The following is a 72,089-nucleotide window of genomic DNA, read 5'->3' on the forward strand; positions in this document are numbered from 1 at the left end:
AAGGACTTCTGCACATGCGCTGTTCCTTTCCCATTCAAATAGACATGATCCTGGCTACTGAAAGACACAGATAAGCCACACAGGAGTAGCTGTCTTGGTCTGTGCAGGTGTTGTTCTGTGAACATCCGGGTGCATGTGGGCATGTGGTTTTAGTCTTTTCCCCACACAATAATACTCTTTTTTACACATCGCAATGTTCAGCTCATTACAAGTCATGACAAAGCCCTGGCAGAACCCGAGGGACAGGACGACTCCCCCATTCTTTGTGTCCTGGAGAGCTGTTCCCATTGAAAGGCGAAGAATTTCAGTCCAGGAAATGGCAGCTGCGATTCGCTTTGTGGTGGGTTTAGATATCAGCTACTTTTGCCCTGCATTCCATTCTGTCTTATGTATTAAGGTCCATGTTCTCAAAAATAATACACTTCTAAAAATTTTTTTAAATACTTTTAAGTCAACCTTGGGCTTTTCCAAAACTCACTGTATAGTTGAGGATGACACTGAACTGCTGACCCTCTTGCCTCTTCCTCTGGAATGCTGGGATTAAAGGGACACAAGCGTTACACCCAGTTTTATATGGTCCTGAGCATTGAATTGAATCCAGGGCTTCATGTACACTAAGCAAGCATTATCCCAACTGAGCTACAACCCCAGCCCCTCAAATACGCCCTACGGGGATGCAGCATTTTACTGGGTTCGGCTGAATCTGTGGCCACCAAACCGTGTCCCTGTCTCCCTTCTACCTGCTTTGCTCCATTCCCAGCTAAAAACCAGCACGTCGAAAGAGTCTCATCAATTTTTCTCTGTGTGCGCTTTAGTTAAAAGAGCCTCCTGCGCTTCACGCCATGCTCTGTGGGGCCCCAGCGTCACAGTCAGCTCGCCTGGAGATCAAAGTGGAATATCCTGGGCTCACAGAGAGCCTGCCATGCCCCTGTGATGCTCCGTCCAGCCGGTCTCTTGAGTGCTTTCAAAAGGCTTCTGGGATGACACATAATGAATTCAAATCTCAAGACAGTTTATGGGATCAGAAACCATTGTCCTTTGAACAGATAAGAACTAGCAGTTTCTCTAGGTTTTCTTCCCCGTTAGACATAGCTGGGATCTTTTCTTCCTCCTCTGATTGAAGTGGAATTCCGTTTTTCCAACTGGTATACCTTCTGTAGGTGCATTGTGAATATAGCTTCCTGATTCTTAAAAATATAATTTATGCATAGGCTGTCATTGCTATCTGCCCCAGAGACGAGGTGACAGACTCCTCATCCTCCTCAGCTTTCTCTCGTTCTTTTCTCTCTCGTCTTTCCTTCCTTCTTCCGTCTCTTCTTTCTGCTGCCCATCTCTCTCATTCTAGTCTGGTCATACACTGTTTTTTACTTCCTATGAACCTGGAACAATAGCAATTCTTCTGGTCATTTTTCAGCACTATCAAGATTCCATTAACGAATGTCTCCCCTCCCCCAAAATTGCAGAATATAGTATAACAGCTGTTGAATGTGGAAGGCACTTTAAGAAACCATTTTAATTAAGTGATGACCTTCACGTCTTATGAAGAAGGAATTTAAAATTGGTCCAATATCACCCATTTACTGAGTGACACATTTTTATCAAGTTTATAATGCCAAGGATTGTAAAGGATGCCATTACTTTCCGTACAAAGAGACACCACCAAGTGAAGCAAAGAACTCTCTCTGACAGTAAGACACATTTCAGTTTCAGAGCCAAGCACTAGCCGACCCCGTTTTGACACATGTATCTCTCATTTGTTGAATTTATAATTTGCACCCTCCATTCCACACATTCTTATGAAGAGTAAGCACATTCATGACTGCTAGAAAGGAAAAGTCAAGAGGACCGGTTAGGTAGTCAAGCATGTCAACAAGAAAGGAGGACAGGTTGGGGGGCAATGGCCATGCTTTAGAATATTCTTTGGTCAGAGGTCATCTTTTTGTATGGCACACAGATCACTCATACAGGTTATGGCTCGCCAGCCTCATGCCTTTGACACCTGGGAAGGGGTGTGTCTACAAGGCTGGGTTTAGGAATTCATTCCATGTCACCATAGCAAAACCTTCTCTAGGTTCTGCAGGAGCGGTAGCTCCTTAGAGAACAAGAAACAGTTGGTAGAAACAGAGAGAGCTAAGAAACTCAAATGCAGTTACATGGCTTTTCTTTGAAAATGTCTACAAATGGCAGAATATGTCAGTGTGAAAGAGTATCTCTGGGACTTGCCAGCTACCGTGTCTAGCAGAATCGGTGAGCTCCACTTACCAAGCAAGAGATTTTGTCTCAAAACCTAAGGTGGATGTGGGCAAGAGAGATGGCTGCGTATTAAGAGTTCTTACTGCACAAACATAAGGACCCAAGTTCAGATCTGATCACTCACAGAGTAAGCTGCGTTGGTCTAGCCTGTAGAATTGTTGGGAAGTACTAACTGCAAGGCTGCTGGGACCTGCTGGCTACTAATCTGGATGAAAAATGTGAGCTCCAGGTTCAAGGAGAGACTCCACCTTGAAACATACAATAGAGTGATAGAAAAGGACACTTGACCCTTAAACTCTTTCCTGGACCAAGCACTCATGAACTAGAGTGTATAATGCCCATGCACGTGCATGCACACACGCATGCACATCTTGTCGGTATGAAATAAGGCTATTGTGATAATTTTGACTTTATTTTCCTTTCCTAGAACATGGACCGCCAGTTGTGGCTCCCGGGAAGACTTCCTGTTTGTCATTCAGGTTCTATTTGGTGGCTAACTGACTCAGAAAAGTTTGTTTTTCTTCCACAGATGATGAGTTTCTCCAAAGACGATTGTAGTCTCCAGTGAAAGGGAGAGCCATGGCATGTGTACCAACAGAAGTCACAGCAATCTTCCTGAATAGTTCGCGTGTTCCTTTTGTTACTCGGTGTTTTTTATTCTATTCAAAAAACTACGGAGTGAGGATAATAGATTCACGACACTGATGAAGAGATAGCAAATACTTCCTTGCTTGTTCCTGGATTTATTAGAATTCATTACTTCTTCCTGATGGGCTAATGCTGTCACAGTTTGCAGTTGGTATGCTGTGCCGTAAGTTATTTTTATAAGGCTCAGCTTACATGATTTTTATCACTGCGAGTTTCTCCTCATTTCCTGGAAGTTATCAAGCTGACATAAAGAAAAAAGCCATCTTCTAATGATAGTGAATTTTCATAAGCTGTTTTCATCAAATCTCATCCTCGGATGCTGTGCTTGGCCCAGAGTCAACAGCTAGATTTCCTTTGCTGCATTGTCTTTCTTAGTCGAATAGGGTGCGCATGTATTGATCGCACATTAGTGAATGTAGCGCTTGTTTTTTTTATAAATGTTTTCTAATAAAAGTGTTAGCAAACAGAAACCAGTGTTTTATGTTAAATATATGAATCCCAAATTAACAATAGGAAGTTGATGCTTTTCCTGCTTTGGTGTGTGTGTGTGTGTGTGTGTGTGTGTGTGTGTGTTTGTATGTTATCTGTGCATGTGCATGCACATATTTGCATATGTGTAGTAGCATGTGAACATGTGAGAGTGTGCATGTGGAGGTGAGAGGTTAACACTGGGAATTTTAATCAATCTCTGTTTTATGTACTGAGGCAGGGGCTCACATTTGAACCCAGAGCTCCGTCATTCATCTAGTGTACCTAGTTGATTACATAGATCTCCTCTCTCTGCCACCTGGCTACTGGGACTATAAATCAACTTGGCCAGCTTATGTGAGTTCCGGGGGATTTGAACTCTGTTTTTACCCATTGCCTCCAGCCCCACAACCATGTAGGGAATGGAATTTAGTCTACCCAAAAGACCGAAAGGCTGCCAGCTTCCCTCTTCCATTCCGGCTGAGCAGCCTGTCATGATGTTTCATTGTTCGTGGCCATTATCACCTGTCCAGTGTATTTAAGCATGCTTGTATACAGGTTGAAAGCCTTTGCGTTTTCATCTTTATCACGAGTCACTCATCAGTCTATCAGGCCTCATTAGGGTCTTCTCTCTTCACTGGAGAATGGAAAGTGGCACTGTAATTTCCTCTTACTACAGGCCATACTTCAAGCAGTGGTGCCAGAGGTCTCCTTCCATGGCCCAGCAGTAGAATGGCACTGACGGCTCTTGCAGCCACAGGATGCTATGCATCAGGTCTAACGACAGAGCTCAAATGCTCTAGCATTTCCAATTATTCTTCCATAGGCACACATATGTTCATGTGTATGCGGGTATGATGTGTGTGAGAGAACATGCAAACATGTGTGAGCGTCCATGTGGGTATGGAATATCAACTTGCAGTTACAGACTTAACTGTCGTCCTTTGTTATTTTGACTCTCTTACTGATATAGAGCCAGAAGCTTTCTCCATTTGATATTTCTGGCATTGGTCCTGTTTTCTTGATCGAACCTGGACTAACGCAGCTCATAGAGCCATCTAGATCTGTTGCACACAGAGCGGGAAAAGCTAAGGCCAAAAAATGGAGACTGTGCTAGATGTTCATGCACAGTTCCACTAGTAAACACACATGGATGTTTTATACAAAGTTCTTAGGAAGAGTGATTGATATAAAGAGTGCTTACTTTGTTTATGAAATTCTCCACTTTGCAGCTCAAGGGCAATAGTCTTCTGATTCTAATTATTTATCATTATTCAGTTTGCACTTAAGTTGGTGTTATTAATTGCAGTGGTGGCGATGACGTCAGTGGTGGTGGTGGTGATGCTGTTGCTGATATATGGTTTTATACCACACAGGCTGGCTTTACCGTACAGCTGAGGATAACCTTGAAATTCTGATTCTCCTGGTTCTACCTTCTGAGTTCTGGGATTATGAGTACGTGCTAACAGGCCTGGTTTGCACAATGCCAAGGATCAAGCCTGGTGGCCTTGTGAATGCTGGGCAATAAATGTGCCAAACAAGCTACATTCTCAACACCCAGTTACTATGAGTAGCATCAGCATTAGTATTAGTATTAATATTCTTTTGGTCTTCAGAGACAAGGTCTGATTTTACAGCCCTGCCTGGCCTAACACTTGTGGCGATTATACCTTGTTAGGCTCCTGAGTGCTAGGATCACAGGCCTGTACCAAGCACGCTCAGTCAGTTTGCACTAATCCAATCCTAAGAATCCAATGCCACTCAGGGCCTCACCCAATTTCTCCCTTAATACGGAACAGTCAGCTACTGTCTGACGCTTCCTCACTGCCCTGCCCTAGTTCCATCAAACACAGTAACAGCCTTGGAAGGTAGAACGTCTGTGATGCAACGAAGTGTCACCCTACCTTCCCAAAGACATCAGGGAACCTGTCTCCGACATTGCTGCAGAGATTTTAGTGATAAATCCATTGAGTTACACAGGCACGATTGGAACTCCATCTCCCTGAAGTGGAGGCAGGGGAGTAAACGAATGGAGACACGAAGGGGAAGAAGGACATGACTTACTGGGAATACCTACCCCTCCTCCCCAGCTTTCACCCACATTAATCCAAACGCATGGGTGTCCCCTGGCGAGTTCAATCGGGCTCAAGCATAAGTCCTCGGTCCCTGATCCACGAACACACTCAGCCGTACATTGCAATATTTTGCTCCATGGAACACTGCATATGCAACAGGGCTCTCTTAAGATTATAATGGAGCTGAGATATATTCCTATGACCTAGAGACTTGTAGCCATGGTAACATTGTAATACAATGCATTATTCAGGTGCCGGGGTTGATGCTGGTGTCAACAGACCTGTGGCTCTGCCTGACCCGTAAAAGCGTTGCAGTCACGCACAGCTAACCGAATACTTGGCAGGAAGCATCTATGCCGCTGGTTGATAAACATATTGTAATGTATAATCACTCTACTGAATGTCTTCCTCTATACAATGGGAGTTTGTTATTTGCTTCCCTTAGGCCAGGAGCAGTCTCATACATGTCCTGATTACCACATCCCCTGATCACATTAAGAGACTGGGTGAGCCAGGCATGGTGGCCCATACTTCTAATCTTCTGTTTGGGAGGTAGAGGTAGCCAGTTCAGGTGTTTATGTAGCATGGTTGAGGTCAGCTTGGATTACAGGAGACTCTGTCTCACCTCTCCAGAGCCCCCAAAATAAAGGCCACTTGGAGCGAGTGCCCTAATCAGCTAGGATTGGGCAGACACACCCTAGAGTGGTTGCCCAGTATAAAATCACCCCATAGTGCATTTCTCAAAAATAAGAACGCACCTCATTCAAAACATGACACATTGCAGAGAGGGAGGAACTAGGACATGCTCGGCCCTAAATGGGGCCTCTCTGTCATCTAATGACTTAGGGGAACGCGTGGAAAGGGGGGGGCAATTGCCAGAGGTCAGGGGGCATGTCTGTGAAATAGTCTTCGGAACATGAGAGAGCATCTGTACTCATGAACTTACTACAGTGGCTGTGGCTTCTACATAAGGCCTGCACAAAATCAAGGCAATAGAAATTTCTGTACAGACACGCAAGGGCTTGGGAGAGTCAGTTTTCTTTAGGGAACTTGTCCCTGGTGGACTACGCATGCTCCAGTGGATGGCCTGACACCCATAGGCACAAGACAATGCTGACCACATTGGGTGGGTTATGGAAAGAGGACATGACATTAGGCGCAGAAGTGATAGGGATTTCTCTGGGGATTTGGAGTGGGTATTTCTATAATCACAATACATAATATGCATGCCTGAAATTATCAAAGAATGAATACAGATATAATAAAATAATAAATTTTCCTTAGAAAAGGAACAGAAGTGATGCATTTGCATTTTCAGTGACACTGGTATTGTCTGAATTTATGTTGATCCCTATTTGATTAAGGACCAGCCAAAGTCTCTGATCCTTAATCACCCAGCACAGTCAAGGAGGCCAAAGAACATGCCTGGAGGAAGGCGTGTCTTGGCCCAGGGCTAGTTTGTTCCTGATGGGGGTTGCACCCCCAAGCCCCACCTGTCAGAGGAACGCTTGCTTAGCGATGGTAAAGCCCTACTTCGTTTATTTCTGTAACATGGAGTCTCAAAGCCCCGCGGTGCCATTTTCCAGTTCATGGGACTCAAGTCCCTTCACGTTAATTGAGGGAGACAATTGCTCTTAAGAAGCCTAGAAGCTCCTAGATCTTTTAATTTCCTGACCAAGACTAAAGAAAATCTTACTGAAAGTCACCTTGGTGATTTTAAAAATAAAACACCCTAAGAGCTCTCGCTCTCTCTCTCTCTCTCTCTCTCTCTCTCTCTCTCTCTCTCTCTCTCTCTCTCAATAAAAGGTACATAGGGCTAAGTAAAGTTTAACTCCCAAAGGATTAATTTTTAGGGAATGAGTCTATTTGTTCTGCTCATGGACTTCCCATCCCTTTCCATGCTATCTAAGAATCATTCTTACTTTTGTGTGCTCGTGTGTGCATGCGTGTGCATGCGTGTGCATGCGTGTGTGTGTGTGTGTGTGTGTGCGTGTGTGTGTGCTCGCGCACGCACACACCCATACAGACAGGTGGGAGAGGCTTGCTAGTAGCAGCTGTGGGTCAGGGATATGGAGGCACCAGGACTGTGGAGGGATCAGGGCTAGACCTGTGGAGAGAGCTTGGCTGTAGAGTGAATCGTGCCCCAAGGAGCTGAGGAAATGAAAGAGATCCTCATTTTTCAACCTCGTATTGTTGCTGTTGAGCCTGTAACTTCAGCCTGGATGACGGCGTAGGGCTTTAGGGCGAGGGTCTCTCCAATAGCTTTCTGCTATTGTTAAGTCCATCTCAGAGTTAATCATTTTCTTCAAGGAGGGAATGCTGTAATAAAGATAATTAAATTGAAATTCAATATAGTGGGGCATTGCACTACAGCTCTGTATCAGATGAGGTTTCTGAGAGAAGCCATTTACTGGGAGGGTGGAGTGTATGGTATGTAATTAACAATTATGTTTGTCAGGGTTATGAAACAGAAAATTAATAACACGGTGACTGTGAAGCAGTGTGCAGAGCCACAGAATCAAGGTGACTAGACTATCATTTCCTTTGCCCTCACAGCAGCAGCATCTTCCTTTGCCAGAAACAGAGCGTTAGTTCATGTGAATTTACTGACTGTTTTTTAAAACGCCTCTCAATTTCAGTCTGGGAATTTATTTTTTCTCTCTGCAGTGGTTATTTTCAATCCTGACCACATACTAGAATTCCCCCCAAGAGCTCTGTAAATCCCAATGTCCAGGTCCTCTGCAGACACAGCAAAGCAAAAAGCCCTGAGGTTGTGACTGGAGTGCCAGGATTTCAAAGTACTCTCCAGGTGGTCGCCATGGGCAGCCAAGATTGAAGAGTGTGGTAGTAAATATTTAATGTGATTGATTTCCCTGGCAGAAGTGTTAGGTTAAAAGAAAAGGGGGGGAAAGATTCACAGACTGTATTTGTCTTGACCAATCAAAAATTTCAGGATGTGTCCACAAATAGGAGGGAGTCTTGAGGCCGAATGGTGTAATGTTTAAATCCCTCTGCTTCCAGCAGAAACCCCTCTGAGGATCCTGCCTCTTTCCCATCCATTCCTCAGCTTCTTAGAATCCACGAATGTTTTCACGTTTCTCAATGAGCCTGGCTCCAGAATTCTCCAAATGACTGTGGGCAAGAACTGACTCTCTCCTAGCCTGTCAGCCCACTGGGAAGGCCCCATGACAGAATGAGAGGCCATCAAGGTCACAGCGATGATCCCTCACTGGGGGAATGGAGGCATGTGTGCTTGGCAAATCGCCATTCGAAACATGCCTGCAGATCTCAGAAAAACAGAGAGCTTCTATCCGCAGACGGTGCAGCTTCTGCTTCAAGGGGGAAGCTGCCATTCCTGTGTAGAGCACACATTCACAGACATACGTACACACAATGGATGGAAACACAGACAACTTTGGGGTACATAGCATTTCTTTATTGGTCTCTGAATTTTGAGCTGTCACCAAACCGGATTGCTGGTGAGTTTATCGCTCACTGGGATTGCGAGTTTTACTTTTGGTGAGCTGTGTGTTTTGAGGCTACCGTCTTTGGATTTTTCAATGGGATTTTATGGAGAACCTTTGGATCTAGCAATGGTAATCCACTTGAGTACATTTTCAAAAACCACCTATGAAGTAACTGAACTTTGCCCACTTTCTGGACATTGAGCACACCTTGTATTTAAAATGCTAGATGCTAGAGGTATGGAGTGGGGATAGAGTGGTGTGGGAGTCAGCCTGCATGCTGAGAATCAGTCGCTAAAAACCCTTCTTTTTTTGTCCTCTTAGTTCTGACACAAACTGTTTGTTGAGGAAGAGCTACAGTCATCATCGCATCGCTCACCATGTTTGGAGAGGACAACACATTCCTTTCTGGCCATAGCCAGTGAGATCCTAACTGCTTCTCTTCACACTTAGCCACATGTGGCAGCCACGGGGCTTCTTGCTCAAGTCAGTTTTTCCCAGTGCATATTTTTTTTTCTGCAGAGATTATTCTGATTTTCCTGACAGCAAATGAAAAGAATGAGGAAAAGCAATTATGCATTTGACTAAGAACAAAAGACCAAGCCTATTAAAATATGAATGCTTTGAAATTTAAATTGGGTTAATCACATTTATCAATACAACTCATTTTTAATTTGCTTTCCCCTTTGTTAAATAACTACCGCCTAAATTGGGAGACCATGGCTGTGTTCACGTAGGCAGTGTTGTAACCAAATAAGTGTAATACAGATTTGCAGTCTTGGTGCTTTCGACTCTGACTAGTGGTGTGCCCACGACATGCATGCAGACAGGACAGGCTATTTTCTACACCAGCTTTGGGATCGGGGGGGGCGCGGAAAGGCAGATGAAGTAGTTGCTGGGCAAGCCTGAGATCTTGAGTTCTATAGTCAAACCTTGCAATCTCAGCATCGGGAACCAGGAGAGAAGCGGATCTTACCCACCTGGTGCGGTCCAGGCCAATGAGAGGCCTTGTTTTTGCGAGGGTGGAAGGCTCTAGACTAATCACAGTCAAGATGGATTTCCTGCCATGCCTGCACTCATGCGCAAGTGCAGTAGGGTGAATGCACATGCGCGTGCGCGCGCACATGCGCGCGCGTGCAGCGCTCTCTCTGTCTCTCTGTCTCTCTCTCTGTCTGTCTCTCTCTCTGTCTGTCTCTCTCTCTGTCTGTCTCTCTCTCTGTCTGTCTGTCTCTCTCTCTCTCTCTCTCTCTCTCTCTCTCTCTCTCTCTCTCTGTCTCTCACAAAAACAAAACAACAAAAACTCCTTCTCTTATCACGTAGTGGAAGCTCACTCGCGGCTCATCACTTGGGCAGTGACCTTCTGGGATACCGCCTAGATGCTCAAAGATTCTGCTTTAGCTTGAGTCTAGAAGGAGGCCCCGTGAGACCCGAAAACGGTCCTTTAGATTAGAAGTCTGAGAGGCTGAGTAGTTGCGGTGGGATAAGCACAGCGAGTCCTTCTTTGTCCCCTTGCATCTTCAGTGAAGCTGTTGGCTCCTCCCCCATCTCCAAATGCACACACCAAGAATCACACAGGAAAACCCTAACCAGCATCCACGACCGCTGCTCACCACAATAGCTACACAGGACCAAGACACTTAAGCTATGGCAGTCTGTGGCTGCCCATTCCTACTTATTGGAGAAGGGCCTTGCAGACAGCAGCCAGGGGTTCAAGACATTTCAGTCATCTACTGGATGACTAAAGAAAGCAAAGAGATATGGGATTCTTCAAGAAAGCAGCCGTTGTAGATGACAGACAGATTTCAAAGATGTTAAATATCACTTACATGAAGTTATTTTATGTGCTTAGTGAAGAGTAAGAATTTGGTGAAATCATCGCGGAAGTTAGACTGGGAATCACGTTGAGTCATTTCAAGCTTGTAGCCAGCTATAGAAAAAAAAAGGAGTAAGATCAAATTTAGTTTTAAACATCTCAATATTTTAAATGCTTGGAAGTACAATCAAATATTTAAGTTTTATTTTCGCCACAATTTTAGACTATACACAAAACAGTAGCATTTGGAAGCAAACCCCAAGTAGATATTTTAAGTTTCTCCCTGCTTGATACAGCATCTCTATTCATTTACGTCGTTTCTAGATGTTTATCAGCTTAGGGAAGAGCTAGGCGTTTAATAGCATTTTTTTCTTGTTTCCCTCCTTCCGCTCCTCAGCACTTCCTGCCCAATAGCCTGATTTCCACTTTCCGGTCACATATGACATAACAAAGTTAAAAGTACTTTTTTCTGTGCTTTCTGAAACGAAGCCCAGGATGAACCTGGAATATCTGAGGGATGAACGAATGGCTCAGTAGAACCTGAATTTGAATCATCTGAACCTACGTGAAGCTGAGCAAGGACCTGCACGTCTGTAATCTCAGTTCTTCTCCAGCAAGAAGGGAGGCATAGGCACGAGAATTCCTCAGAGCTCTGACTAAGTCAGCCTGGTCTGTGTGGCCCCATTCAGTAGAGAGGTCCTGTCTTAGACCTGGTGGAGGGTGAAGACTGATACCTGAAGCTGACCTCTGTCATATGTACATGTGCTGGTGCTGTGATGCACACAAACATGCACACATGCGTGTGTGCGCGCACACACACACACACACACACACACACCCTGAAAAATGTATAGGATCTGTATATGTCTAACTAATGATAAGTCTATCTCATCTAAATGCATAATTTTCATCCTTCTATCTATATCATCTATCTCATCTACTGTCTATCATCTTTCTATATATATCATCTATCATCTGTCTATCATCTATCTATAGTCTGTCATATATTTACCTATAGTCTATCATCTATAAATCTATCTATATCTATCTGTATCTATTATCTATCTGTCATCTATCAATCATCTATCTACCTATCATCTGTCTATCTATCTATCATCTATCATCTATAGATCTATCACCTATCTATAGTCTATCATCTGTCTATCTATCATCTATCAACCAATCTACATATATATTTATATATCTATCTGTCATCTGTCAATCATCTATCTACCTATCATCTGTCTATCTGTCTGTCTGCCTATCATTTATCTATCATCTATTTATCTGTCTATCATCTATCTAAAGTCTATTATCTATTATCTATCTTCTTACCTTTCTTTCTTTCTTTCTTTCTTTCTTTCTTTCTTTCTTTCTTTCTATAATCTATCTACCAGTATCCATGCATTTACCTCCCTTCTATCTATCATCTGTTGATCTAGCCATCTATCATCACTCATCTAGAGGCTGGAGTGAACTCATTTCACTTCCGAATGCCACCTTCGTTTCTCTTCCTCCTCTATCTGCACACAATCATGTATCGATATGCGTTTTCCTTTCAAAGAATCACACAGAGTAGAATATTCATTCATATATTAATGTTATTCTGTGGAAAGGATGTGTCTTTGAGCATGCATCTGTAAACCCCCACAGCCAATGAAACTCTTTATAGCTCTTAGGTAAGTATAAAACTAAATGTAAGGGAGGCTGGGCATTTGCCACTCGCTTCTGTTTTCCAACTTTATTTCACAATACAGAATAAGTCAGAACAAAAAGATAAGTGAGGGGCATACAAGATAAATAATCCTTTGTAGCCAGACTCCGAGGACCCGGAATATTAAGACGTGTTCACAGAGAACAGCATTTACCAATCGCGCCTTCCCTTCCTTCACCACACTTCACATGGACGGACATTTCTCTGGAGCTCCCCATCGCTTGGCTAGTTTTCTATGTGAGATGTGTGGCTGCCTTGGTCGTGGCTGAGGCTTCATGTACCTCGCCACTACAAAGCTGTTTCTCTTCCTGAACTTTCCCTGTCACTGCCTTTGTTTCCCGTGGAAGGCAAGATGACAAGGCTTTTCCAAATGCGTGTTCTTATTTTCCGCAATATGTATATTTTTTTCAGTCCCACGCTGACGGCTTTATTCCACAGCACAACGGCAGTTGCTAAGCTTTCCTGAACAATGCCATCCTGGCAAAATCACTCAGGGAAGACGGGCTCACAGAGACAGATTTCAGCCTCAGAAAGGATGTAACAAATCACAGCGTGGGAGGAGGAAAACATAAAAATGATGAAGCGTACCTTGCTGGGAGTGTGTTTTTAATCACCACCTTCAAAACCAGGCAAGATTCTAGAAACTTCTTCAGTGGAGTCTACACTTATAAATTCCAATGCTTTCTTGCTGAGGGATCTAAGCTTCTCTCTCTGTCTCTCTCTGTCTCACCCCCCACCCCCCCCACACACATTTGTCCTCTTGACTATATACATTGCTCTACAGGGGGCTAAATTCCAGACCTGGGCCTTTTCAGGGACTGGGGTGGGGGTGCCCAGCATTTCCATAATGAGACATTCCCCCCCCCAGTCTTCCTGCCTTCTGAAGGGATTGTGTATAAATGCCTGTCAGCTTTGCAGCAGTGAGGCAGCTTCCTGAATTGCTTAGAGCCAGCTTCCAGTTGCCAGCCTCTGAAGTGGCATTAAAGCAATGTTCCTTTCTTAATGAGTATTAAATTTACTTTTAGGCAAACCCTCTAGCTGGCAATAAGTGTTCCTTGGGCTTGCTACTGGCTTTCTCTTCCTTGGTAATTAGTCTGTTGCTAGTGACTACTCAGTCCTTCTCTTTGAATCTAGAAACTTTGAATGTTTTTGTCTTATGCTTAACTTCAAAACTAGGAACAGCGCGGACACTTTTCAAGTCATTAAGTAGGGCTTCTCCTCAGTTCTGGAACAAATCGGTATGGCTTTGAGGTTGTGATAAACTATCTACCTTTGAATCCAGACCTCACTTCATATAGCAGGACTTGAACAGTCATCTACTGGTGGGTCAAATCTACCTCAGCACCTTCAGCTAGAAATAGAATTGTCGTGTGTGTGTGTGTGTGTGTGTGTGTGTGTGTGTGTGTGTGTGTGTGCTTGAGAGAGAGAATTTCTGGAGACTTAACCAAGCACCACCACAAGGTGTTAGGCCAGCACTCTTACCAGCCTCTCCCCCTTTTCTTTTAGGTTTTTTAAAATGGAGTCTTTCTCATGATGGCCTTTACTTCGCTCTGAAGCTTCAGCAGGCTTCAAACATAAGATCCTTCTGCCTCAGTCTCCTGAGTAGCTAGGGTCATAGGCTTGTGCTACCAGGCTTGAATAATTTCATATTTTTAAATAGAAGAAGGGGATGTAGCACTGTTTATTGAGAGAAGCACCTTGCAAATGACTGGGTCCCAGCATTTATGCTGAGCTACCCACAAACGTGTAAAAAAAAAAAGGCTCTAGGGAATCTACTGCTCTTTTCTGGCTTTCACTGACACATGTATGTACAAGCATGCATGCATCAATACACACACATACACACACATATACACACACATACACACACATATACACACATACATACACACATACACGCATATACACACACATACACGCATACACACACACACACACACACACACACCACACACGCATGCACACATCCCTTAAAATATTGAGTGGTAGCAGGTTATGATGTGAAAATCATCTGAGATTCTAGTTTTGACTTCCATAAAGGAAGTTTATATATTATGCGCATTATGTCTGTATGAAGTACAGTTGTTTCTATGCTACAGTGGTTGAGTAGATAGTCACAAATGTAACCTAACCACACCAATGCCATTGGGCTCCACAGAGCTTAAAACATTATTATCTGCCTCCTTATACACAAAAACCTGCAAAGCCTGGTTCAAGCATTTGATTGATCATGGGCACATCAATTTCTTCTTACAGCCTCAATGACTTCATCGATAGAAAGGGATTGATCACACAGCAAATCACAGGACTATTATAAAGAACAAATGAGGTCATCGATCCCCCAACACTTAGAAAGCTCACTGTTAAAGTAAAGGTGGAATGACTGGTTATTGGTTACACTGCTCTGAGAATTGTTTTGTCCTCTTACTAGTTTCACTGAATTGAAAATAGATGAGTTATGTTCTATGCCATAAATTTCCTTGTGCTAGTCTGACTTTAAGATAGTCAGCCAAAGGAATTTATTGTTTCTAAATATCCAATTGGCTATCATAAGTCAGGTCTTCATCTCCTAATATAGGCTGTGTGAAAATGAAAGTCCCCTATTCTTTCAGTCTCCTAGGAACATCTTAGAGTCATATTTATAAAAGTTTCCCCCTCAATCCCATTCTGGATATATCCACATGTTTGTTTTAATCATTTACAGATTGCTGAGGGAGACAAGGTAAACTGTACATTCTCCAAACCAGTTGGGCTTTTGCAAGAGGTTTGCATACAGAATAAAAGGGAAAATTTGGCTATTTATCATTCTTGTCAAACGTAAATTATATATATGATAATAAATATATATTAAATGCTTAATAGTTTAGAAGCAGAGTTCTTCAAAAATTCCACCTTAAGTCTGAGCCTGCAAACTCATCCGCGGATAAAAATCCAATAAAGATTTCTCCGCTGACAGGATGAAGGCATTTGCCATGCTGCTAATGAAGGAGGGAATAGAGGAAATCCATTTGGTTATTTTCTGATTCCTGTCCAAAAGCAATTGCCTCCCGCTGTGGTTTGTTCTTTGCGCTCACACAGCGCTGGGCCATGTCCAAACCCTCCATCTATTTTGATCTAGGAGAGCTAACTTCTTTGATGTGTATCTGTGGCTCCTAAAGGGCTGTGCCAGGTTTAATCAAAGGTGCATAGCTTCAGCAAAAAATAAATGACGAGAGATGATCATAGTGTCACAAGCAGGGGTGTTCAGCAGGCTGCAGACTTTGCCGGGGCCAGCCCCCCGCTTCCTAGGATAAGCAGAGGAACCCCAGAGTATCTCTCTCAGAAGAAATAATCTCAGGAAAACAGAACAAAGGGAACCAGGCAATCTTCTCAAGCTCTTCCTTCCATTTCACCGTGCAACAGATATTCCTGTGGCTGAGGCAGTGGAGGCCGGCACTGCTCTGCAGGATACTATCACTGAGGGTGTGAGCCCAGAGGGGACATTCAACTTGGCACTAGGGGCTTTGGGACCTCAGGGGGAGTAAGCTAGGGACGAGCATGTAGGTACTGTCATGTCAGAGCCTACCCTAGCTTCAGGGAAGCAAGTGATCGCTTAGTGACTTTTTAAAATGAGGCTGGCCATATGTTACCCATTGATCCATGTGACAATTACAGAACAAGGAGTCCCCCAGAAGCTCTCCATTGACTCTGTCACCAAAGTGTTTCCCATACAATTAGATCTTTCCCCCTCTAAAAACGTTTCGGTTGTACATATACAAAATGCATATATTGCTGTCAAACCACACAAAGTGGATGATATAATATGGTGAATTGTGAAACTCATCGTCTCTTATTGCTCTAATCTGAGGTGCTGAGTATCTGATCTACAGCCTGGGGTGTGTTAGGCTATGTCCCCAGCTCTAGTCTTTTCTTTCTCAAGTGTGGTCAATGCTCACATTTTACATGTATGAAGAAGTAAGTACAGGTGCATGTTCATGTGTTTGCCCATGCAGGTGGAGGCCAGACGTGACCATCAGACAAGGTTTCCACCATAGCTCTCACTGTATTTTCTGAGACACGTTCTCTCACTGAATCCCAAGCTCACTGATGTCTATCTGGCTAACCATCAAGCTGTAGGAACCCACTTGTCTTTATCCCCTTTTCCCCATGTTAGCATTACAGGTGTGCTGTGAAACCCAGCTTTTATCTGGGTTCTGGGCATCTGAACCTAGGTCCACATACGTCACTGATAGAGTCAGATCCCAGTCTCCAGCTTTAAATTATAACTCTGTATAAGATTGGTGTGTAATGTCTTCTACCCATCTCCCCAAGTATATATTAATATTTTATTATCATTATATCCAAAGATACTTCCAGAAGTCTTGCTTCTATATTTAAAAAAAAAATCACTGCTATGTGAGCTGTATGGGATAAAAGTCTTTTTCTCAAAAATGTTGGCTCAACTTTAAGAACCAAAAGTCTCAAAATGTCTTCATGATTTTAGGATGGACTGTGATCGAATAAGCTCCTACAGATTTTACACACTCCTGCAAAATTCCCTTAGCTCTACCTCAAGCGGATGCCACCTTCATCCCTCCCACAATGTCATTGTGTCCTGTAGATGAGATGTCATAACTCTCAGACTACCTCTCAGATATAGATGACATAGCTGTCTCACTACTACTCAGGCTTTACCTGAGACAACAGCACCTTCCCTCAGAACAATGTCTCCTCACACACTGGAAGAGATGGAAGCGGAAGCGGAAGCAGAAACGGAAACGGAAGCAGAAACGGAAACGGAAGCGGAAATGGAAACGCTGCTGTGTTTTGGTCTGTCCTAATATCAGTACGTAGTACTACAGTGACGTTGCCTTTTTAACTCTCTGCTTCCATATCCTGCATCAGAAGGTCTTGCCCTCAGCCTTCTAGAGACAATTGGAGCTTTTTATCGCCTTCAACCCCACTCAACCGAACCACAAGATTCTGTCTCACCACAACAATTCTGTATTGCAACAACTTTCTGTTTAATCCTAAATGGCCTCCTGTACCTTTTCATTCACGCCTGGGGGGAGGAGCCATCCCTCCCAGGCAGCTCATTAAATTACAAGATGCAAAAGGCTTCTCCTCTGTGTAAGGTCTATGAGTAGAAAGCAGTTGCGGGAGAACAGACTCCTTGCTGGAGCAGTCCACCTGGGACGTAGCTTTTGACGCTTGGTGCCAACGTTGGTGTGGAGTTTTAATGAATCCGTTGCCTTGGGTTCCCTCCTGCCGGCTTTTTTCCTTGGAAAGCTTGCTCTACACTTGCGCGGTTTTCGCCACACAATTCCAGAATGGAATATCCATAGCTATCTTTTTAGCATTCTCCAGTGGCTTCAGTCTCTCTGAGAGAAAAGAAAGGGGATTTTTATTCTCCTTGTCCTTTGGATTGCACACAGCACACTCACTCTCATGTCTCCGGCCCAGCCTCTCACGATTTCTGAGACTTACTGGTCAACCTCTGGCCTCGGGTCCGTTGCATTTGCTTTTCTGGCAGACAGACGCTCAGTCCTCACACTTCTTCATCCTTTCCTCTCGGGGCTCAACTGCCCTCCTTTCACCACCGTTTCAGGTTCCTCTGCTCACCTCACGGTCTTCCGTTCCTTTTTTCTCCTCTGTAGCACCCCTGACCGCTATTTTATTACCTATTTCTGCTTCTCCCACCCACATAGAAGTCCCACAAGACTTTAACTCACTGTTATCTATTGCCTACAAAAACTGGTCAGGATGACCTGCTGGATGGATAACTGGTAGGCTGGATGGATAGGTGGACCTGCACAATCTCCAAAAGGAAAGGATATAGGTAAATGTGGTTATTCTGTGTCCATATGTCACATGACTGGAAGACCAGTTACTTTGACAGTTCAGAAGGGAGGATAGCGAATTCAAGGCTAGCTTGGGCAACCAAGTGAGAAGATGCTGTCCTACCATAGGTATATAGCCATCTTCATCACCACCAGAGAAACGATGAGCTTGTTTTTAAATGTCTAACCATGGTGTGATGGTGAATCTTGGTTTTTGGCTCGCCAAACCATTGAAAGATGCCTCGAGTGTAATCAATTGCTGTCTCCTCTGTGACTGTGGGGGTGTTTCCAGAGACAGCTGTGGGTCAGTAAATGGAGGCATGTAAGCACATCCTTAAATCAGGGCAGTGGCAGATTGCACTCGGATGAAACAGAAAACTAAAGAAAGAAGCAGCTCCCAGGCTCCCCCGGGCAAATATGTTTTCTTCTGCCAGTGTTTGCAATTTGAGCATCAAATTCTTGCTTCATCAGCCTTTGAGTGATGCAAACTTGTACTAGCGACTCTCATGGAGGCTGCATCACTGGTCCCTCATATCCTGAGCCTTCAGTTTCTTGAACTGAAAATATCTACTGTTTCCTCAGTTCTCCAGCCTACAAATGGCCATTGTAGAATTATCAGTCCTCCGAATGCATAATCTAACAAGTTCATTCTCAGGACCTCACGTGGTGGTTTGAATGACAATGGCCCCTTGGGGTCCCCAGCTGGTGGAACTGTTTGGGAACAATTAGGATGTGTGGCCTTCTTGCAAGAGATCTGTTACTAGGGGTGGGCTTGGAAGTTTCAAAAGGCTTTGTCATTCCCAGTGTGCTCTCTGCTGCTTGTGGATCAAGGTAAGAGCTCTTGGCTTTCCTGAGGTCATGGACTCTGACCCTCTGAAACTGTAACTTCTCAAACTTCTTTTGTGTGTTTGTAAGTTGTCTGGGTTATTGGTATTTTTATCTAGTGAGTTTCTAGATAGGGTTAACTGAGATGATATGGAATGGCGTTTAATGCTAGGCTTACAATTTCAGCAAGGAAGGCATGGTGGCAGCAGCAGAGGCTGGAGGTTGGCCTTATTGGAGGATTACTAGGGTAGGGCTCTGAGGTTTCAAAAGGCTTCAGACATTCCCTAGGAGCTGGGTTCCTGGAATGAATTAAAAGGAGAAAACCAGTTGAACACTAGAATGTGTGTGTGCGCACACAGACAGACAGACAGACAGACACACACACACCTACCTCTCCCTCTCCCTCTCCCTCTCCCTCTCCCTCTCCCTCTCCCTCTCCCTCTCCCTCTCCCTCTCCCTCTTCCTGTCCCTCTCCCTCTCCCTCTTCCTCTCCCTCTCCTTCTCCCTCTTCCTCTCCCTCTCCCTCTCTCCGACTTGGGCTACAACATGACCAGTTGTCTTCACTTACGCCAACAGGTAGGGACCCCTGGAACTACAAACCACAACAAACTCCTTCCTTCTTAAGTTTTTATGTCAAGAATTTGATTACACCAACAACAATAACAACAGCAATAAGTAAATAAATAAAACGACATCTGTTACATTTATGAGTGAAATGCCTCATTAAACACAACTCGACGTTTAACGAAAGGCAGTATGAGACAACATATAGCAAAACAACATTTTGTGCATCTGTCCATGAACACATCACAAGTGTGTTCGGCTGTGTACATACAAACAAAACCTGAAGAGGGACAGGCAAAGGGTGCTGGTCCTAAGGGAACATGTAACCTCACAGGCCTTCTTCTAAGACTAGAGCAATCAGGAATGTTTTCAAGATGGTGTGGATCATAGCACACGGAGGAGAAGTCCATGACTCCTGTAAGCAGGTTTCCTGTGAGCCTGTCTGCACCATGATGGTGCCATTGTGGGAGGATGAAAGTCCTTCTGCAGCTTCAGCCTCTCTGCGGTACATCTGCCAGATTATTGGCTCCTCTTTCTCCCGGTATGTTAATTATGTCAAAGCCAATTAGTGGATAGTGTTTTATATGAAATCATTCAAACAGCACTCCTCTGGAAAAAGTGACTTCTTTAAACAGAGAGCAGCTAGAAGCAAAACCATAAAGTATTGATTTCTACCTGTTTAATTGAATCATCTGAAGTTTCAATAAAGCTTATTGGAAATTTTTTATTACTTCTTAAAACAATACTTCAATGGCTGCTACGGCCTTCTCTGTGTTCCTTAGCTACTCCCATTAGCACTATAAAGTTGAAACAACCTCCCCTCAGAGCTCAGGGTGTTAACTTGGCTTCTTGCTTTGCAATACATATAGCTTTTTAGTACAAATAACTTTAATATAAAAAACTTTCTCATACAATATAGTTTTATCATGTTTTCCCCTACCAACTCCTACCAGATCCTACCTCTCCACCTCCCCAACCTCAACAACTTCATTCTTTCTCTCAAAAGACATAAAAATAAGTCCTCCAAAAGAACACAGGTTGAAACAAAAATCTCACATAAAACACATTGGGTCAGTTCTGTGTGGGCCAATTACTCCTGGGCATGGGGCAAACCTTGGAGTGTGTTTGATTGTCCCAGTGATAACCCATTAGAGAAGATGGATTTTCCCAGCAGACAACCACTGCAAATAGTATCTTGGTTGGGGTGGGGCTTCATACCTACCACCCTCTCTTACTGCTGGGACCTGGGCTGGCTTGAACTTGTACAGGTCTCGTATGAGCTGCCAATGTCTCTGTGAGTTATAGGTGCGTCCATCCTGGTGTGCCAGGCTTCTTTCGTAGGAGAGAAAGACATATGTAAATCACTGGAGGGAAGGGATAATTGACACGAGACACTGTCCTACATTTTATTAAATGCACCCAAAACATCTTTGGCTGTTTATAAGATTTTCATGGTGTTTGATGCGGTCTGTGAAAAGCACACCATGAGTTACAGTGGAGAGGAACAGAGGGAGTCAGTTATAGCTGCAGTGCTAAGAGGAGAAGGAAAAAATCCTCAGTCACAACTCTTCCTATTTCTGTACTCTTCAGAACAGAAGAGAAACCATTCTCAGGTGGCACCCAGCCAATCTCTAACTCGGAATCAATTGCTTTGCCAACAAGGAACACAAAAGATGTTCATTGTTTGCAAACCGACTTCCCTGCAAGGGTGCCTTGTCTCCACACTTGCTGACGGCAGGTTCAGACATCGCTGTGGCTGCTCTGTGCTCCTTTCCTCTTGCGCCCTGTTTCCAAGGCTTTCTGGAAGAAAGCAAATCTGCCTCCCATCCCGAGGACAGGGAGACTTTCCACTTCTCAGTGTGATCTCTTCATTACTGCTGTGGGACCACAGCAGGCGATTGTCCTGGAAGACAGTAGCCGGTATAATTATCTGCACAAAACAAGCCAGTGGGTGGCCCTTGGATTTTTTGAAGTTTTTGTTTTTAAAATTTGTGTACAGTCTTTTTATCTCAACATGGTGTAGCCGGATAGATTTGGGATTTGGGGAATGGTAATGGTGATGTATGTGAGTCTCTCTCTCTCTCTCTCTCTCTCTCTCTCTCTCTCTCTGTGTGTGTGTGTGTGATTGCAGAACACAAAGGACAAGAAAGAAAGAGAACTGGGCAACTGCTTCATCTTTAACTCCTCTCTAGAGGATAAACAGAAATGGGAACTGGGAATAATAGATTACTATTATTATATTAATTAATTAATATTAATAATATAGTAAGGCTTATGCTGTTCATCTCTTCCTCCTCCTCTTCCTCCCTCAATATTTTAAGATTTTGGAAAATTTTCTTTCACTGTCTCAGATCTATTCCTTCCCAGGGCATCATCACCATACCTCTCCTCACCTTCACTTCACAGCTGTCCTCTGGGAGCATCGCTCCCTCCTGCTCCTCAGGTCCCTGATGAGTCCCCAACCTTTCGAGTGGCCTTGCTGCACCCTTGTTATCCACCAGCATCCTGTGTCGGCTGGAATCCTAACTGTTGCTGGGTCAATGGGAAACATGCATTCTTGGCTCTCAGGGACCCTACACAGACTCATACATATAGTCAGGCTGCATCTTGGAATGTATAATAGATTTATTATTTTGAAGATTTATTTTACTTTTATATATGTTTCTCCCCCACCCACCTCCTCTATATGTCATGTGTGTGTGCAGGTGTCCACAGAGGCCTGAATAGGACTCCAGAAGTCTTCTGAAAGTACACTGCCAGGAGGGTATGAGCCACCCAGCACGGTGCAAGGAACTGAATTCAGGTCCTCTGCAAGAACAGCAAACTTTTTTTTTAATTTTGTTTAAATTTTTTCATACGATGTATTTTGATTATGTTTTACCCCTTCCCTAATTCCTCCTAAAACCCCCTTCCCTCCATCCCCACCTGATTTTATGCCCTTTTCTTTCTCTCTTTTAACTTTTGATCGATTCTTTGTGAAATTCACAACATGCACCCCAATCTCGCTCATCTCCCCATCCCTTCATATCCTCCCTTCACCCCTGGTACCACCTGCCCCCTCAAAAACCAACCAAACAAAAATACAATAAACAAAACAAAAACATCTTGCCATGAAAGCTGCAGTAGGTCACTGTGTGTCCCACAATGCACCCTTCTGCCCAAACAGCAAATGTTCCTGGCCCCCAGTAGCAGCCAGGGCAAGGATGTCACCATGGCCTTAGGTGGCAGCACAGGTCACTCAGATCAGTTTGGCCCTTGGTGCTGTCAGCACTGCTCCTGAACACTAACATGGTCTCAAGCCTTTCCCATCTCTCCATCACTCCATCACATAGTCACTCAGAGTAGTGGTACCCACTCTCTCTCTCTCTCTCTCTCTCTCTCTCTCTCTCTCTCTCTCTCTCTCAACAAAAACAAATAAAAACAAAAAAGCACAAAACCGAACAAAAACAAAAATAATGAACAAACAACAATAACCCCCCAAACTAAAACAAAACAAAAACCAAAAATCACCCAACAAAAAAATAAACCCAACAAACAAACAACAAAAAAACAAAAGAACTTCACAAAAACAAAAATCAAAACAAATGAGCCAAAGCACAACTTTGTATAAATAAAACAAAAAGTCTACAACAACAACAACCAAATAATGTTGTGTTCATTTTGTGTTGAATAACTGATCATGGGCATGTGGCCTGCTCAGGGCAGAGGCTGATAAGCCAATGACACTCCTTCGGAGAAAACTGATTTTCCCTGTGCCCACGGCCGTCAGTTGTAAATAGCTTCTTAGTTAGAGGTACAACCCCATGTTTCCTCTCCCTCTAAGCGCAGTAAGTGTAACTGACATCTGAGCCATCTCTGCTGCCCATACAGCGTAATTTTTAAATAAAACCCCACAAAATGTCTAGATAATCATTGTGAATATACAAGTACACAAAAATTACAAATATACAAATATGAGTCACATCAAGAGTTCAAAAAGTTGCTTCTTCCTCCCTCCCTCCCTCCCTCCCTTCCTTTCTTTCTTTCTTCCTTCCTTCCTTTCTTTCTTTCTTTCTTCCTTTCTTCCTTCCTTTCTTTCTTTCTTTCTTTCTTTCTTTCTTCCTTCCTTCCTTCCTTCCTTCCTTCCTTTCTTTCTTTCTTCCTTCCTTCCTTCCTTCCTTTCTTTCTTTCTTCCTTCCTTCCTTCCTTTCTTTCTTCCTTTCTTTCTTTCTTTCTTTCTTTCTTTCTTTCTTTCTTTCTTTCTTTCTTTTTTTTTTTCCGGAGCTGAGGACTGAACCCAGGGCCTTGTGCTTGCTAGGCAAGCACTCTACCACTGAGCTAAATCCCCAACTCTTTCTTTCTTTCTTCCTTCCTTTCTTTCTTTCTTCCTTCCTTCCTTCCTTCCTTCCTTTCTTTCTTTCTTCCTTCCTTTCTTCCTTTCTTCCTTCCTTCCTTCCTTTCTTTCTTTCTTCCTTCCTTCCTTCCTTTCTTTCTTTCTTCCTTCCTTCCTTTCTTTCTTTCTTCCTTCCTTCCTTCCTTCCTTTCTTTCTTCCTTCCTTTCTTCCTTTCTTCCTTCCTTCCTTTCTTTCTTTCTTTCTTCCTTCCTTCCTTCCTTTCTTTCTTCCTTCCTTCGTTCCTTCCTTCCTTCCTTTCTTTCTTCCTTCCTTCCTTCCTTTCTTTCTTTCTTCCTTCCTTCCTTTCTTTCTTTCTTCCTTCCTTCCTTTCTTCCTTTCTTCCTTCCTTCCTTTCTTTCTTTCTTTCTTCCTTCCTTCCTTTCTTTCTTTCTTTCTCTCTCTCTTTCTTCCTTCCTTTCTTTCTTCCTTTCTTTCTTTCTTTCTTTCTTTCTTTCTTTCTTTCTTTCTTTCTTTCTATCTTACCATCTTTCAGGGTCTTTCTATGTAATCCTAGACGGCCTGCACATCACTGTGTAGACTAAGATCTCATAGAGATCTGCCAGCCTCTGTTTCCTTGCTGCTACGATTAAAGCTGTGCCCTTAGCCCTGCCACAGAAAAGGTATTTTGAGCCTGCGATCATTTTATTATGTGTGACTGCAACCGAAATGCATTGAGTGCGCTGTATTTTCTTATGATGGTTTTTATGTGCAAGTCACTGTTTGGGATGCTACATTAATGTGTCCGACTGAAATTGTATTTCCTATTTTATTGCTTTTGAACACTGAGCTGAACTATGATTACTATCTATAGAAATCTGGAATGGTTTTTTAATGTAGTTTCTAGAATGCTCTTTGAAATGATAAGCCCGTTGTTAGGGGGGGAGAAGGAGTTCTAAGAATACTTTTTTCATCATCAAGTCAAAGGACATTCATAGTATCCCAAGCTGAACCTGTCTAGTAAGGACTTCCACCCTTCGCTAGAATGTGCTCTTGCAAAGGCACGTTATTTAACACGTGACAATTACTAATCTCTGGTTGATCTGAACTATGACTATCTCAAAAGTCTTGGAGAAAAGCCATGGGTGCACCTGCACCTGCCAATTAGAGGTGGGTGGATCTCTGTAAGTTTGAGCTTAGTCTGATTTATGTAAGTTCCAGACCAGCCAGAGCTTTATGATGAGACCCCCCCAATCTCAAAAAGAAATAAAAAATAAATGAAAATAAAGAGAAACTTGTAAGTACTTCGAGTCCTGATTTCATTTAGTAGTATAATGAGTCAATTTAGCTAAATGTGGATGCTTTGAGGTTGTAAAATGTTACCAAATTGCTACAACAATTTCTGCTGATGAATTAAAGGCTGAGCAAAGTATGCCTAGGTTCCATTTTCCCATATCAGATATGTGCTCGTGTAAATGTACTTTTTGGCTACTTTAGTGGGTTCTTATACCTACTACCCTTCTCCACCCCAATCCCTTCTAACCCAACACTAGGTAAGAGAGAAAGAAGGTTAGAGGAGAAAGCGCCAGTAGATCTATTTACACTACTTCCTGCTGACCAGCGGTGTTGAATTCCTTGGGGCAAGTCCAGTCTTTGTTGTCAAAATATCTCCAACCAGCAATCCAGCAAACCAGCAAACTGCAAACCAGCAATTTAGTAAAATCAGCAAAAGAACAAACGTAATAGCAGGAACCAGGGTTAGCAGCTCAGGAAGCATCAGCCACTGCAGCCTCTCAGGGCTCTGGCCTCTCTAGACTCACCACAATAACAAACTTCACTATCTTCAGCTGGGAGAATCACACCCCTGCCAGAGCATGAGGCAAGTCATAGTCAGCTGCTGTGGACAGTCTGACGCAGCCCCACATCCCATTTAACCTGGGATTAAAACAAAAACATATTCGCATAACAAAACACTTTATTTTTAAAGGAAACCAAAATTCTTTCTACATGTTTACCTAATTTCCTTTGGAATACAGGTTTGTCCTTTTCCTAGGTATTGCAATGCCCCCGAGGTGTGATTGCTCCCTGGACTTAGACCCAAGTGAGCTATGTGACCTCCCTCTACCCCCAAGTTATTCCTGATTGGTAAACAGAGATGCCTATAGCCTATAGCTGGACAGAATTGAGATAGACAAGGCTTGGGCTGTGAGGAGAACTACAAGGAGAGAAGAAGGTAGAGAGAGAAGAACCATAGGGTAAGAATCTAGAAATCATGGCCATGAGAGGGAGCCAACTGAAGTTAAGAGCAGTCCAGATGGAACATGGTAAAGCTGTATCGTGGATTCAGCGATTGGCAGGGAATAGCATAGAGGGTAGATAGCTGCCTTCCTCTCATGCTGATTAAGACTTAGCATAAATATAAAAGTTGTGTGTCTTTTATCCAGGAACTGAATGACCAAGGCGGGATAAGAAGTGCAGGATTGAGACGAAGCATTTTCTACAATATGATGTAACTTTAAAAAAAAAAAAGAAAAAGAAAAAAGAAAACCAAAATTCTCACTACGAGTTCATTAAATTCCCTGTGACATGTTTGTCCCTCTGCCCCACAGTCAAGTCAAATTCAGCATGGCTACAACAAAGCAAGCCTTTACATTCTTCTGGGATTATGTGTGTTGGTGGCTTCTATCTCCTTCCACCTACAAGCCTAGTCCAGGCACCAATGAGTGAGTAGTTCTTACACCATTCCTTAGTCTCTTATCCAATCACATTCTCTTTTACTCTAAATTCTCTGACCTTTTCCAATCATGGAGTCACCATACTTTTTTTTTTTTTAATGTACTGACATCAGCTGTTCACTTGATAAACTCGTGCAATCAATCTCTCTTTTTAAAAAAATTATTTTTTTTTATGTATCTGACTACACTGTCACTGTCATCAGATGCACCACTCTATCTACAGGTTAAGATATATTACTTTAACATGGCTCATAAAATTCCTTGGAGTCTTGTGGTTCTGCCCTATGCCTTGCCAGCTCATCTGGAATTGTGCTGTTTGGTAGGATAGCCATTAACTAACTGCGACTTCTTTTCTAAAACATGTTTTATATGTACACATCTGTGTGCTATTTCTCATGTGTGTGTACAGTGTGCAGGTGTGGGTGCATGCAGGTGATTATGTCCAGAGAGGCCAGAAGTCTGCGTTGAATTGAGTATTGTTCCCGATTGTTTTCCTTATTTTCTAAGACAGGGTCTCTTAATGAGTGCAGAGCTTGTTACTATGGCTACACTAGGTGGATAGACAGTCATAGGGATCCTCCTGTCTCTGCCTTCCCAGAGCTGTGATTACAGGTATGTTGTGCTATTACACCTAGCTCTTGACATGGGATCTAGGGATCCCAACACAAGTCTACATGCTTAGGTGGCAAGTGCTTTTACCATCTCCCTAGTCATCCAAAGGAATTTTAAAGAAAGTAAGTTAGACTATAATAAACTCTATTTCTCATTCACACTTGTTCCATTTCAAATAGTCACACAGAACTCTGCAGTGGCTTTGGAGAGGAAAACATGAACACTTCATCCTCATTCCACAGAATATTGTACTGAAACAAACACACAGACAAACAAACAAATAAACAAAAAAGAACCAAAGAAAACAAAATAACACCTCACACACAGGCAGTGATCTATGTGGTCAGTAATTTTCTAACTAAATGTGCATTCATCTCATTCATATTGCTTACTACTTACTTCCTGTTTTCCCATTATTTGAATGATGAGCACCTTGCTAGCCCATATCGATTTCTGTGTCTACTTCATCCCTTGATCTTAGTAATTATGTACTATATATCTTTTAAATCTAATATCAAACTTAAAAATCAAACCTTTGAGAATTAAATACCTCAAAAAAATTCTAATTTGAAGTAAAACTCTCCTTAATCTTGTTTTGGAAATATCGCTCCATGTTTGATATTTTAGTTGGGTATAAAATGTGCAGTGGTTACTTTTATAATACCAACGATATAAAGTCCAGTTCAGTTTGTGGCAAGCAAGCTTACTTCAAGTACAAGAGTTAAATTAATGTTCCACTTAATGACTACATTGGCCATATCTCTAGTCCAGTAGATAGACTACATATCTATTTTGTTTTTAATAAAAATTAGACTATGGAGGTGAAAAAAAAGAACTAAAGATTAGTTTTCTTCTTTAACTATCAATTGGTTTTTACAATTAATGAATCGCAGTGACAATTCAAAGGGTGGTATTTCATAATAGTTTCCTCAGAGACTGAATCATTCCAGCCTGAAACTTCCTAGTCAGGAAGGCAAACAGCTCAAGAGAGTTTCAGGAAGTCCCTGCAACTGACCAGATTTACTAGGCCCCCTCCCCGGCAGAGTAAACAATAAAAGCAAAGTCCCTCTCAGACAAGAAACAGAAACTGCCAAGAAGATTGAGACCAGACCAGTTACCTGGGAAAGGTTTAAACCAGCTGAGTCACAGGAAAAGGGCTCTCTGCAACCTGCTTAGCTGCCTCTAGGCTGTGCAGTGCACTCTAGGCTCCCAGCTTTGTAAGCTGTCATTCACGCTCTGCTGGGGTGGGCTTTGGTGATATAACTGTCTTTGAGTTATTTCTGCTCCTGTAAGTAACCTCTCACCCCATTACGCTTCCTTGGTTCACCAAGTTGTTCTTTGGTGGTATCTGCACTTTGGTCACTTGTGGGTTTCCCTATCGTGGGTGAGTAGGTGTGTCTTCCATCCTCTCAGGACAAGTTTTGTCACACAACCGTGGCTTACTGTTGTATTAAATTTTAATGGTTTAATTGACGACGGGAAATGATTTGTGGGACATCTAAAATGGCTCTTCAGAAGACACTTTTGGCTTTCAGTTTTCTCTTATTTGTGAAAGTTTTATGTGGTTTTTAGGGACTTGGAGTTTAAGTACTCTGTGGGCAGGAAGTGTGAGTCTGTTTTTTTTCTGCTCTACATTCTGTTTCCACTGTTTTCTTCTACTTTGATAGTTCAGCACATTCACAGTTGAATGGTAATATGTGGTGTGGGTGGGCAGTGGTTAACTTAGGGTTTTACTACTGGGACAAAACACCATGACCAAAAAGCAAGTTGGGGAGGAAAAGGTTTATTTGGCTTACACTTCCAGACCATAGTCCATCATTGGAGGGAGTCAAGACAGAACTCAATGGAGCAAGAACCTGGAGGCAGGAGCTGATGCAGAGGCCATGGAGGGGTGCTGCTTACTGGCTTGCTCCCCATGGCTTGCTCAGCTTGCCTTCTTACAGAACCCAAGACCACCAGTCCAGGGATAGCACCATCACCACCCTTCCCCTTTGATCACTAATTGAGAAAGTGTCTTATGGCTGGATCTCATGGAGGCATTTCTTCAACTGAGGCTTCTTCCTCTCTGATGGCTCTAGCTTGTGTCAAGTTGACCCTCAAAACCAGGCAGCACATTGCATAAAGGTACCTGCTTCCAGCCAGAGGGACTGAGTTCAGTTTTGGAGACCCATGAGGTGGAAGGATAGAACCAATTCCTGAAAGTCACCCTCTGATTTCCACACAGTTGCTGTGGCTTGTGCGTGTTCATCCGCTCAATCATTTAATTAGTTAATCAATGTCGAAGTAAAAACATAAAATTGTCATATCTAGATTCCGAAATATCCATGTCTAGTATTTTGATAATTATAATGACTTTAACGTTTTATGACTAAGTTAAATGCGTGTGTAGGTGTGTGGATCATGAGACAAGTAAGTTTGGGAGTTCTTTGGGGAAGGGAGGGGAGGAGTGGGGCTGTAGCTAAGTAGCAGAGTGTTTGCTTAGCATGTGCGGGGTTCTGCTTTGCATCGCCAGCACTGAAAACTGAGAGAGAAAGTAGGAGCAGGGGAGAGATAAAGCAACTCCCACCAGAAAGCTTTTATCTACAAAAAGCACCTTGAGGAAAATTAGTTTAAGCCAGAATTTATTATTCTGATTAATGGGTGCTTGTACAATATTGAGACAATTATAGGCTATCTCTTTTCTTCCATTGAAAAGGTGTAATTTCCCAGAAACAGTTATCTAGAGGAACCATAAAGTTCATATACATGGCTGTAGGGTGCACTGCCCAGTCTGTACATAAAGATATTTACTTACAAAGTAGCTAACTTCTCACGAACTTGGGCCAAGTCTGTGAAAATAAGTGAAACAGAGTACAATATACTTTCCTTCCTATTACAGAAAATGTAATAAAAGCTGGCACCATGGCTGCCTCAGGAGTGCCTGACCCTTTGGGGCAGGGTAACAAATGAACCCCACCTTTGAAAGGTCTAAAAACCTTGGAAATAAAAATTTTCAATTCCCTGGGAAGCATACTGGGCAGAGCCACTGACAATGGCCCTTCAGTCAGTGATAGCCCTGACTGAGGGAGGTTAAGTGAGGAGCTGAGCCAGCTCTTGGGACACCGCGCTGGAGGAGATAACAAGGCCAGAACCAAGCTGGTTCCAAAAATTCTTCAAGATCTCAACAAATATAATAAAACAAACATAGTAGCCAATCAGAATTGTACTAACGTCACGGCTCTGCCCCTACCAATCACATTAGAGGTTACTTAATTCCCCCAGCCCTACATAAAAGGGCCCCTGAACCCCTGGAGTCGTCACCATTGTGATGAATGGTTGACCCCAGCATATTGGTAATTTCTGCAAAGTCAAAGCCCATTGCCTTTGCATACTATTTCAGTCTGGGGTCTTCCTTCAGTGTTTATTGAACCCTAACAATTTATGACTTGCTTGCATAATGTACTCAGTGTGTTTGCGTGTAAGGAGGCAGGAGGCAAGATGAACTCGTCATGGAAGCTTAGGGCTGTTGCTGCTGTGGCTCTCCCACTCAGAGGAGAGGACACACGAAGACTGCATAACTCCTGTTCTAGAGAGAACGTATCTAGGCTATTCGTGTTCACCACCCATTGGCTGGTGTTCATTACACAGCTCTGCCCTACTCGAAGGGAGCTTGGGATGAAGGGTAAATGAATATTGGATAAACACTACCCTTGACTTATAATCAAACAGAGAAAGAAAGTCAAAGCCCAGTTGCCTCAATCCCACATTTATCCCAGGGATAAATAAATATTAACGTAAAACAATTCTATTTTCAAGCCAAATGGATGGGAAACTGATTTCGTTGGAGCCAGTTTGCCTATTTTCAAATACTAGTTTCCCGTGATTAACCTTTGATAATATCGATCCAGGGCTTATGTCAAATGGAAAGCCTTATTCCCGTATATAAAAGGGTTGGTTAGTGGAGGACATAGAAATCTTATCCGATGGGAAGGCGACATGGATTAACTTTTCATCCACAGATCAGCTGCCTAGTGTAGATGGGGGCTCAGCTGCAGTATCACAGTCATCTCCACAATGGCAGTGTCGTAGTAAATATTAAAGTAAGATACACCAACCCACACTATTGGCCGCACTGGCGGGCCAATGGCTTCTGCGGGGTATTTTCACCTCAATCAGCAAATCGTCCCCACTCAACTCACTAAGTACCCAATTTCCATCCCACACTACAGCAGGCTTTCTGGGCCCCGTGGCCATCTCGCTACCATGGTTAGCCCCATCAGCGATCGACCATCCATCTAGTTTCCAAGGTGGGTTGCTGCCACGCCAGTTCCATACAGAGACCGCCTATCTCGCTCTCTTGCTGCGGTCCCTGCTCACATTCCCAGCAACCCAGTGAAATCAAAACTCAATGAGTTTGTTATTGATCAATCAGATTTATAGCAGTAAATTCTCACTCCACAGACGTCTATGCAATAAACTCAGGGCCAATTAATATTGATATAAATTGTCCACCTAGATAAGACAAATTGTCCTATAAAAATCCATCCCTTACAAAGTATTCATAACTACCTATGGCCCTTTAAGGCCACACAGATCTGGGTCGTCCTTCTCTACCCCCATCTTGGTTCTTCTCCTACCTTCCCATCTCTCCAGCCATACAAAAACTCTGTCCCCGCCTTTCTTTTTCACTGCCCAATCACAGGCTTTGCCTTATCTTGGGCCTGCCCTCATCTGCATAAAGACATCTATCCACATGGGAGTGCATTATTAAATATGCAAATTGACACGGGTACGTTCACTAGGTCTGATGTCAGAAGCTCTGTCTGCGGTATGGCAGAAGTTTTCTAGAAGAGTAGGATCTGCACCATGGAGAAACTGAGGCACAGCACTGTTTATTTCTGTTGTCTAAGAGCAAGCTCAAGTTCGTGTGGCTTTCAAATGCTTTTCCCCCTAGAATTTCCGTCTCTGTTCACAATTCTCCATCTCCTTGTCCTTCGCCCGGCTTTTCACAAGCTCTTAACCTAGTGAATTGCACAGCCCGCATTCAGAACTCACAAGTCACTTACACTTTTACCTGTTAACACAGTTCTGTGACAAGTGGGATCCTCATCATGGGGCTGCAGTCAGAGCTCAAGCGTCTGAAAATGACTGCATGAGAGGCCCTGAGGACTGTATCTCAGAGGTACACGTGGCACACACACGAATTTTGTGACTTTGGCCTTCATCCCCCAAATATTTTATTTATAACAATACAAGTTTCCCCAAATCCAAAGAAACCCGAAACTTCAAAACATTTATTTCCCAGAGCAATCCTGGAGAAAGGAAGTGGGGGTGTGGAAGTGAGGCAACATCCTGTACCTGGTAATTCTAAAGTCTACTTCAGGCTTCTTTTCCTCTTTCTCTCCAGACAGCTGCTGTTATTTTCTCTCCTTGGCTCTTTCATTGGACTTAGGTTATCTTTGTGAACGCTTAACCAGGAAGAAGAAAGAAGATGCTGCACCTTGTAACTTTCTGTTAGAACTGGACAATGCCTATGGGATACTAGGACCTAAAGCACTTAGAATCTAGAGAGAAATTTTTGGAGATGTGGCCAGAAAGTGGTTTATTTTTTTATAGATGTATGGCTATAGGTGATAGAGACCTTAGCCCTCTCTGGTGTTCAAGTTTTAGAATCCCCTTGGGCTTCCTTAAGGACTCCATCAGATAGAGTCTGTATTATGGGCAAATGTTTACACAAAATTTATGTGTTGGTGTCCAAGTCCACCAACATGCCCGATATGAAACAGAGGACAATATCCCTAAGAAGCTTTGCTCTTGTGCCTGGGATCCAAACCCTCCTAGGAGAGGCTCAAGGGAACTGGTTCACCCCTTCTGCACATGAAGGCGTTTGGCAATTTAGTTCATGTTGTGAGAGTCCAGTTGACTGAGGGAAGGAAAAGTGATGTTGTGAGGGGTGGAGTTGTTGGTAGCATCAGTCTGGGTCCTTGATCCATGAGAATAAAGGTGGATTTGTAAGTGTTTCCTCACCAGTCAAAGCGAGGCCTTTTTCAGTTGTAATAGCCATTCCAAGAAATGTTCTGATTCTGAGGAAATTACTTCTGTGTCATCTGTCTAATTATGGTCATGGGCTACCAATTACCTACAAAGAAATATGTATATATATATACATATATATACCTATATATATATATATATATATATATCATCTCACTAGAGCATCCAATGAACATACAACTCACATCATCAATCATTCACCCTAGGAATTGATATTTCAGTTCCTCCTCAATCTATAAGCTAGCAAAACTCTCACGTTCTCTTCCCAATTGTCCTTTATTAGAAGTTATCTTTGTGGTTTTCAGAGAGAGCTTAGACTCTTAAGGTCACTAGGCTGTAATTTACCTAAAGCTGCTTTTTTGGCAACTTAGATTGTGGAAGGTTAAAGACTGGTATAAAGTCCTGGGCACGCCTTTTACTAAAGGTGGAATCCTTGGCTCTTTCATTGGACTGAGGTTATCTCTGTGGATGCTCAGCCAGGAAGAAGAAAGAAGATGCTGTGCCGGTTTGGTGCTCAGGCCTAAGACGCTGAGAGCTCCACCTGGCTGACAGAGCCCCTCAGTGGAAGCTTGACAGAACGTGCCTTGCCCTGCTCTCATTCTTGCTGTCACAAAGGACTTGGGGTTTTCAGAATTGCAGTGATCCTGTTTCTTCCTATACCGAAAGGATTTCCAGGGTTCTCAGGAAGTTGTCTTTGCATGAACCAAAGGGAGACTGATCTGGTTAGCTAAGACTCAATCAGATGATTCTCTTAAAAAGTTCTTTCCAACAAATGGGGCTGGGACAACTGATAGCCACAGAATGAAGTTGGATCCCCTTCCTCATACCACACACAGGAAATTTAACTCACAACAGACGTTTCAATTAAGATATGCTAAAGATATAAAAGCCTGGTAAACATAAGGGTAAATATTTATGAAGTTGACATGGCACCCATCTATTTGGCTACAGTATCAAAAGTTCAAGTGTTAGTAAAATCAAAAGAGATTTGTGTAATTTATGAAAACTAGAAACTTCTTAATTCTAAGGACAGAACTGAGAGAGTGAAAAGTCAGCCACAAAAATGAGACCTCCTGCAAATCATACCTACATTGATTGTAACAAGGCATGCGTTTATATCATGTAGGACAATGCTGGCCTTCAGTAGCAAATATATAAATGGTTCATTGAAAGGAAGAAGAAAATAAGCAAAGGACCCTGCTAAAGAAGACACATGAACAACCAATAAACGCATCAAAAATGCCTAAGTTGTTATTAAGACAATGGCCAGAATCATAAAGGCATACTATGATTTATAAACATAAAGATATACTATAGTGGAAACGCCACAGAAAATATTGTGGGCTGAAAACCGTGAATGGGAGTGAGACTCCCCTTGCGTTGCTCGTGGTAAAGACACAGGTTCTTGTGGAAAGCAGAGTAGCACATCCTTGAACTACTTAGCATAGACCCGCCATTGCACCCTGCAGTTGCAACCCGAGGTAAAAACTAAGTGGATTGCACACCTTCTGTTTCTCATGGGGACACGCAGCTGCCTTATTCACAATTTCTCCGAGTAAGAAGCTACAGGAAGAACCATCGGTTGATGAATAGATAGTAAATCGTGATGCAACCTGAAAGCAGCATCACTCTTCAATAACGAAAACAAGGCATGCCATAGCAGAGACGGGTCTTGAGGATATCATTCTGAGTCACAAAAGAACACCTATCGATTGATTCCAGTCATTTGGTATGAAAAGGAAAACCTAGAGATGAAAACAGAATAGGAGTTTAGGGCTCAGGGTGAGTGACAGCTAAAAGGAACAAGATTCTTACGGAGGATGACAGATAAGCAACTACCCCTGCAGTCTGGACTTAAAGCGAGTCTGTGACCGAGACAACGACATCAAGTCACACACCTTAGACGAGTGTACTATATGATATATGGATCGGATCTTAATAAAGATGTGTTCATGTGAAGCTGGGATATGACACGGCTCTTGTGTGGGGTGATTTGTCACACACCAGCCAGAACTAATAATCTACTTCAGCTTCCATTTCTCGGAAGATTGCATTTGGAGTTCAATTGCCATGATTTGAAAAGCACAGACGCTGTAGCAGTCTACTTGCTTGGGACCAACGGCCAATCTGGTCTTCCAACCGATTCCAACAGAGGCCATTTTGGTCATCTGGTCCAGCCAGTGTAGACTGCTGCTGTCCAAGAACCCAGAGTTCCCCTCCTCTGGAGAAAGAATCCGAAGCCGTGCTCGGCCAACCTACAGGGCTATGATTGTGGTAAACTTGAGAGTCTTTTTGTCTGCTCTCTCGGGGAAGAAATGTTTACAGGGAGAAGCCATGCCTTGGTTTTTCTTCATCTTGTTTGTAGAATCCTGCTGCATAGAAAAATATTGACAGGTGACAGATATATTGACCTTAAAGAGTGTCTTCAACTTTCTACAGTGGGGGAGCTACGCTCGGATGCTTGCTATGTTAGAAAGAGATGCAACATGAGTTATGTTGCTACAACATGTGGAAGAATGCATTCCTGCCATTAAGGAGGTGTAGATGGACACTTCTGTTTATAATGAAACAAAACCCACATTGTAGACCTATTTAACTCAAATTAATATGACTTAAAATGTTCATGATTCTAATGTTACCAACATGGGGAAAGGGTACTATTGAATAAAATCCTTATGTCTTTATAATTCAGTCGGTTCTCATTTTTATACTAAAAAGTATTGTTTCATAATAATTTTGGCTCCTGTGTCCACATATGATGAGGGTAATTTGTTTATGCTTAGATGGCAGTGATCTAATTCTGGATAAGAAAGGGTCCCCGCACTGGAAGAAAGTTGCTAATTCCAGTAAAACAAATTTTGAAACCTTCTTGAGTAAAAAGTACAGGAGATCCAGATCTGCTTTGTTTTGCTAAAATTAGAATCAACATTTTGTGAGCTCCAGCCTCATCAGGAAGTCATCGCATTCGTCACCCTCCTGGCACTACATGGGGATTAATCTCTCCTTTCATCAGCCCCTCTGACTGTTGCACAATCTTATAAAGTCCCCCACAAAGCCCAATTAATAGCACTGCTTTCTTCAAACCCCATGAATATACAATTAATAACCAGTGATCGTGGGAGAACAAAAGAAAACAACTTCAGATTTTCTAAATCATTTTGACAGACAGCTGTATTCCATGGGATAGTTCAAGGAGTCGCCGTCTCCCTGTTATATATTTATTAAAGACAAATTGGATTGAGCATTTTAGTGGCAGGACAAAGAAGCTGTGTTATAATTAACTTTCATGAATGCATTTGGGATTTAAAAAATTCATTTCCAATGTTTAATAACCTCATCATTTAACTTGTACTAACGTCACTCTATTGCAAAGTCATCTATGGCCATACCACACCGTTTAGTTACTGAATGTTGTCTTGATTTATAGTCAGATGTTTTTCCTTCTTTGACCAAAATCCCCACATGGATATGACATGGTTGCTATGACTACTGTGGACTTTCTGACACCTGTAACGGGGCCAAATAGAAGCCCAGTGACTACTTCCTGAGTAAATAAAAGTACGTTTCTGTCTTCATTAAAAATAATGCTGTATAGCAATCATAATAAATACCTACCTGGTCTTCATTAGTGATAAGCTAATCCAGCTGATAATACTTAAGGTAAGATCTAACTGGGAAGTCAGCTTGTCTAGAAGGAAAAAGCTTTGGGTGGCCTCTCAAGGTCAAGTTCACAAACAGTGTTAGCAGTTTCCTCTGTTGAAGTCATGTAGTCCACAGAGTCCAGTAGATTTCAAGCCAAGGATCCCCTATTATCTATGCAGAGAACTGAAATATGGGCCTCTGCAGTCAGCCCCAGTTGGTAGGGTGCTCCAGGCATCTTAGGTAAGGAAATATCTTTTTAAATCTGCAACATCAAATTCATTTTCTGTCTTGAGTCCAATCTCACCATAACTACCATTCCATTCCACTGGAATGTGGGAATCAGGGTAAGAGACACCAATCATATGCACACACACACTTTATGAAAGAAAACATGGCTTACTTCACTTAACAATAATCTCCAATTTTATCATTTCCTGTAAATGCCACAGCTTTATTCCTGATTTTAAAACAGCGGAATAAAATTCCATTATGTATACAGTACTACATTCTCTTTGTCCATTCATCTGTTGGTGGAGCTCTAGGCTGTTTCTATATCTTGGCTGTCTAAATAGAGCATTGGTAAACATCTGAGATTATCTCTGTGGTTTGCTGACTTAGACATGCATACATAGATACTTACACACACACACACACACTCATGCACTCATTGCACACACACACACACACACACACACGCACACGCACACACTCATGCACTCAAGAGTTGTATAGTAAATCATATGGTCTGTTTACTGTCATCCAGCCAACAGTTCAAGGGATGCTATCTTCTTTGGTAGAGGCTAAAACTCTAGAATTCTGAGAAGCCATCTCTGATGGCACTGGGAGCTTTCTTTCCTTTCCAACTGTGTTTGACAGTGAGCCATATGCTTCTTGGGTTCTAGACCCTAAATTAAAATACCAGCATGTATTAATGACTTTTCATTACGATGACAAAACGAAGCTACTTCAAAGAGGAAGGGGTTTTTGGTTAATGGTTTAAGATGGGATACTGTCCTCCATGCCAAGGAGGGTGAAGTATTGGTGGTGAGGAGTCTACTCACATGGCATCCTCAGCCAGGAAGCAGAAAGCCCATAGGAAGTAGGGCTAGAGAAGATCGCTTGCATGACATCTAATTCAGGAAACAGAAAGCAGACAGGAAATAGGGCTAGGTTACAATCTCAGTAGGTCATACCCCCATTCACCTATTTCTTCTAGCAAGGCTCTATATCTTAAAGATTCCACAACCTGGGGCTGGGGATTTAGCTCAGTGGTAGAGCGCTTACCTAGGAAGCGCAAGGCCCTGGGTTTGGTCCCCAGCTCTGAAAAAAAGAACCAAAAAACAAACAAACAAACAAAAAAAAAGATTCCACAACCTTGCAAAACAGCACCATCATCTATTTGTCATTATGTGTATATGTGTGTAAGGTTGTGCACCATGTGTGTGCAGGTGCTTATGAAGTCCAGTAGAGGGCATCAAGAGCCTAGTGATGTGAGTGCTGGGTTCCAAACTCAGGTACTCTGGAATAGCAGCAAACACTTCTGCAGAGACATCTCCAGTCCCAGAAAATGCTTCTCAACAAAAACTGACACCTCTTCTGGGGTACAAACTTCATGTTCTTTCCCCCTCTCAGTTTAGCTTCCATAGCAGACCTTGGATGAACTTTCTCTCCTTGGCTGATATCTTAGTATTGTGATCCCTGAAAGGTTCCATCTGACCTCACAAGAGCAATGTTGCTAACATCATGGCTATGCTTGACACTAAGTCACATCTACTCCCGCCTCACATGAGTAATGACCAAGTTAAATCAACTGTATCTTGTAGGCAGGGAGAAATGGAGGCAGGCCTGACTGAGAGGCTGCCCAGGTAGAAATCTTCCTTAAGAACTTATTTCAACAGAGTGAAGATGAGACAGAAAAACCCTCAGTGTTTTTCAAAATAATCAAGATACTTATAAAAGTAAAAGAATGAGGGATTTTTCCCCTAGTTATTATCTTAGAATTTTAAAAGGCCTTTTCAGTCCATCTTCTCAGGACTCAGCCCCACACTGGTTTTCATTGTCCCATACATAAAACTTTTCCCAATACCTGGGAGACAGCACTTGGAGACAATAGAGGAGAACCAGCTTGGAACTATTCTGTTTAATCAAGAATAAAGTCAATGTCAGAGACTCAGTGTTCTAGATCAACAGTTTTCAGGATTGATACATCTTAATCAAGTAATTAGGTGACTTTTTCAGTGGTGTTTTCCACACCGGAGAGAGGAACAGATTTGCCGCTTTGCTCCGATGCCTGCTAGCAGCAGTGTTCGTTGTTAACAGAGACATTTACACGGAGCCACCAGTTGGCAGGGGCTAACACTTTATTGCTTGCTATTCCCACATGCTGAGGATTGTGGGAAGGCTGCCAAGCTTTCTGTCTCATGTAGCTCTTCAGCATAGTAACAACAGAATGCCTTTTCAAAAGAAAGAAAAGCCAGCAAAGGAGACAATGGAACTAAGTGTCTATTTTTTTTAAATTATTATTAAAAAATAGAATGAGGGATTTTGGTAATGATTCTTTCTGGCTTCTTTCCTTCCTACCTCCCTTCTTTTACTCTCCTTTTTTGCTTGTTTGCTTCTGTATTTACTTTGAGAGGGGGCAGAGGCAGGGGCATTTTGACAAGTTGAGATCCACAGTGGGTTCCAGACACCCCAAAGAAACAATAAAAAGATTTTAAGAAGGAAAGAAAGAAAGGAAGGAAGGAAGGGAGAAAGAAAGAAAAAAGAGGGGTATCTTTCTATTTCCCATCTTGCCATTTCCTTCTGTGCTACCGTTTTTCATCATAAATGATTGATAGGCACAAGAGGGGACATATAAGAAGGGACATATAAGAAATGATGGAAAGTATTTCTTATTCATCCATGTTTCTCAAGTTGGCAACACCTTCTTTGTGTGTTGGACAAACTCTAGTTGGAACAGAAACCACTCCTTGCCAAGTCCTTATTCCCCTTCTCCTCAGTCTCTGCCTGACTTGTTTGTTTGGCAGTGTCCTGGGTGCTGTCTGTGAACTGGAAAGCAGAGGTGGTGGACAGGTATATTGTGCATCTTTCGCATAGCTTCTCATTTCAGAACAACTTGGACTGAGTTCCCCCTTCCCCATTTATATATTAGAATGTGGATCTGGTGTACTTCCTTCTGGATCCAGGGCATTTGGGAGGTAATTAAGTCATAAGAGTAGAAACTGCAAATGGTATGATGGTTAATCTTGTGTCAGCTTGGGTGGACTAACCTAGGAAACTCTTGTCTGGGCATCTCTGAGAGGGTCTTTCCATAGTGATCAAGTGAAAAGGGAAGACACATTCTGGGTGTAAAGACTCAGTGGTCTAGAATGAATGAATGAGTGAATGAATGAATAAATGAAATGAATGAAAAGGAGAGAGATTGTGGAGCAGCGGTATCCACATCTCTTTGCTTCCCAACTGTGGACGCAATGTGACCAGCTGTCTTACACTCCAGCAGCTACACCCCTCCTCCATAATGGACTGCACCTCCTCAACGTCAAGAGGTAAAATGAATCCTTCCTTTCTTATGATTCATTCCTTGGATATTTTGTTCCAACAACAAGAAGAGTAACTAATAGACATGGGATGAGCACAGGGGAACAAGGCAGAAGGTTAGCTCGCTCTACCATTCTATGCTCCTGGAAGAGAGTCCTCACTGCAAATGCAACCACCCCACCATCATGATCTTGAACTTCAGCTTTTGGAACACAGGAAATAACTGTTCAAGCTCCCTAGTCTATTGTGACATCATCATGTCCCCTACTGACTAAAACAAAGCACATGTTCTAGTGTTTCAAAGGACTTTATTCTCCAAACACAAGAGCAGAGATGAGATTACTAAGAATTACAGGTTGAGGCCAGCAGAACATTAAATGAATGTGAACCACTGGGAAAGGCACAGGATCCATGAATTAGTACATCATAGCATTAGTTCCAAAAAAAAAAAAATCAAGGCAAGAAGGTGGTAACCAGAAATGTACAATGATCAGAAGGGCAAATAGTCCAACTAAAACCTGTTCTGGAATAACTCCGAAGCAGGAAAATCAGGAATAAAAACACCCACATATTATGTTAGAAAACTAAATTGGCAGGCACTAAAATAAAAAATTAATAAATGAAACCTCAGAGAATTGAGACGACTCTGCAAGGCAAAAACACGATTATTCAGACAAAGTGGCAGCCTACAGAATGGGAGAAGATTTTTACACTTGATCTTAGCCAAAAGGCTGAGAAGCGATGGGAGAAGATTTTTATCAACTCTGCATCTGATAGAGGACTACTGTCTAAAATCTATAAAGAACTCAGGAAACTAGGTACCAAAAATCCCCAAGATAATTCAATTTAAAAAATGTAGGGTAGATATCTAAACAGAAAATTTCCAACAGAGGAAACTCAAATGTTTAACATCCTTAGCCATTGGGGAAAAATGCGAATCAAAACTACTTAGAGACTCCATTTTATACCTGTGAGAATGGCCAAGGTCAATGACACAAGTGATAGGTCATGCTGGCGAGGATGTGGAATAACGGTACCACTCATCCATTGCTGGTAGGATTGCAAACTTGTACAGCCACTATGGAAATCAATATTGTTGTTCTTTAGAACATTAGACTTGGACTCTTGGTTGTACACTGAAAGGACACTTCATCATACCACAATGACATTTGCTCAACCATGTTCATGGCTGCTCTATTCAGAATAGCCAGAAACTGGAAACAAACTAGGTGTTCTTCAACAGAAGAATGGATACACAAAACATAGTACATAAACACAATGGCGTACTACTCAGCTATTTAAAACAAATGGCACTATGAAATTGGCAGGCAAATGGGTGGAAATAGAAAAAAAATCAACCTAAGTGAGGTATCCTAGACCCAGAAAAATAAATAGGGTATGCATTCACTTATATGTGGATAAGAGTCATTAAATAAACAATAAGTAGCCTACAATTTATAGATCCAGAGATGGTAGCTAGAGAAGAAGGAACTAGGTGGGGACGTATGGATCTCCCTGGTGTGTGAACGAGTAGGTCTCTGATTCTTGTCCCTGCTCTTGGAGCTTTTCTCTGTCTGTTGGGTTCCCTTGTCCAACCTTGATGTCTGTAATGGGTTCTGTTTTCATAATGTTTTATTTTGTCATGTTTGCTTGTTTTCACTTGGAAGCCTTTTCTTTTCTAACGAGAGGCAGAAAGGAAGTGAATCCAAGTGGGAGGGAAGCTAGGGAATAATTGGGAGGAGTAGAGTGAGGGGAAACCACAATGTATATTGTATGAGAAAGGATCTAGTTTCAATAAAAGGAAATAAAATAAAATTTTAAAGGCGAAGTAGTAGTTGGGAGTTGGAGTAATTAAAATGTAGCTGAGTTTTGATACTTCTTTAAAACATTCATTATAATATTAATTAGAAGGCAATGAAGGGCTTCCCTAGAGGATCCAGGCTGAACAAGAAACATTTTGATTATAACTTCACAGACAAGTTGTTTTCTGGTGTGTGTGTGTGTGTGTGTGTGTGTGTGTGTGTGTGTGTGTGTGTGTGTGTGTGTTTGTGTGTGTGTGTGTGTTTCTGCTTGTTTACTGTAGGAAAATATTTTTTAAGGATTTATTTATTTGCTTTGCTTGAGGCTATCCTGAGTATTTGTGCACTACATGTGTGCATGAGCCCGTGGAGGCCAGAGGAGGGCAGTAACACGAGAGCAGATGAGGGGATACGAATAGGAAGGGACGCATCCTTATTTGATTCTGCACTTAAGTGTTGCCAAAGACTCTACCAGACATCTCCTAAAGGACACATGATTAAACACTAGAAATCGCTAGCCTTCCAAATACAAACAGCACACATACCGAGAAAGAAACTAGCAGAACAAGCCCAGTCACAGTAGCCTTAGAGGGATGTGTTGGAGTCAAACTAAGCAAAGAAGTGAAAGATTTCTACAGCAAAAACCCAAAGATGCTGAAGAAGTTATCAGAAGACAGAAGGGCATCCCATGCTCCTTGATGGATACGATTAATAATGTGAAAATGGCCATCCTACCTAAAGCAAGGTACAGATTCAATGCAGTCCCCACCAAAATGCCAATGTAATTCTTCACAGAAATTGATAAGACAATCTTAAAACTTGTGGAGAAGCAAACAAAATCCCAGATAACCAAAATAATCCTAAACAATAAAAACATGGTTGGGGCTGCCATTATTCCTGTCTTCAAGCACTACTCCAAAGCCACAGTAGTAAGAAGAGTATGGTGGGGGCCTTGTTCTAAGTTATTGAATTGAGAGAAACATACAAGCCCTTGCATTAACAGCTGTGCTTCAGTAAATACCAACAGACAAGAACAAAAACCCAGCTCACAGCAGAGGAAACACAAATGGGTAGAAATATCTTCTTATAATGTGCTTACTAAACTTAGTAATTAGGGAAATGAAAATTAAAACTCCTTACATCTTGCCCCAGTCAGGATGGTTACAATTCCAAAACCAAAAGGCAACCATTGCTGGTCAGTATATGGGAAATGGGGAACCTTCGTGGCTGTTGGTAGGAGTGTGGACTGGTGTAGCTACTGTGGAAATCAGTGTAGTGGTTCCTTCGAGAACCAGAAATAGATCCACCATGTGGCCTGACTCTACCAAGCCCCCCTGGGCATCTACTCAAAGGATTGTTTCTTACTACAGAGACACAAGTTCATCCTTGAGCATAGCTGTTCCATTCTCAAAACTAAGACATGAAGACAGTCTAAACGTCCATCAACTAATGAATAGATAATGAAAACACGATGCCTACATACAATGGAATTTTACTTAGGTATAAGAAAAATGAAATTATATAATTTTTAAAGTAAATGGACAGATCTGGAAAATACTGTACTAAGTGGACTATCTCATTTTCAGAGAGACAAATGTCACACATTCTTACTCAGATGTGGATCTTAGCACTGCATCTTTAAATTTGCTTGGTTAATTTGGAGTACCGTGAAACCAGAGAGGGGAAATCGGGATGGAAGGGAAAGGATCTTTAGACAGGGATGACTTACAGGGTAAAAGAAGGAAGAAGGTCTCATGAATATACATGCATAGTCTCCGTTCTAGTATGAGGTAGAAAAGGATTCTTGAGCTCTGACTGAGGACCTGTGGGCTGGTGATAGCTTCTGGGGGAGGGAGGGTTGGTTGTGTTTAACGGGGTAACTCTTGGTAGGTCAATCATGAGTCACTGGGTGACCTCACATGCAGAAATATATGGAAAGCACAAATTGGAACTAATAGGTTATTAATATTTAAAAAATAATATATTTGTATGTATGTATATTCCCATAAAAGAATTACAGGGGATTATGCTTATCACATAAACAATATAAAAGCCAAAACAGAGCCCGTTGCCAACTGGGAGATACCTCTTTGTTTTGGTAAAAAAATAAAAAAAAATGACATGACCAGTTCCTCATGTACCCTGTAGTCATGCTCACGCTAGTTCCAATGGCCCACTGGAACTAGTGCAAATTTATCTCAGCTGTTTCACACTCCCCCCAAGTACTTTCTGACCCACTGTCCAAGAGTCATTCTGACATGGCACCCTGTCAGGATGCTCCACCCTTACTCACAGCTCTCTTGGCTGGTTTCCACCACGCCAGGCATACACATCCCAATTCCGTGGTGGGCCCAGTGCATCCTGCCACCATACACTCTCTTGAACTCAATTAAGTCGCCACATGAAAAAACACATCACACCATATCCTCTGATCCAATTGATAAGATGTAATTTGCCCATCTAGACAGCCCAAAATCCTGTACACATCCATCCCTTAAGAATAGTCATAACAACCTGTAACTATGGACAGAGAAGAATCTTAACATCTGCTGCCATGTTCTCACAGCTGCTCCCCTCGCCATCCCTTTGGCCTCTTCTGCCTCTCTAAAACTTTTCTCCCGCCCATCATTCCTTCTCATCCAATGACAGGCCTTGTTCTATCCTGTACTTGCCTTCACCTGCATAATGATATCAACTTACACCTGTCCTCACATAATTGGTCAGGGGTGTCCCCAAATAATATAGCTGTTGCCATTATTCTTGGTTGAGCACAGAACTTCGTGGTAACACTCTATTTCTGAAGACACCATACATGTTGGACATGGAGAAATCAAGTCAGTGCTGGCTAGGATGTTTCCTCCCTGCTGGCTAGCTCTAATATTACTGGAAAGTTCTATGTCACCTGCCGGGAATTTGGGGCAAAGTCATCAACACTCTTACCCAACTGTGGATCCTGAGATGAGCAATAATGACCAACGTGGCAGGATACACCGTTGGGTGCATTAGTGGCATAAATTATAGAGGTAACCAATTCCTTTCTCACTGAGTTTAAGTCTTCTTCTGCCAGAGGAAACACACGCCTGATATTGAAAATCTGGTCAGAAACACTAGTTGGTGAGTTCCTAGGCCCTAGAGGTGAACCTATTATTATTAGATTATTAAATGGATCTAGCATCAAACTGTCCCCTAAGTTCATATGTCTCTGCTTTCAGATTAGTGCAGTCCTCAGGCCCGGAAGAGAAGCTTCTTTAGGCAGTAGGGTAGGTGCTGGTTGACAACAGATTCCCAACTGGTCAGAGTGCAGAGAATACACGAGATCTCAGTCACAGATAGAGTATCTCCATCACACTCTCCCAGAGGCCCAAGGACCATCATGGAAGAAAGATGATAGGAAGCAGAGGTCAGGGAGGACCAGAGTGAAACAGCCTTTTCTGCAAATAACAGGGCCACTGGTCTCACGAATTCATATCAGCTGTAGTTGTCTGCATAAGCTCAAGGTAGTCAGCATTATAGGGTGGGAAAGGATTCGTGAGCCCTAGCACTCAACTGAGAATATACAGACAAATGGTGGCTCCTGGGGAGGAGAGAGGAGAGAGAGTCCATCTTCTTTAATGGTGTATCTCTTGAGCCATTGCATGAACCCACACCAAGGAGTGCATGGAAAGCACAAATGTTAGCCAATAGATTATTATTTTTTTTAAAGAAATGAAATTTGACAGGAAATGTAGGGGTGGTTTGGAAGGAGTTAAGGGAAGAGTTGGGGATGAATATGATAAAAAAATACATTGTACAAAATTCTCAAGTAGTCAATAAAAATATTTATTTTAAAAATTCAGGCATAGTGGTACAAAACCACCATCCCAACACTCAGGAAGCTGAGGGAAGAGAACTGCATCAAGTTCCATATTAACGTGGACTGTATGACAAGGTCAAGGTCAATGAGGGGTACATATGACAAGTTCAAGGTCAATGAGGGGTACATATCATCAAGACACTGTCTCAAGAAAACAGAAACCCCAAATAAAATAGATAGTTGAGGGCTTGTGTGGAGAAGTGCTTCCTGAAGTTCTTTCTCATTGTCTGAATATTAAGAGAGAGTAGATTTAAGTACAGTTGACCCTTGCTTGTCATGATTTCTGTACCAATGGTCCCAACCAATGTGGATTGAAAGTATTCAAATACTTCTATCTGTACTGAATCTGTGTAAACTTTTTTCTTGTAGAATGCAGTATGATACTTTCTTAAATGATATTCAAATTTTCCTCAGTATTGTAATTTAGAAGTGATTTAAAGCATGTCGATCATATGAAAATGTTATTTAGTATCCAAAGTATACTAAGGTCTAAGCATATGTGTTCTTTATAATTCCTTTGTATCAGTGCTATCCCCTCAGTCAGACTAAGTTCCTGGGCAGAATCTACAGCCAGTACCACAGACAAGACTGAAGAGTTGCTTTTCTTTGCAGAGTTTTGGAGTAGCTCTTCTTCCTTAATGAAGTGAAAAGACAGGAGAAGGCAGGAGAGGTTTGCTGCACTCTGAAATCCTAACAAGAAAACAAAACCAAACCAAAAAAAAAAAAAAAACCAAACAAACAAAAACACCAGCAACTGTCTTAGCAAATGCTTGTTAGCAGTTAGGACACAGTTTCACAAAGATTAGTCTGGATTTGTTGTAAGCCTATTTCAGCAGCAAAGCCATTTGTACTTCTTGCCCATGGGAACAGCTGCTATTTCGTTACTTGATTGGAGAGAATCAGACCCCTTTTGTCCTTTTCCCCTGGGCTCTGTAACCATCTCACCAGGGCAGTGGAATCACAGCCAGATTTCACTTATTTTATTTCAAGCCAATTTACTGTCCAAACCAGGTCTCTAAAACATGGTGCCAGTGCTACCCCGACCATTCATGCTATGCCTAGAAATGTGACCTCACTATCGGCTTGCTGAAGCCCCCACCCATCCTGAAATAGACTTTCTGTCTCCACAAATGAGGAGAGGTCATTTTACCCACTCCGTGAAACTCTCCAGATGTTCCCGGTTGGATGGCACATCTGTCCTGTGTCCTCCTGTGTTTGCAGAGCGCCCCAAACAGAAATTCGAGTGAACCAGAAACTCAGTGTCTGAGAACAGTCTCTATGCACAGTTGCCCTCATTGACATGCCATCAGGGGCTGGTGGAGAGTCAAGGGCAACAGAGAGAGAGAGCCAGCCAAGAAGTGACTTCATAGGAAAAGGACACGCTGCACAGAGAAGCGCTCCCTGTGTGGAAATGTTACCGTTCAGAATCCTGGGATGATTCTACACTCTGTATAATGAGCAGATTATCTAGGTTTTTGAGTTGAATATTACTGGCATCAAAGGGTAATGATTACAGAGATAACCCCAAGCGAACGTGAACTTCCTCTCATCTCTCCTCCCCAAACTTAGAAATGCCAGACTCGTTACATGAGACTAAATCATGCAGAAACGCTCCAGCTGTCTGTGAGAGTCTGTGAGTGCTGCCAGCCTCTCTGTCCTTCCTCACAGAGAGAGAGAGAGAGAGAGAGAGAGATAGCGCGCGCACTCAACTTTCCAAAACCTCCAGTAATCTCAGAGAAGTGTCAACTGGCTTTTCCCAAAAGCATGTGGCAATATTTGTGCCCCTCATGTGTGGAAGAGGATCATGTATGGCTGGAATCCATCACACCACATTAGGAGGCACTTTCAAATCAGGCTGGCCCTGTTCGAGTGTGAGCCCTTGTATTTATTTGGCTGTGTCTGGCTATATCCAGGGAAGGAAGGAGAGAAATTTAACCGAGAGACTGTGAAAATGAAGTAACTGAAGTGTCTGCCTTGGAACTCACGGTCCTGCCATTCTGGCCATAGGTTGACCACCACCCTTTTCATCCTGCGTGGGAGATCAGATTCTGCCATCGGGCACAACTCCTAAGGACAGGTTTTGTATTACATTCTGCTTCGGGCACCTGTGTACAGAAGGGAAGTAAAGCATGGCTTCTCCGGGTTCGGTGTATCCCTACTCTGATACATTAGCCACCGAGAGGCCACTTACAGCCACCTCTAGGCAACTCATAGGAAACTTGGGCATTGCCAAAAGTTACTACGGATGCCACTAAGGCACAGAGTGATTTAAACAACCATAGAGTCACAGTGGTTTAGAAATGGAAGCCTATACAAAGTATCCATCAAAGCATCTTAAACTAAGGGTTGCAGCCCTGTGTGGGTTCAGGTAAGTGAATGTGGGGGGTGGGTCTTGAAAATTACTGATTTTGTATTGTTCATCGATAGTACATGGTTTCTGAATGCGAAAGGACCAAGAACTGTTTACTGCAACCTTGGTTCCGAGCACACATGTGTACTTTGCACTCAGCATGCCTTTGCAGTATACATGCCAACGGGTTCTACTTGATACACTTTGACTAAGACTCGAGATCATCGGTATGTAAAAAACTGGAGTGTTTCCACTATGCATGCAAATGTTCTGCTGTTCTAGAAACATAATCGTCTCATTACAGAGAAAACAAATACTTCTAATATTTTCCTACCATCATCCTTCAGCATGTAAGTATCAAATTAGTATATCTTTGGATTGGATTATATTAAGCAAACAAGCACATGGTTCTCATTAGTATGCAAATTTGCTTTGATCTTTAATAGATGGTAAAATTTTATGTACAGTAAAGAATTGTTTTAAAATAAATTATATTGTGATTCATTATCAGCAAATGTTTGATTTGTTTGCTTATTTTATATGCCAGGATGCCCAGTATCCCAGAAAGAATGTGATGGGCAGAAAGGGGGTTTGAGTGGGACGCTCGAGATTCCTTGATCTAAGCAATAAATAGCATTTACACTTGTTAGTGACACACATAAGAGATATGACACGCTGTGATCCAGCACCCACAGACTCTCAGTGCAAAGAGCTAACAGAAGGAATAGCCTTAACTCTGGATACTATATTCTCAAGGATTCAGGGGTGTGTGTGTGTGTGTGTGTGTGTGTGTGTGTGTGTGTGTGTGTGTACACATATGGTTTCGGGTGTCCTTAGAAGCAAGAGGCAGATTTCCCTGAAGCCGGAGTAATATACAGTTCTAAGCCACTGATACAGGTAACGAGAATAGAACTCAAGTCTTCTACAACAATACATGCTCTTAACACCTGAGCCATCTCTCTAGGCCCTCTACTTCGTTTAAAAATGATATTTATTAGTGTCACTAGATTGGCTGGTGTTTGGAAGAACAGTGACTGCCACCCGTAGGCCCATATTGAAGATGGTGTCAAGATCTCTATCCTCCACTTTCTCATAATATTTCTACCTGCTCATCCTGAATTCAAGTTTCGCGGTTGATTTGTTCTGCTTATATTTCAGTGCAATCTGTGAAGGATTTTTGTGGCTAAGTCAACAAGTTCTTCCCCACCAGTTGATTCCTAATGAAGAACGCAGTGTCAGACAGCACAGAACACACTTGAATAGGCTTATGGGAATGTTTTCGCACACAGCCAGGCCAGTTCTCAAGTTTAGGCTTAGCAATTTCTGTCTAAAATGTCACCAAAAGCCCTGGGTGTTCCCTAGACTAGTGTATAGCCTGGTAATATCACAGGCCTGAATCATGTTTTCTCAAGGGATGCATTTAGCAATGTCCTAAAAATATCTCCATGTTCTCATTGTTCTCCAGGACACCTGGTTAGATGGCTGGAGAGGATGAATTCAGTAAGGCAGATGCTGCCACAGCTGTATATGACATCACCTCTCTCCCTTCAGGTTATTCCAGGGCATCTGCCTCTCTTCAACAACCTCTCTGTCTCCACCTCAACTTGGAGTTCTTCTGAACCTTCTTTGAAAGTCGCCCTGGGGCAGTAAGAAAATCAATAAACAAAACAAAAACAGACCGTTCCCAGGGAATTAAAGAAACACCATTTTTAATTATGCATCCTGCAAGAAATACCATTAAAATACCGATTTATTTTAAAAGCCCACGGAAATTTAGACTTCTACTGTACACATGGCTTGAGATTGTCAGTCAGCTGCTTTATCAATATCACTGTGGATATCAGTGTCAGAGTCCCTGGAACTTCGGCGAGCTCTCTTGCTGGAATATGCATCTCATGTTCAGAGCATAAAGAAGAGAAGATTCTAGCAAATCTGGGTTTAAATCCAACGTCTATCCTTAACAGCTCCGGGAGCCAGGCAGGGGACTTGCCTCTTCCGCCTGCATCCCCTCATAGCCGTGATGAATAATGGATTAAGCAGAATTAGGAAGGTGAATCACTCAGCTTGTCTGTGTACAATTGGTGTGTATCGCTGCTTCTGTCATTCTGCTTTCCCTTAGAGAAGTTGCTATCGTGAGCTTTAGCGAGTACTACTTCGTTGGTTATTTTGGTTGGAAAACCAGCTTGTTAGATGTTCTGCACACAAGTAGTGAGTTACCTTGGTCCTCTGTAATCCACAGGACCTCTAAGTGCACTTGGTGGCCGTCTAGGATTCACGCTGATTCCATCCATATTAACATTAGACAGGAACAGAAACTAGCTAGTGGAAGGAAATTGACAGGCTCATCATTGGTGAGAATGTGGATCTCAAACACATACTTAACTTTTCTGGGTAATAATTATTGGGTCAGATAATCTCTAAGAATAGATAAGCTTAATTATTCAGATTTAATAATTGTTACCCATCAGAATTCCAACTGTGTCTCTGGGGCTTACATCTCTGCAAGGTGATAGAGTGTGTCAATCCCACTCTGTCTGAGGCAGATCACTGCCTTGTGTGCTGTGCCAGGGGTCTGAGCCATGCAAAGCCATTCACTGTCTGCCTGGTCAAAAAACGCCATGTGGGGAGAAGGAAAACCATATTCGTGTCCCAGGTTCCAGCTGGGTCAGCTCACCCGCGGCAACTAAAAACAAACAAACAAAAACCTTTCTGTGAAAGTAAAACCTTTTGGTTCTTATCATGTCAATCATTTTGATCCCTCTTGTTCTAAGAATCATAAATAATTCAAGGTCAAAGACAGACTGCCAAGCAAGAAGGCCTATTTTTGGCTTCACATTTTTTACTCTTTGCTCCCGACGTCAGAGAGGCTAGGAAACAGGAAGTGCTGGAACCCCGTTCTGAAGTGCTACACTTTAATTCTTTCCCCCTCCTTTTCTGGAAAAGTAAATCAGAGACAGAGCAGTTTCAAGGAGAAATGGGAGCCGATCACTGACTCCTGGCTTCCCTCTCCACCCCTTTTAGCTGTCTCTGGATTCCTCTATCTTCTGTAGTGCTGACCAAGTACAGACTGGACTGACATGGTCAAATGATGCAAGTATAATTGACAACAATGACACATTCCTCTGATGCCAGCTCTGGAGGGACTGAGGCAGGAGAATTGCAAGTTTGGGGGGCACCCTTACACTACACAGTGATTCTTTGTTCTACTAATAAAGATTATAATGGTAACAAGATCATTAATAATCAATGTTGGAAAATCCCCGCTAAAAACAATGAATAAAAGCCAATACCCTTGAGCATAAATGTATGCAAATGACCCTTGGCAGTCACAAGTGTGCAATGCTAATCCAGACTCTCCCAGACATCCATGGACTGAGATCATGGAGCCTCAAGGAAAGAAATGACCCGGGGGAATTCTCCAAGGACACACTCCATATGCTAAGTCTAGATTGTTCTTAGATCTTGCTTTGGCTGATGGTTTAGTACAGCCTTTTGAGGAGAGAGCCTTCTGGAAAATAAAAAAGAAGGCAGAAAAAAAATTAGGAAGGAGAGGTTTGGTTTTTTGGGGGGGGAGTTTGTTTGTTTGTTTGTTTTTAAAGATTTATTTATTTATTTAGTATATGAGTACACTGTCGCTGTCTTCAGACACACCAGAAGAGGGCATCGGATCCCATTACAGATGGTTGTGAGCCACCATGTGGTTGCTGGGATTTGAACTCAGGACCTCTGGAAGAGCAGTCGGTGCTCTTAACCACTGAGCCATCTCTCCAGCCCTGTCTGTTTGTTTTTTAAGGCTAGATCTACAACACGGTGGCAGAGCACTGGCCTAGCTTCCTAGCATGCATGACGTTCTGAGTTCAGTTCCCAACACACGCACACATGCATACACACACACACACACACACACACACACACACACACACGCGCACACACACACACACACACGCACACACGAATGCCCAAAGAGAAAGGAAGGAGGGAAGGAAGAACGGAGCAATGAAAGAAGAGAGAAAAGGTGGAGGAGGAAGAGGAAGAGAAGGAGGAGGAGAAGGAGGAGAAGGAGGGAAAGGAAGAGGAGGAGGAGGAAGGAGAAGAAGAAAGATTCTCTTACGTCTCTTTGATATTGGGAGCTCAAGCTGCGCACAGAAAAATGAACTGAAAGGACATCTCTCTCCAGGGAAAGGATGGCTGAGCTTGGAACAATGAATTGGAACAGTGGGTATCATCACATGGGGAGGCCGCAGCCAGAGAGAAACACACAGGATGGGCTGCGTTTCAGCAGTTGCTGGAGCCAGAAAAGACCCCCAGGTGCCAGGAGCAAGACAGAAGCAGGCTCGTGGGAACCAGGCTCAAGGCCACAGATGTTAATGGTAAATTAAAGAGAACTTGATGATAGACATCGGGATGGAGGGCATGGTGGCTGGCTGAGTTGTAGAGGGAAGGATGCCTGGGATGGTGGCTGGCTGCGTTATGGGGGGAAGGGTGTAATCTCTCAAGCTACCAGGGAGACTATTCTAGAAATCTCAGCTTTAAAAGAACACATGCTTATTATCCTAGCTATTTCTTCATAGTCCTTGTCACTTTATAGAAATAGAAGTCTCTATATAAGATTATTGGAAGTTAGAACTTGGATTAGAGTAATGGGGAAACAATGTTTCTTATAGTATTATTTAATTGTTTAAAGTGAGAAAATACTGCTAAACATCTCAATTCTTGTCATCAAGGGAAAGGTTAAATCAACAGAAGTAAACCATTCTCATGAAACATACTATAGCTACAACAAAGTATGAGCTATGTCTATATTTATTTACTTACAAGTATTGCTACAATATACCATAAAATGATTAAGACAAGACAGAGGAAAATAGATACAGTATGAGCCCAACGAATTTACACCAGTATATAAATAAGTGTATACCAGCACACAAATGCACAACAGAATATACGTGATTCTAAGAACAGAGATAAGAAAAGGAAAGAGATGCTGGGAAGGATGTGTGTTTTGCTTGGTTTTGTTTTGTTTGAAGAAGAGACTGTGTATGTAGCTTTGGTTGGTCTTGATCTCACAACCTTTGGACCTTTGCCTCTGAATGCTGGGGATTTTAGTTGCCTTTGATTGAAACATAATAAAAGATAGAGATAAAATATGTTAGATGACACAATGTTAAATAAAAATACAATCTACAGGAAACATTGTGTTCTTGTTGAATATGTCAGCAGTAATACACATCGCAACCAAAAGGCTGAAAACTATTGAATGTTTCTCACAAGACTGGAAGGGACTTGATCCTGATTCTTGGTTTTAAGTAGGATCAATTTTGTTTTTTTGTTTTTTAAAAAACAACCTATAAAATCATTTGAGTGACACATGAATTACTTTTATGTATTTCCCAAGTTTCATCTAAGAATTCCTGAATACACTGTATTTCCATTCCTGTTTCTGGAGCGTTTACTACTGCAGTAACCATGACGGCTGCAGCGCTTCACTTCAAGAACTACTACTAGTTATCTTTTGAGCACCTACTGTGTGCATCTATTGAGCGCCTACTGTGTGCAAGGATCCTGACAGTAACTCTGAATACAACGCTTTCCACGGTCCTCATAATCAGCAAGGCACACATTCCAAGAAGTATGCACAGATGATCAAATCGAGATGTGGCGCCTTAAGGGACTTAACAGGGTCAGATCACAAAGAGAAGCCTCCCACTCTTGGTGTTCTAGATTCTAGATATCCAACTGCTGGGCTATGAGGGCTAATGCTGCCTGTCAACTTAGAAGAACCTAGACGTCTCGGGATATGGGGGGGGGGAGGGGGGTATCTTGAATGTATAAACTGAAGTAGGAAGTCACCTGCTGTAGGTGGTGTCATTTCATCCAACACTGTGATCCCGTGGGGGGGGGTGATATATGTGGAGAAAGGGACCAAGCACCCAGAGCATTAGCAATCCTCAATTTTTGTTTCCTGACAATGGGGCCAGCTCTCTCCAGCTCCTGTCACTATGACCTCACTGTCACGGTGAACTTGTAACCTGGGCCTGTGAGCTACCTGTGAAACCCCTCCTTTCTTACATTGGTTTTAATCTGGAAATTTTATCACAAGAACAACAGAGTAGGAGGGTACTAATCACAAGGATAATAGTAAGATACAGTGAGTCTCAGTAGACTATCCGATTTATAAAAACCCTAATAGAAACATTTAAATTCTGAAAACCCTAATAGTAATGTCAACTACCAATGTAGCAAGAGCAACAGTTAGATTTTTCTATTCTCGTATCATGTATGTACTACTATATTTTGTTCATGTATACTTTCCTGTTGGAAAACAGCTTTAATACTGATGCTATCTGGCCCACAGGAATTGTTTGCAAGCTCCCAACCTGATGGAGAGCGCCATACATCTTGGAGTGAGTAGACATATTTTCATCTCCTGTCCTGAGTTTTGTCAATAGGCTCTCTCCTCTCTTCTTCCCACTGTTGGCTTAGTCGCCAGTATTTTCTCCTCTACCTCCTGCAAACAATCTTAGAGACAAACAGTTTCTTCCGCTGTAGCGAAGCATTCTTCTGGAGTAGAATTGCCCCTCGGGAACAAATCTCGCGCCTTTATCCTTTGCTCGGACAATTATAAACAACGATGTTGTTGGCATGCCTTCCCTGTGGATAGAAATTGCCTTCCTTAGGAGCGCTACTAAAGCAGCTCAGGCTGTGCTCATGAACATCACAAACAACCAAACCAAGAGTTTGTAACAAGACCCCGCTTTCCTAGGGACTAGACCATTTTGGACACAGATGTTTTAAATATGTCTCTGTGGGAAAGTGTGCAGCCTGGACCACACTTCTTGTTAGGGGACTGAATGTCTTTCCTTGTTACCTGTAGTGTAGAAACTTCAGTGTTTTTCTGTCACCAGCAGCTTTTCCCAGCTGGGTTCTTCTCTGCCCAGAGTAAGAGGGGTGGGGAGGGGTGAGGCACGGAGGGGGTGGAGTCAGCAGGACAGTTTCTGACTTCCCTGTTCTCTTTGAAACCAGCAACTCCTTTCTATTTTTAGGACTTTCTGTTTTCTATCATAAACACCACAAAATCAAACAGCACTAAAACAAACCGACAAAGCCCAGAGGCTTTTTGCAAAGGTCTCAGAACTCTCAGAACCGAGACGGTGAAGCAGGGCCTCTTCAGTAAGCGAGCCACAGCGCCCTTTTCAAGACCGCTTTCTGATTTCCCTTTCATGGTTTTCATGGTCTTCGGGAAAAGAACATGAAGACAGAATTAGACGTTTAAAAGATATATTGTCGAAAGCTAGAGAGATGGCTCAGTGGTTGGGAGCATTTCCTGCTCTTAAAGAGAACCCAAGTTTGGTTTCCAGCACCCACACTGGATGACTGCTGTCTCTAATGTCAATTTTAGGAGGATCTGATGGTGCCTTCTGGTTTCTGAGTTCACTGCACACATGTGCTGTGCATACATAAATGAAAACAAATAAAAAACGTTAAAGATACATCCATGAAAATAGCTGTGAGTGTGACAGTGGGGTTGGGACTGTGTTGGAGGTTTGTCCTCTCTGTAAAGGAGAAAGTTTTAAGGGGGTTTGGGTAGAAAGGTTCAGGCTGTTGATTAAAAAAACGAAACAAACAAAAAACGTAAACATTTAGATTTAAAGAGCTACTGCCAATTGGTGGCTGCTGGTCGTAGTCTAAGGGGTGTGCTCACTGAGAAATGTAAGGGTAATCTCGTGCACTGTATAAAAGCATCATCTGTTAATAAAGAGCTGAATGGCCAATAGCGAAGGAAGGAAGTTGAAGGTGGCAGTTCCAGAGAGAGGGAAAGAGAGGGGGGAGGGGAAGGGAAAGAGGAGGGGGAAGGAGAAGGGAAAGGGGAGGAGGAGGGGAGAAGGGAGGAGAAGGGGGACAGGGAGAGGGAAAGACAGAGAGACGGAGACAGGGGAGAGAAGAGAGAGAGAGAGAGAGAGAGAGAGAGAGAGAGAGAGAGAGAGAGAGAGAGGGAGAGAGAGAGGGGGGGGAGCGCTCTCTAGGAAAGAGTCAGGTGCAGGTTGAATCGCCACCCTGACTCAGAGGAAGTTGGAGGAATGAAACTGAGGAGAGAATCCTAACCATGTGGCAGACAGAGAACAGCATAAACTGGTTAACATAAGTGAAGAGCTATTGGGGAGCAAGCCTAGCTTAAGGCCATAGCATTATAAATAACCCAAAAGGCTCTGTGTCATTGTTTGGGAGCCATGGCAGACATAGAAATGCCCAAACAGTTGCAGGGAAGCTACCACAATTCAGGTGACCCCATGCCATGCACACACAGGCAGCACTGAATAAACTCAGTGGATTTAAGAGCACGTGAAGTTGGGAAGGAAAAGTGGTGATGGGGGATGAGGAGGAGTTGAGGGGAGAGAGTGGAGGTGAATTGGATCAAGCCATATTGTATGCATGTATGAAATTCTTGATCAAAGATTTGATTAAAAAAACAAACAAAACAACAATGACAATAAAACAAACTAACAAAAAGCCTCGAGCAGGCTGATGAGATTCCCTGAAGCAAAACACACAGGCCTCTGAGCTGAAAGTGCTCTGCCCTGGTCCCACCCATTCCTTCCACCATGCGTAACCATTGGTCGGAAGCTGCTGGGCACACCTGGCAGGAGGTGAAATAGAAATTTCACTTGACCAAGTGGAAATGAAGAAAACAGTACAGGATCAATAAGTGTAAGAGCTGGTCATTGAAAACTGAAAACAATTAACCAAAAGAAAAGAGGAGACCTAGATAAGACTCACATGAATAAAGTTCCCTGACACAGACATCTAGAAATTCAGAACAGTATAAGGGAATACTTAAAAAGACTATACTCCATTAAGTTAAAGCAAGCTGGGAGAAATGGATGAATCTCTACATTTACCCAAACTACCAGACTAAAGTGAAGAAGCCAGTAACAAGTCACCAAACCAATGCTTTCAGCCAATGCTCACCAAATTCGGGGATTGAACGAATGATCCAGTGACTTCTAACAATAAGTCTAAATGGATTCACAGCAGAATTCTACCAGACATTCCAAGAACTACAACCAATAATTCTTAAATTATTGTCTTTTAAGAAAAAGAAGGCACACGTCCAAACTGTCTCTATTAGTTCAGTGTCGTGTTACCAAGACCATATAAGGGAACAACAGGAAAAGAGAGCTGTACAGCCATGTCCCTGGTGAAAAAAAACAAATCACATGGTCGTTTCAAAAAATGCAGACAAGACCTTTGACAAAATGTGGCATGCCTTCACGACGAAAGTCTTAAAGAGACCGAGAATAAAGGGACTATCCTTTAATACAATAAAGGCTATGTGTGACTAATGCACCTCCAATATCATCCTAAATGGAGAAAGTTTGAAGCGATCCCACTAAAATGGGAGCTAAGACAGGGTTACCCACTATCCCCACTTCTTTTCAATATAGTGCTTATAGTACTGGCTGGAGCAACGACAAGAGAAGGAAAATACAGGGGAAAAAGGGAGAAATCAGCAAGTCTAGTGGTCCCTATTTGTAGATATTATACACAATATAATGTGCATAATATAATACAGAAGAGATTCCAAAATTCCATTTAAAAAGCTTTTAGAAGCGATCGACACTTTCAGCAAAGTGGTAGTAGGATACAGAATCAACTCGGAAACATTCAACACTTTTTCTACATATCACATGCAAGCATCCTCAGAAACAGACCCTGGAAACATTGCTATTCAGAATAACCCAGAGAATATTAGGAATAAGTCTTGCCAAGGAGGTGAAAGAACTCTACAGTAAAAACCATAGATGCGTGAGGAAAGAAACCGAGAAACCCAGCAGAAGACAGACCTCTCATGTTCGCGGATTAGTAGAATTACTGTTATGAAAATGACCATCCCACCAAAAGCAGCGTGCAGATCCGCTGCAACCCCTACAAAAATTTCCGTGATATTCTTCACAGAAATTAAAAAACACATTACAAAATATTCGTATGGAAGCACAAAAGACCCCCAAAGAGTCCATTCTGAGGAGGAACAATGGGGACGAGATGAACGGGCTCCAAGCTATATTACAGAGCAGTAGTAATCAACACAGCATGGACCTGGCACGCAAAACAGACATGGAACATGGAACGAAAAATATCCAAGCATGAGTGCATATGATTACAGTCATCTGATACTTGACAAAGATACCAAAACCAAACAGTGGAGGCAACATGGCCTCTCCAGTAAACAGTGATGAGACAACATGGTGCTCACATGTACAGCAGGAAAGTTAGACCCCCTTTAATCCAATAGACAACTGCTGGCAACGATGCTGGGAAGGGGGAAATCTCACTGACTTTTTGACCCAGCTCTACCACCCTTTGGCATACGAACAGAGGACTTGATATCCTACTGCGAATTCAGACACGTTCATGGCCACTCTTCGCACTAGCCAGAAATTGTCAACAACCTAGATGTCCTTCGACTGATAAACCTACAGTGAAACCATGGCACCCGAACATGATGAAATTCTATTCAGCTGTAAAGAAAAATGGAACCAGGTAATACACCAGTTTATGGATGGAATTAGAAAATGTAGTATTGAGTCAACCCAAACCCAGAAAGACAAACATTGCACATTCTGTCTTATTGGTGAATCCAAATTTGAATTCCCAGCCTGAAGTAGCTGCAAAGGCCCGAACAGTAGAAAGGTCTGTAGGGAAGATTGGGAGGAGGAGCTCTAGAGAGGAGAGTAGGTGCTATGAAGTGGGAATGAAGGGGTGTGGGGGGGATAAGGACTCAACCTGGGGAGAGGAGGGGAGGGCAATACAGAGGGAGAAGAAAGAAGGAGAGATGAGTAAAACCAATCTTGGAAAAGCTATAGGTAAACATTATTTTATAAGCTTACTTACTTAAGTTATACATCCTCACAGCAGCCTCAATACCCAAGGTTCTGGAACATAACAGAAGAGGGGAAGAAAAGACTGTAAGACAGAGAAGGCAGCTAGAGGCTACATAGTGTCTTCTAGAAACAGCAGGGATCCAGCGCCATTGCATTCTCAACAATTTGACCTGCATACCAGTGGATGTGCCAGTGTGGACAGGGCAAATACCATAGGACTACATCCCTAGATGAAGAGCTACAGGTAATTCATGGCTGCTGAGAGAGAGAGAATCAATCTTTTCCAGGGATTTATTGGAATTCAGGGATTCCAAAGCTTTTGATCAGTTATCTAATCTCAAGTGGTTATCCTCAAGAACACACACACACACACACACACACACACACACACACACACACACACATCCCTGAACAACATGAAAAGATCTTAGTAGGATATATACTTACATACTTATATATATATATGGCTATGCACACACATATGCACATATAAACATACATATGTATATATGTATGTATATATATATGGATGTATTACAGATCAATAGTAATAAAAACAGCATGGGACTGGAACAAAAACATACATAAATACATATATAAACACACATATGTATGTCTATATACACATATACATATGCATATGCCATGTAGAAAGATTTTAATAAAAGAAAAATAGGCCATGAACTCAAAAGGGTGTAGGGTCCATGGGAAAAGCTGGAGAAGGAGGAGGGAGGTCTAGAAATGATGTAAATACAGTACTTATATATGAAAGTCTAAAAAAGGAGATTCAAAAATTTTAGAAAAAAAATAAGAAAAAAGAAACTTACTGTGTCTCCTGGTACGAATGCCTGCTCCTTGGTAGGGTCTGTGTGAGGACATTTAACACTTGGAGGGATAGCAGGGATGTGTAGCACAAAATGCCTCTGAGATTCATGGAGAATTGAGGAGCATCCGCACTGGAGAACAAGCCCATGGATTCTTTTTGTTATAGCAACAGTACTTTTCTGAGACATTTGACTCAGTGTGCGTGGTTAGTCTGGAAATGAGCACTTTGTCACTATAGGGTATTGGCTGTGGGCTGTCATGTCAACTAGACCTTAAAGGAGCAATTCCAGCGACCTGTCAAGTTGGTGCGTGTACACTTTGAGGTATGTAAGATGGCCATGAGAAACTCATGATTCTAGGCCCCTGCCAAGGCTTTTTCACAGAGATACAGAACCTCACGTATGCTCTGTAGGACTCTTTGCAGGTGAATGACACATCTGGAGCTAGAATTATCAGCTACTTTAAGCTAGTTGACATGGATGATGGGAAACAAACTTGGTATCTGGGCAAGAGCAGTAAGAGGTCTTAGCTGCTGTTCATCCATCTTTAAGGAGGAAGGTGTCCTCTTTAAGATCCTAATGGGCTTTCTGCTCAAATGTTCTGATGTGTATCCCAACATACCCTGACTAGTGGACCCCTAACTACTTTGTTGAGACGAATCCTTTCATCTTTGTAGGGCTTATATCAGATAGTGAAGTGTATGAATTTTCCCAGTACAGCTGGTGTACTAGCCAACAGTGGCTGAGGCTGCCCTATAAGCTTGACTTGGTTGATGCACTGGATCCGTGTGATAGTCTGATAGATATCCTGATAGCCTAGATGTCTTCAGACTGTATTCTAATAGTATGTAGGAAAGTGAACATAGGGTTGGGTATAAAACTGTACAAGAAACTCATTGTTGGTTTTGCAAAGATGCAAGACATTTCTTCTTTCCTGAAAACAATGCATTTGCTAAATCAATGTTAAGGGCTCATGATGTTTCCCTGAGATCCCTGCCTCCTGGTCCTTTGGTACTTCTGATTACAGATCACAAACAAGAGTACCTTTGATTTCTTGTCTATTTCCCTCTCAGTGGTACTTTGTTCTATTAACCATTTCTATCATTTAAATGTGCTGTTCTTCTGATCTGGTTGATTATTACGGTAATTACAGCCTGTGGATCCTATAATGAGGGACTGTCCCTGGCTGCTTTTTGAGGGAGGGGATGACTCTTGTTTTTCTTTTTGCTATTATTGAACCAGGATCTGTGATCTTGTTATTGAGCTAGGTTCTATGATCTAGACATTACTGAGACAGGATCTGTGACCACTTGTAACACTGTCCTGACCCACAGACATATGTTATCCTGATTTTATTATTGCTTTTCTGAAACATTCATAATGACAATGTATCCTTTTAGACCCTCTGTGAAACAGTCCTGTTAGGTTATACTAGGGATTTTTGGGGTATTGAAAGATGGCATCTTCAATTTCTACCTGATTGGATTGAAAGAGCCTTAAACTATGATGTGGAATGTTGGCAGACACCTTTTACAGGTGCAGGAGAATGGGAAATGAGCAAAGAAGAAGGATTCAGTGCATCTCTGAGAAGGTTCTGGCTCTGCTGCTAGGGAATCCCTTCACAGTGATCATCAGAGATGCTCTGTGCTGGCAGAAGAACCCGGCTCTCGATGGTGGCCTTCATGTATGCTGGACTTGAGAGTGTGACCCTAGAGGTCATCAGCCAACTTTTTGCCTCCCAGAAGGGAACTCTGAACTGAAGACCACCATAATGGTTTAAAACGTATGGAATTCTAGAAGCTTCTCCCATCTCCCTATCCTGTCCCCACTGGATGAAGCCATAACTCCTCGGATCAGGTCACGTTCAATCTGGCACCACTGAATGACCTAGAGAATTCCTATTTGTTTTTAAGAGCTTGTTTCCTCTCCTCTTGTAATGATTAAGACATTTTATCACCAACCCCCTGAAGACCCCTGCAGGTCGCCTGCCGCTAACTTAGCTCAGGTGTGTTTTCTGCTTCCGATGTTCTCATGGGTCCCACTTGCCAGAAATCAGATAGCGTGGCTTGATACCAGTTGTGTGATATGACTCTCGGAAGAACACTTAACCTGTCACCTGAGACTTTCCCCCTTGGTAAATATGAAGCAATGACATCACCTCATGCAGTTGCTATAAGGATAGAACAATGTCAGTGTCAGCGTTTATGGAGACCCGAGTGCAGTGCCTGACATGGGTCACTTACTCATTCAAGTGTTAGTTCTCTTTGCTTCAGACTGACAGAAGGACATTTCCCTGAAACTACCGTTAAATCTGCATCCCACCCCACCCCCTTTTTGTCCTGTGGGCAAGTTCAGCGTCTTTATCTCTTATCAAAGTGATTGTCTCACTTCTGCTTCCCTCAGGAGATCCCAGCTCAATTCTATCCCTATTCAAACATTATTTTACCAGTTTATCCAGGCGTGCTTTTATTCTCAGCACTCGGGAGACAGAGGCATCAGACTTTGCTCATCTACGAGCATGTTCGGGGACAGCCGAGGCTAAAACAGTGTGATCCAGTTTAAAAAAAATAAAAACAAAACCCAAAAGGTCATTTTCTTACTTTAACCCAGTTCTACGTGTATGCTCTTCCCTGGGGTGTATCTCTAGATAGCAACTCATTTTGATGTGAGGGAGAGCTTGCAATGTATTTCCATGAAAAAGCAACTGCGGGTGTCAGGGTCCCCAGCTCAGCCCACATCACATGCTGTCTCAGATCACAGCAGCCTGCTCACCAGCCCCGCTGAATGGATGCGACACGTTACAATACAACAGACATTTAAAAAAAGAGAATATTTTTAGGGATGAGCTTTTTGCTCCTTTAGTCATCCTTCCTTGCTTACCACTCAAAATACACATGTTCCGGGCATATGCCGGAGCAGACACGCAGACATACTGACTTTAAAAGAGGCATATTTTTGCACTCCTTGACATCTGCTTGTGTTGATTAAACACATAACTCTTCTGTTTATGCCTCAACATGGTCAAAAAAAAAAAAAACCCACACACACACTCGAATGTGTCAAAGCCTGTCTGTATGTTCCTTAATAATGGAGAGACACATTATGGAATCAGTTAGCCAGGTCATACAGGACTCAGCTGGGAGTGACTGGGGAGTGACCTGCTGGATGTGCTGCATGGAGCAACTGTTTCTTGGGACATTGAGAGGTACACTGACAGAGTCGTTCCTTCTCATGTCCCTCCTCTGCTTCTTTAAGCCCCATCCCCTTTTTGTTCTATTGAAGAATTAGGTCAGTTTTGGAGCATGCAAGGAGAGGAGAGACTCATGGGGCCCTGCTCTTCCCTGGGGACCTATAGACAGTCAATGGTGTCTGGGGAAAAAGAAGTGTTTTCATCACGGATGCAGCCACTGCTTGGTTTTCCATGATCTGGTAAATAACCCCTACCCGTGCTCTTAAAGGCATCCCCAGTTAAACTCTCCCGGCCACTGAAACAAAGAACCAGTTGGTTGGAAGAGGAGGATCAGCGAGATTAGGCTAGATTGAGGGTCGGACACAGTGTGCTTGGTAGAGACTCCAGTGGGTGAATTTTCCACATTCTGGTTGGGAGGGACCCGCATTTGCAAGCATCAAAGTGTCAGGTAAGATCCCCTCTGGCTTTCACACTCAGACGGTGTAACGGTTTCCTTCCGTCTTCTCCAGTTGCACGTTGCAGTTCTAGCTGCAGTTATCAGTTATTTGCAGCCATAGATTCTATTCAGAGCATTGAATTTTACAAGCAGCTACCTCCGTCCATCTTTTGTTTCAAAAAGCTAACCCTTATCGTTATTTATTTTAAAATGTGAGCAATGTTTACTTATAAACCAAAGAGAGAGACACAGACAGAGACAGAGAGACAGAGAGGGGAAAAAGACAGGGAGAAGGAGAGGGAGAGGGAGAAGGAGAGGGAGAGGGAGAGGGAGAGGGAGAGGGAGAGGGAGAGGGGGAGGGAGAGGGAGAAGGAGATAGTGACAGAGAAGCTACAGAACTCAAAAATAGCTCGCCAGGTTTAGCTGACCAGGTTTAGCTGACCAACGATGTAGATGTGAGGTCCCACGTCCTGTGTAAACAACTCTTAGCAATGGGTGCATTGCATTTCATTCTGTAAAGGAAGCCCTCCCAGCAGGCTGCTCCGTTCTGAGTACTCTCACAGCCTCTAATTGGCTGCCCAGGAACCTCTCCTCATAGACAGCCTTGTTAGCTCACAGGGTAAAGAATGTGTAAGTAAGCCATCAAAAGGTCCAGGATGGAAAAAGAATGAAAGACATCAATAGGCTGCTGTATTCTGATCATTGAAGGCTGGGACAAAGTTGTGTGTGTGTGTGTGTGTGTGTGTGTGTGTGTGTGTGTGTGTGTGTGTGTTCCCACAGCAGTTCATATGCTGACTGCCAAGCGAGGAGAATATAATCAGCTGGGAGACTAGATACTGTGGGGACAAAACAGCCCAGTGAATGCACGCTGGCAGAGAGCACACATTTTACAGAATATCTTCCCGGGCTTCAGATGAAATCTCCCTGCACTGAGCACCTGTGCCATTATCACACGATCCTAGTTATCAATGTGTTTGATCATTACAAGGAAGGGCTCTCTGAGGCTTCCACTTTCGCCTCTCCTTTAGAACGAAAAACGCGATGGCTCCTGAAAGCATTTGTAATGAGGATCCCGGTTTCTGTGTGGGTTTGGAAGCAGGGGATATGGTAAAGACAAACTGCTCTTGCAGCCAAGAAGAGCTGGGGTTCATTCCAGGTACCGTTGTTTCTTGGCCGGGTACTGTCAGAAAGACTATCCACCTTCCCCTTCCAGCTAGCGGTTGGTCTTGCCATTCAGTAGAAAAGATACCCAGTGTCCAGGTTCCCTGGGAACTGGATGTAGAAGCATCATGCATGTTGCAAGGAACATATCTGTTGGTAGTCAACAAGCTGTGGCTGGAATTGCTATTGTTTGTGCTTGTGGAGAGAGCACACCGTGTGCCCTGAAAATAGAGGATTCCTTTCATTTGACATTGCTCCCGACTTTCGTATAGCTGAGCAATTGATAAGATCTTTCCTAACCCAAGGAAATGTGCTCTAAGAACCCACATGGCTTTGTTAAAGGTGACATCTTCGGCCTATGAAGGGGCCAGGAATTTCCAGCTGTATTTCTTTAATCAGAACAATAGTTTTCAGTTTTCTCTTGAAGTAGAAACTGTAGGTTGCTGAAGTCCCCAGTGGGAACCTGGGCATTTATTCCCTCTGCTGCTGGGAATGTTTGCTGCTAACTGCTCACAGCTGGGTCTTTCTCTGGGTATTACCTGAGCTAACAGGAGCTGACTCACCCACCCAATGCTGTATCCTTTCCTGGTGGCAGTATTGAGTCAGTGAGTCATAGATGCAGAGTAAAAAGGATTGTCCTTCTTGCTTCCATTGGCTGTCATTCTTAAGGACCGTCTCAGGCCCAGAGCTTCTCATGAGACCAGATACTCCCTTCATTGCTAGTGCTACAGCTTTCCTTCTCCCCTGGAATGGTCACTCATTAACCTCTGATGGGGACAAAACAGCTCAGTGAATGCACACTGGCAGAGAGCACACGTTTACAGAATAGCTTCCTGGACTTCAGATGAAATCTGCCACCCTTGCGTTGAACACCTGTGCCCTTCTCACACGATCCTAGTTATCTCTTGTGTCCCTCACAGTGGCCTGAAGAGACACTGGGATAGCTGAGAAGTGAATTTCTGATAAAAGAGGAGGAAGCAAGACCTCCTTCAAACTGAACTGTGGTCTGACTTCTGTGAAAGAAGGGGAAGGAGACAGATGGTTTGATAAGTAAATGTCTCACTTGAATGTTCCTTTGAGAAAGTCTTGGCCAGAATGATAGGTGGACCCAGGACAAAGGCTTGCAATGAGAGGAGTCCTCAGCCAGGCAGAAGTATTCCAGCTTTAGCAGCCTTGCTCTGGTTAGTTACTGACCCAGAGAATCCCAGGGAATGCCAGGAGGACTCAAGACACTGTGAAAGCTGTGAAAAGCCTAAAGTTATGGTAGCTGAATGCTCTCACATGATTGATGTGTGAGGTTACCTAGTGGTACGTTTGTGTGTTCCTTGATATCATTCTGCAATAGAGATCTCCATCTTAGAGTCCCCCTTCCAATAAATTTGACCCAAGCCAGGTAATGTGTTCTCAAGAAGCAACGTTCTAAAATGGGACTCTGAAACTGGGTCATCTATTGGCCAACCAGTAGCTATGATGACATCATAGGTGATCACAGGTCCTGTCAGAGCATCAGTATGACAAGACAGAGCAACAATAGGAAGGAACACGCTGTCAGGTACACTATCTCAGGCCTTTAAAGATAAACCGATGGTGCTCTGAGAACCATGGAATCAAATGGCTCTGTAGGGGCACAAGGTTTGCGTTGAAGAAACACAATGGGGGATTTTTACAAGTGATTAATTGCACGTTACAGGTGAAGAGTGAAAATTAGCACATCTCTCCATCACAGCAACTCTTATCTCCTAGAGTCAGAGGGAAAAGCAAGTCAAAGGCCTGGAGACTTCATTAGAAGGGTCACAAATCTCTGGGGTTAAACTTTTGACCTGGGTGCTTCTAACACAACCTTTATTGGGAAAGTAGATTCTGATATATTTACACCACACCATTCAATAATATTAAATATTTCAAATACCCATGGAACCCTTGTTGCCAGGTGGAGTGGCCATTTTTTCCCATCAAAGACAAGTGCCTCCATCTTTTTTGCAGCCAATGAAGATATCTATTCCATTCAGACTAATGCCGGCCATGTTGTGATGTGTAATCTAATCGTCTCCTGGTTGTCAGTCAAGAGATTAGGACTGGTTTATTCAATAATATGCTGGCGAGTTCTGTACCTGGTAAGGAAGGAAAGAACTATTGCCCAAGAAGATGTGCATGAAACATAGCTCTTGGTAATATGCCACTCTCTGAGTCTAATGGAACTGTAACCCATGGGTGCTAGATCACAGGGCTGGAACACAACATTAAAGAAGGAGAGGTCATTAACATGGAAACACTCTACTGTGATACAGGCCTTAACACTGTGGGACACTTGCAATAAATGGTGCTAACTTGTCACTGGGATGGTTGGTTGAACTTAGAAATGGCAATGCCCTCACATTTAATCAAGTGAAATTCCAGAGATACAGTGGCAGATGGCAAAATAAGAAATTCAAAGATTCAAAACAGCAGGCATGCGAAAGCGAATGGTTACACACGGCCAGCAAATCCATTAGCCAACTGTGCTCTGCAGAAGGGCTCGTTGGGGACACGGTTCGCCAACGTGATGGGGACTGTGTTTGAGAAAGGGGCACTACTGAATCCTTAAGTGGTGTCTGCAGATCAGGGTGGATGAGAAGGGACATTGCTCCAGAGCAGGACTCCCTGGGAAGAATGGGGCAGAGGCAATACCAAAATAATAAAGCCAGATTGGCGATTAGCCATCTCCAGAAAATGTGGCTTTAGTCATCTTAGGGGACTTCAAGTTTGGGTATGCAGAAGCCTAAACCACAGAATGCTGTGGGTATTAGTAACAGAACACAGCATCCTTCAGACAAGGTAAGTGACATTCAACAAGTGTCCTGTTTAGTCTGTGGAAAGAAATAATTGGCAGGTTATCGGGAGCTTGGGGATCCTTAAGGAATCACTTGATGGCTTTCCAGAATCTAGTTAGGTTTTAGATGTTGAAGCCATTGACAAACCAAGTCTAGGTTCCTAGGAAGAAGAATATTGTAACTCTGCAACATCTATGTGCAGAACGATCACAATAGGATCCCTCTGACGGGACACACAGTCACAGGGCTAAGAGTACACTGACAAAAGATGAAAATACACACATTCAGAACCAAGTTCTTGCTGATTCTCTGGGATGTGGCTGTCCTAGGCTATCTTTAGAGCTATATATGTGGGCTGGGCATCAACTTTATCCCTAGGCTCTATGCCGTTCATGGACCCAGCTATCAATCATTTTTCCAGTCCTTGTGTATGTGACTGGACTGCACAAGAGATATAGTTTGGAGATCTGCACTCTGGCTCTCTGAGCTGCAAGTCGAAGCTATTCTAAAGATGGCCAAGTGGAATATTTTGCGAATGATCCTCCTCCAAGTCAAATGGTGGAGAAAAGGACCACCTTTCAGACCTAAAACTATTGACTTGACATCACCTATGTTACCATCTCCATCTGTTTACTTGTAGTGGGTACCAAGGAGCCATATAAATTGCCTCTGATTGACTGAATGCAACACACATTTTCAACAAGACAGACTTCACTATCTGTGCGACTAGATAGTCAACCACCAGCACTAGACCACCAGTGCTCTGCACCACACCCTGGGACCAGTCAGTTTAGCGTCACGTCAGTTGATTCTGGATCCCTTCCACCTCAGAGGACAAAGGTCTAACTTGTTTTACCTCTGTGCAGGAGGGTGCTGAAGAGACATACCAGCTTCTAAACAATCTATCAAGAGCTTCTCTCCATTCCCCTCCCTCAGTTTCTTCTCAGCTCTACCTCCTTGAGTTCCTTTCACTTCCTTTTTATGAGAAAAGAGAATGAAAAATGTTAATTTTTGTTGTCCTAGATGCCTTCATTCGAATAGATGAAGCTCTGGGAAGAACTGGGGATTTCCTAAAGGAGAAAACACCAAGAATACTGTAATAGAGGGACGCTGAGAAGCAGGAAAACAAGGACTCCACATTGAGGGCTTGATTTTTGAGACAGGGTTTCAAATAGCCCAGGCTGGTCTTGAACTTATCATAGAGTTGAGCATAACCTTGAACTTTTGGTCCTCCTGTCTCAATCTTCTGAGTGTGGGCATTCGCGCCCTGAGCCACCAGGCTTCACGATGAAGTGCTCCCTGCATACCAAGCGAACAAGTTACCAACTGAACTCCATACCCAACCCCTATTATAGTATTTTCTAAGAGTCAAGAATGCTGATTGGGGCTAGACTGGGAGAGAAAGATGCGAAGGCAAAGCTGGAGAAGACGCCCGTGGAAAGGGTTATTTTAGTCCACACCCATATGCTCAAAATCTTCATCTTAGTACAGATTTAGGATATTTTAAAATTTAAGTTTATATTAAGCTAAACTTTAACCTATTTTAACAATTGTAGTTGACGAAGGTCCTCTTTCAAATACAGAAGAAAATCTTATGCAAATGAACGAGAAATGACCAGCACGATTGACTTGTGTTGCTGAGTTCACATCATTTTATAGGGCTCTCGGAGGAAAGCTCCTGCCATTTCGATTTAATGGGAAAAAAAAGTCATGAGTTTGCAAAAATATCTACTAAAACCCTGTTTTCAAATTTTAAGTATTTATCAATGTAAATCAGATTTGTTTCATTTTTTCCTCATAATTTATTTTTTATTCATATTACGTTTCAATCAAAGTCCCTCCCTCCTCGCCTCCCAGTCTTGCCCTTGCAAATCCCTTCCCCATTAACCCTGCCCCTTCTCTGAAGAGAAGAGAAAGACCCACTTGGGTACCACCTCACCCTGGGACATCTTGTTCCAGCAAGACTAAATGCTTCTTCTAAAGCCCAACTAGGCAGTCCAGGCAGGGGAAGGGGAACCATTGGCAGGCAACAGAGTCAAAGTCAGCTCCTCCTTCAATTGATAGAGAACCTACATAAAGGACAAGCTGCAACTCCGCTACAAATGTGTGTGAGGCCTAGGTCCAGCCCCTGCAAGTTCTTTGGTTGGTGGCTCATTTTCTGTGAGACCCCATGGACCTAGGTCAGTTGACACTGTAGCTCTTCCTGTGGTGTCCTTGACTGCTGTGGCTCAATCAATTCTATCCCTCACTCTTCCAGAAGACTCCTCAAGGATCTTGCCTGCTCATGGATCAGTAGGACTATCATAATAAAAATGGCCATCTTACAAAAGGCAATCTACAGAATCAATGCAATCCTCATCAAAATTCCAACATAATTCTCTACAGACCTTGAAAGAGCAATTCTCAACTTCATATGAAAAAAACAAAAACCCAGGATAGTTAAAATAATCCTGTACAATAAAAGAACTTTTGGAGGTATCACCGTCCCTGATTTCAAGATATACTACAAATCAATAATAATAAAACCTGCACCTATTGGCATAAAAATGGACAGGTTGATCAATGGAATAGAATTGAAGACTCGGATATAAACCCACGTACCTATAGGGTTTTTGACACTTGATTTTTAACAGAGAAGCCAAAACCATACAACAGAAAGGAGAAAGCATCTTCAGTGAATGGTGCTGGTTTAACTGGATGTCTCCATGTAGAAGAATGAAAATAGATCCATATCTGTCACCCTGCACGAAACTTAAGTCCAAAGTAGATCAAAGACCTCAACATAAAACTGAATACATTGAACATAAAAGAAGAGAAAGTGGGGAATAGCCTTGAATTCATTGATACAGAAGAAAACTTCCTGAACAGACTACCAATACCTCAGGTACCAAGATCAACAATTAATCAATGGGACCTCATGAAACTGAAAAGCTTTTGCTAGGCTAAGTACACCATCAATAGGACAAAACAGCAGCCTAAGATTGGGAAAAGATCTTCATCAGACCTACATCTGACGGATGGCTAATATACAAAATGTTTAAAGAACTCAAGAATTAAACATCAACAAACCAAATAACCCAATTTAAAAAATGGGGTACAGAGCTAAACAGAGAATTCTCAATAGAGGAATCCCAAATGGCCAAGAAACACTTAAAGAAGTGTTCCGCATCCTTTGCTATCAGGGAAATATGAATCAAAACAACTCTGAGATTTGTTTCATATTTAATAGGTACTCTTAATCCTGAACTGAATTCAAATAGAGGTGAGTGTTGAGGTTAGTTTGACGTTAAAATTTCAAACTCAAATTTGATTTTAAATTGTGGCAACAGTCTTAATATCTCATTGTTCTCATAGACTGTTCTCAAACTGGTTTGAGATTTCTTAAAGCCAGTGTTCATGAAACTACAATGTTTTGTTTCTACTGCTTATCATATTGAGATTCCCTTGCTTAAAAAACTAATCCCACTTCCCATAGGACTTGAAAATGGTTAGTATTGATAATAGTGAGTCAGTAACTGGTATGGAGGGCAAAGGTATTTTAATTTAAGGGATTTAAGTCTGTTGAGAGAGTGTTTGCTCAGAATGCAGGAGGTCCCGGATTTGATTCTGAGCCCAGAATAAACTGCTCATGTTGTAATTAACCTGTAATCTCAGCACTGCAGAGGTGGAAACAGGGGGATCAGAGGTTCAAAGCCATCCTCAGCTATACAACTAAATATGCACAGCAAAATATGCAGGTGGTGATATTGAAAAGAAGCATGGCTGGACAAACCTAAGATAAACCATACTTGGGGAAGATTGGTTTTTATGACTTTAGACCCTAATCATGGGAACAGGTTGCAAAGAACAGAAAGTGTTGAGGAGGAGAATCCACGTCATCTGAGAGTTGTTTGGACCCGCAGAACGAAGAAGAGACTGGGAATGGTGACTTCAGAAGATGTCTGTGAAGGACTCCTTCATTAATTTTTATTTGTATTTAATTTTTTCATATGATAAATTTTGATAATTTTCTTTCTTCTTCCCCTGTTCCTTCCAGATCCTTTCTGCCTCTCTGTCAACACAACTTCCAACTTTACATTCTCTCTCTCTCTCTCTCTCTCTCTCTCTCTCTCTCTCTCTCTCTCTCTCACACACACACACACACACACACACACCCCAAAAGAACAAAAAACAAACAAAAACCCAATAAGACAAAACATACTAAAATGAAAATGAAACAAAAAGCCCCCACAAAAACTCATGGAGTCCACTTTACGTTGACTAACTGCTCCTGA

The 72,089-nt window shown here is 42.6% G+C and overlaps 2 long non-coding RNA genes across 4 annotated transcripts; both read right to left on the reverse strand.

Annotated features, from left to right (window-relative positions):
- Positions 1-10,708: 10,708 nt before the first annotated feature.
- On the reverse strand, positions 10,709-17,230 carry LOC134482826 (uncharacterized). Its single transcript, XR_010059421.1, has 2 exons — positions 17,110-17,230; positions 10,709-10,835 (listed from the first exon to the last, which is right to left on the reverse strand). It is a non-coding gene; the product is annotated as an uncharacterized LOC134482826 (long non-coding RNA).
- Positions 17,231-17,417: 187 nt separating this feature from the next.
- LOC108348529 (uncharacterized) lies at positions 17,418-40,737 on the reverse strand. 3 transcript variants are annotated; one of them, XR_001841831.3, is made up of 5 exons: positions 40,644-40,737; positions 38,037-38,105; positions 20,866-20,975; positions 17,902-19,378; positions 17,418-17,795 (listed from the first exon to the last, which is right to left on the reverse strand). It is a non-coding gene; the product is annotated as an uncharacterized LOC108348529 (long non-coding RNA). The 3 variants fall into 3 exon arrangements; XR_005495586.2 differs by having other exon boundaries at positions 20,866-20,972; positions 40,644-40,724; XR_005495585.2 differs by lacking the exon at positions 40,644-40,737 and adding an exon at positions 38,260-38,759.
- Between the last annotated feature and the right edge of the window lie 31,352 nt (positions 40,738-72,089).

Source organism: Rattus norvegicus, chromosome 17, assembly GCF_036323735.1.
Source record: "Rattus norvegicus strain BN/NHsdMcwi chromosome 17, GRCr8, whole genome shotgun sequence".
Taxonomy (NCBI): Eukaryota; Metazoa; Chordata; class Mammalia; order Rodentia; family Muridae; genus Rattus; species Rattus norvegicus.